At 41.1% G+C, this 72,089-nt stretch overlaps 1 protein-coding gene across 2 annotated transcripts; it reads left to right on the top strand.

Annotated features, from left to right (window-relative positions):
- The first annotated feature begins 34,864 nt into the window (after positions 1 to 34,864).
- Positions 34,865 to 63,605, top strand: LOC149314508 (reticulocalbin-1-like). 2 transcript variants are annotated; one of them, XM_089521282.1, is made up of 7 exons: positions 34,865 to 34,957; positions 35,648 to 35,953; positions 45,377 to 45,570; positions 52,255 to 52,433; positions 53,941 to 54,001; positions 60,096 to 60,295; positions 60,961 to 63,605. In XM_089521282.1, exons 2-7 carry the CDS (start codon positions 35,694 to 35,696, stop codon positions 61,066 to 61,068), a joined length of 1,002 nt encoding a protein of 333 aa, XP_089377408.1. In that variant the 5' UTR covers positions 34,865 to 34,957; positions 35,648 to 35,693; the 3' UTR covers positions 61,069 to 63,605. The 2 variants fall into 2 exon arrangements, with proteins under 2 accessions (XP_089377408.1, XP_089377407.1); XM_089521281.1 differs by having other exon boundaries at positions 34,865 to 35,953.
- Positions 63,606 to 72,089: the final 8,484 nt, after the last annotated feature.

Genomic DNA, 72,089 nt, shown 5'->3' with positions numbered 1-72,089 from the left:
ATATTTCTTCATACTGAATATATCTTTGGGTTTGTAGTACAACAGGGCTTTAATACATATCGTAAAAACATGAGCTTGGAAAATTTCAACTACAAATTCCAGAACCCCAATCCAACATAGCTACTAGCTCTAGGATACAAAGCACTATGGCAGATGTTGAGGGACTATCTGTACGGATCCCCAGTAGCTTATTACTCTGATGCTTTCTGTCACTGCTATGAGTTTCACCTATACCATGACTATTACAAACAGTAATCAGTCAGTATATGCTAGGTTACTATAGGGTATTACATAGATATAAAAATCCACCCAGGTGGAATTAAATGAATTTTATTCAGTGTATCTGGATCTGGGGAGACAAATGGAACTTGCAGAAAAGTGCTGTACTGGGGAAACATTCCTGTTTAAATCAATAAATAATAGATAAAAGTTTTATTTTTACCCCAACTCTCTGTCAAAAAAGACAATCAAAGCAACTTACAGTTTAAAAAGTCCATACAATCCACAATATCCTAATTATTCCCTCCTTCCCCTTAAACGTCAATTAAACACAGTAACCAATAAAATGATCCATTAAAATAATCAGAGATGAGTGATGGGGCTACAGAATACTCAACAAGGTGGTGGACTCAATTGGTGGATGGATCTCCTCCAGCAGGCCATTCCATAATCTGGGAGCAGTTGAAGAGAAGGTCCTCTGGGTAGTTGCAGTCAACCTGGACTTTATAGGCTGCAACAAATTCCTCCCAGAATACCTCAGTGCGCGGGGTGGATTATACGGAAGAAGGAAATCCCGTAAATAGATAGGACCCAGGTCATTTCCAGATTCCAGCCAGCCTTGCCCTTTTCTTGGATACTTTAGTCCATTCTCCCATCCAATATTTTCCTTTCTGTCTTCTCCACCTGTAGATCTATTCACAGCTGGAACTCACACATCCTTCATGCTGACTGTGGATGATGGACAAATAACCAAATGCATTTTGAAGGGGTCGTGTTAGGAAAAGTTACATCATCTTAGATGAATCATCATGCTGGATTTAATATTTAATATTTGATCTCCTTGCATTGGGACAGTGTTCACCAAGAAGAACCACCATCTGCAATTCTTGTGAAATCTTGTTTTTATTTCTTTATTTAATATGTGTATCATTTCACTTTCAAGCTGGTGAGATTCTCAAAATTTACAGATTATAGAAAGTTTCCTTTTAAAGCACCAAATAATACAATAAAAATACACACTTGGACAACAATTCAGATGCTGAGCAAGTAAAATTCCATTGTGAAAGAGGTCAATCCCAAATAATCTAAAAGGCTGGATGAACTGAATTTCATGTATATGAATTTCATAGGATTTTCTTAGGCAAATAATACCCAGAGGTGAATTTGCCAGTTCCTTTCTCTGAAGTATAGACTGCAGCACCTGGTATTCATTGGTGGTCTCTCATTCAAGTACTAACCGGTGCTGACCCTGCTTACTTTCAAGATCAGCCAAGATATGGTGTACTAACTGTGCTAAAAGGAAATCAGACTTGACGTCAGGTATGTGAGATCTATTGCCAGGCATCTGGAACAGGAATTCCAAAGGATGGGATACTGTAACATAAGGGTTTTGTTTCCCATTTATCTGTATCTATAATGACTTGAATGTTTTGTATTCCACCATTGCCCAGTCAACAGCCTAAGTAAACTTATATTACATCTGTACAGTGATCCAGATGAAGTATCCTAATCATGTCCTCTCTGTGTAAGTCTGTGATTAGTTATCACCTGAAGTGAGTGATGCTATTCTGGAATGAGAACATACAGAGACCTGTGACTTGATTCTGTGTCAGGAACTCACACAATTTGACATGAGAAGCTTGCCCTTGGTGTGTTACAATAGAAGGGCAAGAGAGAGAGAGAGAGAGAGCAAGATAAGAGAAGCATACTTATATGCTTCTATATAAAATTCATTGGTAATGGATTAAAAATAGCAGGTAGAAATAAATAGACAGCATTTACAATGAAGAATCCATAATGATAAAAAGTAAAGAACAGGATAGGATTGTGAGATGAATATAGAATTAAATCAAGAGTGCTGTTAGAACTAGAGGGATACATTTTTCAGCGGTGTTTTTATTTACAATTATTGGAAATATTTAAAGCTTTATGTTTTGAAAAAATAAGACAGAATTTGTAATGCAAATGTGATGATGAAATGTAATTGCTAAAATGTATTAATTTTTTTTTTGAAATTTGAAATGGAACACCTTAAAGAATATATGATAAAATGGGCTATTGTTGGTATATGATTCCAGAGAAATTGTCTAGAATGTGTAAAGGTGTTTCTAATGTAAGTTGGAAATGTGAGTAACATGAAGGGACATTTTATTATATGCAATGGCCATGTCAAAAGAAGCTTCAAAAAAGCTTGTGTATGTTAAAACTGAAACCTTTTCTGTTAATATTGATTGATGTACAGTTGGAAAAGAGTCATGGATGACTACTTCAGTGTATAACCATGGCAGCTAGATTGTTGTGTGTACAAAAATGGAAAAAATCAACACTACCCACTATGGAAGAATAGTTGTTGAAATTGACAGATTTAGCAGAAATGGACAAATTATCTGATTTGATCAGAGAAAGGTTATTGGCGACAGTTCTTAAAAACAGAAAACTTATGGAAAAAACTTTTTATCCAAAAAAGAAGAGGAGGAGGGGGGGAGGAAAATGCCTAGAAAGCATAACCCATTATCATTAATAGAAATAATAAGCCATTGAAAAATGGGAATATGCTGTAATTTGTTAGAGAAGTATGATATGTATACATAATTGCCAAAAGGAATATCAGAAGTCACTTCTTTCTTCTCTTTAAGTGTCTGTTTCTGATTCTTTTAAAATTATTTTCTTTTTTTAATTTTTGTTTTTAATGTATTTTAAAACTTTTAATATTTTTTTAAAAGGAGTGTGCATCCTGTCCCTTCAGTCTGATGGATTTAAACTTCTTTTATTCCTAACCAAGAGAGCCAAAAGTGAGGGATCATGGGAGCTGCACTCTAACAATATCTGGACAGCCACACATTCCCTGTTCCTGCTACATGGTTTCCCTAGGACTATCCCCTTAATAAATACATGATCATGAGTCAGAGGTGAATAATGAAACAACCAAAACCAGTGATTATGTCAAATTGCTCAAACTAATAAAAACCATAGTAAATTCAAGGACTGAAGGATTCAAAAAGAATATCTTCACACTTGGTGCATGGCAACATCATGGTAAATGAAATTCAATGTAATTTAACATGTAATGTGGTATACAATTGGCCAAACAAGCCTCATTTCATCTGAAACTGACTGACTACGCAGCACAGAGCCCAATAAAAATGTAATGTTAGTGTGTAGCAGCATAGTTTCCTATTATGCTGAAAAAGCATATTATCAGATTAGGCATAAAGGATCTAAAGCTGGCATGAAGGGAAAACATACAAATTAGGAAGATTTTGGGGTGATTTTCCTGAAGAGAGAGGGGAGAAAATACTCTTGGTGTTCTGTTTCACACACACATATAGTCATGTGTACTTACTTAGACCTATAGGACACATAGAATATCTCTATGACAGTTACAACAATCTGATACCATGTCTGAGACCATATAACTGCCATGTCACAATCCTACAAAATCCTGGGTTTGTAGTCTGATGAGACATTTGCAGTTCACTTTCCCTATAGCACTAATGCTTTCCAGGGGACAATTCTAAATACCTCACACCCAGGATTGTGTAGCATGAAGCCATGACAGTTGAAGTGGTATCAAAGCATTATGACTGTGTAGTGTAGTGTTACATTTGTGTATGTACATGTCTCCTCTTCAGTTGAAAAAAATTGTTTTAATGGGTTGTTTAGATTAATAATGCCATTTTTAAAGTGAATTGTTATAAATGCAAGCATTACCCTAAATCCCAAGGAGAGTGGCCCCATTAAATCATTAGGATTTTGGCTTATGTGTTCACTTAGCAATTGATTTACTTGCATCAATCTGTTGGCAGTCATTTAGTATGTGTGTGTATATCAGACATACTTCCATCTCCAAGAAATTCAATAATATAATAGATTAAAATTAAGTTGCTGGGTTTATGATGAAAGGAAAGGGTGGAAAAGGGGGATAGGGTTTGCGTGTTGTGTTTGACATTGAGCTCGTGCATCTGGGCTTAAATGGAATTGTGTTGTACAACAGATGAGTAACTCAGTAAAATGTGTTACTTTCAATTTTACCAATCTGCTCTGAAAAGTCCAAAACGGTTCTTTTAAGTATTGCCCAGCAGGTGGCGCTACAGCAGTTGTCAGCAATTGATAATAACTGGACTTTACAATTAATAGGTACATAGAGATTTCTTTAGCATGGAGAGTGAAGTTAACGGGGAGAGGAATAGCCCCAATTGCTCAAAATTTGGTGACACCTGCACTAAAATTCCCAGTATAATATAGGCTGAAATCCTATTTACACTCATCTGAAAGAAATCGTCAGTGAAATCAAAGAGATTTATTTCTATGTAGAAGCACAGTAGATTGCTTTGCACCTGTGTTCTTAGATGAAGTCTGATATTTAGGTGTTTAGTATCTCTTTAGTTAGTTGCACACAAATCTAAGATACTGTCAGAGAAAAAGACTTTAAAGGACTGGCAAGCTATTGAAGACTGGCCAAAATGGGAATAAGAGACATAGCAATACGACACTTCCCTTCATTGTGGTATGCTTCACAAATCATGGAAATAACAAAAACACAAGATTTGAAATGGTAAAAGCACCTCTAATTAGTGTTTGACATGCAATATGAAGACCTATATCTTAAAGGTAGACAGTGACTTTCTGCCTAGGATAACATGCAAGTGTATTCATTTCAGTGAGACACAGCCCCTCCAGTTGTCTCCTTATTCTCTCATATTGTCTTTCAATACAACCTCAGTTGTTGCTGTGATTGCTCCTGACTTTGAAAATTGGCTGCTGGAAGTTCAGAGACCAGTATTGGAGCTGGGCTGTACCCAGATGGTGGTTTTGGGGACAAAAGCCGTGGGATAAAACCAGGGGGCAGCCCAAATTTGGCTTGAATTTGGGAGTGGTACTTTGCTGTGCGATAAACTCCCTAGTCTCTAATAAGTGTTTTTTTTTCTTCCTTTAATCAGTATTCTTAGGCTCTGTCTGGTCTTCACACAGTTCTGGCATGAGTTGCCTCTTTGAACTCTGAGAACATTGTATAAGAAAACCGTAGCTACTCTTCCATCTAAACAGACCACAATTCCTAAGATTTGGCATGACAATATGCAAAATAAAATCTTCTGATTAATGTAGAATGCTATCACAACAAATAGTCAACTTCACCAATCCAAAGTCTGTGTGACTTTGATAGCTTTGAAGAAACCAACAACCTATTCCTGACAAGTAGCAACCTATTCTTAGCAAGCAGAAGGCAGCATCGTCACTGGGAAAACATTATTTTATTGGACTACAATGCCAAGAATCTTTCAGCCAGCATTCCTTGAAGTTGTAGTCCCAGAAGAAAAGTTACCAAACTCTGGTTGGTGCCCCCCCCCAAAAAAAAAGGAAAAGGAAAGGGGGAGGGGGAGGGGAAAATATCTTGAGAAAACTTGAGGAAAAAAGAAAAAAGAAAGTACACAGTAGCGGGGGGGGGGGGCTTCATACAATATTTATATGGCTCCAGAACATGCAGCCAACTATTTCAGAAAACAGAATGCTGAATTAGATGGATCTTTACTCTGATGTTGGTTTGCAAGGTGCAGTTCCAATAGAGGTTTGCAATTTTTTTTTTCTCTGCATGGAATTCTCTTCTGCCTTAACTTGGAAATGTTGCCATGCAATTTATCCCTCAAGCATGATCCTTTCCCTGGCTTTTCTTTATCTTTTTTTTGAAATGCCATCTTGGCCCATTGGTGGAGTTTTCAGTAGCTCTCTTCTGATGCCTGTCAGGGCTCTCCAGTGTCAAGTATGATTTTGTCTCACTGCTTTCGATGATAAATCTCTTATGATCTAATATTCTTTCATGCATTCCCTCATTTCTTGGACATTGAAACAGTAAATGTCTCTCTCTTTCAATCTCTTCTCTGTCATGTTGGCTACACATATTCTCCTTTCTGAAATTTCTTGCTTTGACTTCTTCCATGGATTTACTGGCATTACTTTTGGTAGGACCCCGATTTAGTTTTACACATCTCACAAAGCTAAGCCCTACAGATTCTGCACAACTGGAAACAGATATACATCTTGTAGGGGAAATGTGGATGAAAATGTGAATGACTTTGCATTGTTTTCATTCTTTGACATCAAGTTGGTTTTGATTTATGGTGACTCTAAGACTGAGAGACTTCTAAGATTCCTATCATCAACAGTCCTGCTGAGGTCTTGTAGATTCAGGATTGTGGCTTCCTTGATTATGTCTATCCACCTGTAACATGGCCTTTCTCTTTTACTACTGCTTCTGATTTTACCAAGCAGTATTGTCTTTGTGAAGTCAAAGGCTTTCACAGATGGTCCTTCCAAGACTTTGCTATCTTCTGCTAGTAGGATGGTGTCATCTGCATATCTTAAACTATTAATGCTCCTTTCTCTTATTTTCATGCCTTCTTCTTCTGACTCTAATCCAGATTTCCATATGAGATGTCCTGCATATAAATTAAACAGATAGGATGATAAAATGCAGCCTTCCTTGACCCCCTTTCTCATTGGCGTGTTACAGATAGCTCAAAACGGGCGGTCTGCCGCCATCGCTGGTTGCTGCGTCCGGGAACCGCAGCGGCCAAACTGCGCAGTTCCCAGGCACAGCCAGAAAGAAGAGCCGAAATAGCGCTTCTTTCTGGGCCCCGGAAGTGGCGCCGCGAGGTGCTAGTTGCGCACTCGCGGCGTCACTTCCGCCGTGTGACATCCGGACGCTATGTTACATTACTAACTACACTGAGGAACTAAGAAAAAAACACGTAAGGATGACCGATTGTTTAAAGGAAGGACCATTTGAAGATGAACCCACAGTCTGAGAAAGTAACATGGAAAAGACTTTCAAAGCACTAGAAACAGACTACCAGCAACAGATGGTGCATCAATAGAGCTGTTTCGAGCTTTAGAGACAGAATCCAATTCTAATAAAAAATTTAGCAATAAATATGGAAAACAAAATAGACTGAAAATACATTCCAACCATCTCCCAATTTTTATTAGCTTGGATATCCATAATTTTTCATTCTATATACATTAAAGATCCTTGTAAAATTTGAACACTGCTTTGCTTGCATGAGTGATTAATGCAAGGGTTTGATAGGTATTGCATTCCTTGCAATCTATAGCAAACAGGCTATTTTCTTCTGAAATTCTTTGGTGCTTTGAAAGCCTTTTCCATGTTACTTTCTCAGACTGTGGGTTCATCTTCAAATGGTCCTTCCTTTAAACAATCGGTCATCCTTACATGTTTTCTTCTTAGTTCCTCAGTGTAGTTAGTAATGTAACAGTCCTGTTCTTCACTTGAATTTCTCAGAACTTGTGAAAGTGGAGTTTTGTTTTACTTTTCCTATTTTTCTATTCCTTTGCATTATTATAATAGTTTGCTTTGTACCTATGCACAGGTTGCTGATTAGTTTGGTTGAGGATGCTGACTGTTTTATGACACTTTTTAGTTTTCCTTCTTTTCTGTCCCTAAGGGCTTGAAGAATTTCATCTGTCACCCAAGGAGTTCTCCCCCTTTTTTTCAGGTTATACCTGGAGTCTAATTTTTTTATATTACTATCTGTTTTTCCAGTATTTACTACTTTACTACTATCAGTCTTTCATAAACTAGAAATAATGATTTGGTCCACAGAATTTCAAGAAAGAAAATAATCTGTCTCTCCTTTAAATCTTGCCTTTTCAGGTTATATTGTGAATTCTACTTCTTACTGGCCCTTATCACATGTGGGGGGGGTTTGCAGCTCAGATCCGCAGTCACTCCTGTTCCAGCAATGCAAAACGTCATGTTTTTTCACACCAGATCACTCCTGTCTAGCAATGTGAATTCATGTTAAAATGTGATGTTTTACCACACCTAGTTGCCTTTCTGTTGCCCTTCCAAATTGAGGGGGAAGCGGAGTCAGTTCGCTTCCAAGCAAGTCACGTGATGCAGATTCAAGTAAAGGGGAGTAAGTGCACACTGCATTATCACACCAGAACATAATTGGAGGGTTCAACGATTCGAATCGGCACCCTTGCACATGCTCAGTGGGGCTCTGGACACTGTCCTCCTTCCCTGCCCCCTCCTTAGCTGTTATCTTTCATCGAGGTGAAGGAGGACGCAGGGGATGATCGGATCGGCGGCAGGGTGAAGGAGGGGAGCAGATCGGGGTCTAGGAGGACGCAGGGGATGATGGGATCGGCGGCAGGTTGGCAGAGAGGAGGAGATGGCATGAAGGAGGACGGGGATGATGGAGCAAGACGCAGGGGGCCAAGGGGGGGTGACATCGGAGTGGTTTTCCACACCAGATCAATTCGAAGTGCAATCGAAGTGAGCTTGGATGCAAATTCTGTGAAGTCACTTTTTGTCGGTTTTACCAAAATGAAGGGTCACTGCGGAAGCACCTCGCAAGGAGCTCCCATAGAAAGGTATGGCGTCTGATAACACATTTACTTTACAGCATGAATGCGCATCGTTGGACCCGCAGCCACCTCGGAACTGAGCCGGAAAATCTCCAAAAACCTCCATGTGATATACTCCACTGTTTATGCAATGTTTTAAATTTAATAAGTGCTTTCCAATACCTATTTTACTTGTAACTGTAACAGTCCTGTCACTGATTAGTGCAGTTTTACAGATGTTGGACTGAGGTTGAAGAGCAGCATAATAAAAGTCACACTATGCCATCATGGCAGTTTTGGAACCCAGATGTTGCTTATGTAAATCCAACTCATTCAAAGCTGCCTTACACAAAGTTAGGCCATTGCTCCTTCTAGCTCAACAGTGATCAGCAGTAGTTCTCCAGACGTTCACTGTCCCAGTCATACCTGAATATGCCAGGAACTGAATCAGATGCTTTTCACAGGCCAGGCATGTCCTCTACCATTGTATGTTTACTTTGTTGTCTCTCTGCATTGTACTATTGTAGTCTTTAGTGCTGAGACTATGCAACAGATATTTAGATGGTGAAGTAACTAAACATTCCCACTTGAGTAGGATTAGGTTTTCAGGAAGAACTTGAGGGAATGAACATTTATAATTTTATCATATACCAAAGAAAGCTTGGCGATATTACAAGCGAGAAGAGCTTACATTGGAAGAAAAGGACAAGTAATACATTTGTCTTCAGCTGCCCAGAATCTTAAATTGCTCTTTCCTTCTATTTATATTGAGTTGGTCAGATAGAGTTCTTAAGTCTTTTACACCCACATATGCTCACAATTACATTTCTGGAGACATCAGTATTGATTTGTGAAGCAATGAATTTTGTTACTCATCCTCAGTAATGGGCAGAAAGCAGCAGGACTATGTTTCTAATGTCATATTTAAAAATCCAAATCTGTCTGAGGTTAAAAAAAATACAGTCACAGTCACAGTCACAAATCTCATACTTCACACATGGAACAGTCCTAAATATTGCTTAGGAAGGATATTATTGTGTTTTTCATATTTATTTATATTTATTATTCACACACACACACACACACACACATGCTATATCCAAAGATCTCAGGGCAGGAGTGGTCACACAGCAGGTGTGAACAACTCTGATAATTCAAATATTGTTAGAATGCAGTTACCTTAATTCCTCAGCATTGGATATCCTGGCAAGGGCAGCTGGAAGTTTCAGTAAACATCTGACAGGCCAGATGTGCCCCATTCCTATGAATGACCACAGTGGGTAAAGTGCTTGTCTCTCTGCCTCCTATATTATATTATATTATATTATATTATATTATATTATATTATATTATATTATATTATATTATATTATATTATATTATATTTTATTATTTTATTTTATTTTATTTTATTTTTATTTATTTATTTATTTATTTATTTAATCAATCAATCAATCAATCAATCATACTCTATTAGATGCACATCCAGATAGTGAGCATGAGGTTTTGAGTGATCTCTTGAGACCATTCCTACTGAGAATCCGGCTGCCAGATTCAGGTTCCTCCACTATTCCAGAGGAAACAACAGTGAAGTAAACCTAGAATAGATTTCTCACAGACATAAGTGTATCTGACTAAGTAGAGTTGGTGTACAAGCTGTCAAATTGAACAGAAACAGTAAACTTTTTCTCTAGTATTCTCAGGGCTCCTCACCCCAATATACAATATGTTTTTTTTCCCCAGAAGAACATTTGTCCGGTTTGAAATTCAAATAACATATACCTTCCAACTGTTCAGTCACTCCTAGTAACACATTGCATGAGTTGCCTCTCTGATGTAGAGACACTTGTTTTCAAATGGTAGCCTGGGACATGGAGGTGGGAAATATGCAGACCTGTTCTTGCTGTTTTTATGAGGGACTTGATGCCCTACCCTCCAATTCTACCAATTTGACATGGGAAGTTCCAATTAAACCCCTGTCACTGCACTATTTCCACTGCTTCTAAAATGTCCTAGTTTCCTCTCCTTCCACTTGAACCCTTGTCTTTAGCTTCCTTAAATTATGTCAGTTGAGTTCAAAGTTTGAAAGTAGTTTGCACTCAATTAACTCACCAGAGGGCAGAGAGAGGAGAGGAGAAGACAAGAATCTTGCCCTGCTGAGTAGGCTCATGCAAATCCAAATTTCTGCAGACTTTCGTAGCTTGTGTATTCTTCCTTATTAATTTTTGCCATCTTGACCACACTCTGACATTGCATGGTCACATAATTCCCAGTTTTCATCTGTGAAATGTTGGAAGGTATGTAATGTCAAAAGTTCCTCTGTGTTAACTCACATAAAAAGCAACTGATAAGATGGGATTCATATTCCAAACCCCTTCAACATTGAACTCTGATCAAGCACAGCCATTTCTTCTGCTCCATCCAAAGATGGATGGCCATCTGTCAAGGATGCTTTGATTATGAGTTCCTGCATGTCAGGGGGTTGGACTGGATGGCCCTTGTAGTCTCTTCCAACTCTATGAGTCTATGATTCTACTCTTTGCAGACTCTACTGCTGTTCTCTACAGAAAGGGAGGGCAAATGTGGCTGTCCCCAGAATCCACTATAGGCTTCATGGACTACTAGATCTCATCTGAACTTGGAAACTAAGCAGGGTCAGCTCTGGTTAGTACTTGGATGAAGTACCTGGATAAAGGAACATCAGTGAATACCAGGTGCTGCAGGCTGTATTCCAGATGAAGAAATTGGCTAAACCACCTCTGAGTATTCCTTGCCTAAGAAAACCCAATAAAATTCATAGGGTGCCAGAAGTGGACAGGAAATCTGAAGGTACACCCATACATGTCTGCATTCTGCATCAGTGTCATGTCCTACTGAGGCCTTCTCAGATGAGGATGTGGTGAACCCAGACAACAGGCTCAGTCAGAGCCAGAGGAGGCCACCAGTCCTGCCTTGGAACCAGAGGAAGCTGGCAGTTCCGCTGACCTTGATGAGAGGGAGTTGCAGTTTGAGCTGCTTTATCCTTTGGAGTGTTGCAGATTAAAACAACTACAATAAAAGTTCAGACAAGGGCATAGCTTACATTAAAAGAAAAAAATATGGTAAGTTTCAGATGTTAGGTGCCCTCTTTTCTCCTGCAATAGATAGAAGAAAAGGCTACCTATCTCTCTGGTCCAATGTTTTATGCATTCTTGCGCTGTCTGCTAAAAACATGGAACCAACATTACAAGTAAAGCAACACAACACTGAACAGCATAGGACCAATCTCCTTGGCTTTTAAAAATTGCCATTTTTCAACACAGACCTAAAACCCTCTAAATTTTAACCTAGCAAAGGCAGTGGAAATGAATCTGTTTAGGACTTCCTCTGCACTATTTCCTCCAGTTTCAGTTGCTCCCTGCCTCCCAATTGCTATAAGTTTCAGTATCTTTATTTGCCCTACCTCTGTAAGCTTGCACTATCTTTGGGGTGATTTCAATTATCACAATATGAAAGCTTACATATCCTATTTACAGTTGCCACTGTACTTTATCACATGGGGGAAAATCAGGGGGAAAGCAGGGATTTAAACTAACATTATCCCATGAAAATTGTGCGATTGCAGTGAAGATTTTCACACACAGCGTGATTAAAGAGGACTTATCCTGGCAATAGCCAGGTAATAACCAGCAACAAATCATTCTTTAATCACGTCATGTGAAAATCTTCACTGTAATCACATGATTTTCACAGGATAATGTCCATTTAAACTACCACTTTTCCTTGATTTTCCTCATGTGATAAAGTCCACTGCTCAGCTCCTTCCAACTGTTGCTGTTTTCTATATATCTAAAAAATGTCGATCTACCTATCTATTGGCCTTAATATTTTTGCTAGTATTTTAAAGAGAATCATAACTGTTCACAAATTTTGCTTGCTTCCACATTCAAGGCAGGAGGGGGAAAGGAACCTCTAAGAAGGTGATGGTTGCACCATATCTAATTTCATCTTTAGGATCCAATTCTAAAAGATTGGTTTCATCTTTAGGACCATCTTTAGGCTTATCATAATGCTAGACATTTTGGAAAGCCCGTGTTTGTTTAGATTTGCTGTGGTAATATTCTTTTTTTAAAAAATCAGGGTTGCACAGGCTTTCCACAGAACAGAAGATGATGAATCAAATCTCTTTATTTGTGTTGAAAGAGTCTTGTCCACATATCAGGAAACAAATGCATCTACAAAGCTGAAATCTTTTGCAACTAGCTTTGTTTAAATTTGCAAGGCTATTTAATGTTCACCACGCTCTTGATCCTTACAGTGTTAGCATTTTTCTTTCAGCAGGCTTCCCCCCACTTCATTTTTAACAAGGAAAACTGCCCCTCCAAATAGAAAGCCTGCTTGTTATTTTGAGGCAGTGAGGCAAAACATGTAGCATGAAGACTATGTTTGGTTTGCCGAGCAGATGTCTACAGATCACTTGATGTTAATTTCAACATAAAAGCTATTATATTCCTGGCCTTGCCCTATTAGTTGTTAAATAATTATTTATGGTTGACGCATGAAGTTTTAGAACCTTAAAGAAGGGCCATCAACCTTACTAACTAACCATGTTTGACATAAACAGTTTTTTTTGTCATGAACGAGCTTCAGTGTAATGTTTATTTCATGTATAATTCCATTTTGCAAACTAAAAAATAATTTGGCACTTTATTTGGGTTCTTTGTTTTTCAGAAAGGCAGTCTTTAACATGATCAGTTAACACTGCCTTACTATCAAGGAATTGGACATTTCAATGACATCCACAACTATGTACTATTGGTAGGAAAATATTCAATTTTATCAGAACAATTTTCACTTCACAACTCTGTTATTAGTACTTTGTAAACACACTTTTGTCTTCCTGGTTTTCTTTACACATGGTTTAATCAAGATCTGGATTTCACCATCTCAGTGATGGATATGCCAGAATAATAGCTGTAAAACTATTTAAAAAAGTGTTTGAAAATAGATTCAAGCATTGAAAAGGTAGGGGGTTATGGAGCTATGCCAATTGAAATATTATGATTCCCTTCCCAATTAGCTTAAGCCAACTAAATGACAATCTACTTAACACAAAACTTACTAAACTTGCAAATGCGTGCTAACAAGAGGTAAATGTGGAAGGCACTGTAGAAACATTATCTGGCCTTTCGTATGCTGTTGTCGGAAGCCATTTTGATGATTTGCTTCAACCTATGAGCATTTTCTCTCTCTTTTTTGTCTAATTAAACTTTTGCATCTCTAACAGTTGAGCTAGGATTTTAGAAAGCTGAAGGACAAAATTCTGATTGTGGCATTAGATACAATTCAGTTGAGATGCCTACATCAATTGCACTTGCCTCTTGAAAGAAGCAGTCTCTCCATTAAAACAGACATCATGGCTGTATTTTTTTTTTGGGGGGGGGGAACTTCTCTCCCTCAGTTTATTATTTGTTTGCAGTGTCCATTTGAATAAAAAGTACTGAACCATAATGTAGGAGTAGATGAATCCAAGTGCAAGATTTACACTTTTGTATATTTTCAGTTTCCTGTCCTAAACTGCCATTCAGGGTTGGTAGGCCTAGAACTGCAGGAATCATTGTAGTGAAACAGACATTTGAGCCTTTGAGTAACAGCAGAAAAACAAAGAAGGACCCCAAAATAACTCTGATGTTTAGACATAAAGAACTAAGACTGACAGACAATAACTTGCGCAATCCATGCTTGGAGCTCCCATCAATGGCACATCAAATTTAAAACAAAACCTGATTTTTTTCACTAATTTTTCCAGCTTTCTAGTTTCACTAGTAGTGTGGCAGATGAGCACAGCCAAGGTTTCTTAGGGTCCCAATGACAATACCGTCATCTTCTCTGAGTCCCCACAAGAAAGCTTCCTTTCTTGTTGGGTGCTGTAAATTTCACCCTCGGTCAGACCATTTGACTAGCATGGAAGGCCTGGAGAGGGTTTAATGTCTGCTTTCATGAGGAAAAGCCTGTGACCAAGGAATGGATTTTGTCATATGATTGGTTTTACAATTATTATTAATGACAGAACCATTTCTCTCTGCAGGTGTCTGCTGTCTGTGATAAATGCAACGTTTCCTTGAACATTATGGCATAAAATAAACTAGCGAAGGAAAGCAACCACCCAGGCAGAAACTGTGAGAAGGAGGGAAAGTAGCAAAACTCATTTACATCCATCTTTATTTATCAAACTTAGCAGCTTTTTGACATGCTTCAACTGGAGGTAATTTGAAAGATCCCTGGTAAAGTATGCCTCTTTTGCTAAATGTTGCATGCAATTAAACTTTCAGAAGGGTAGCGGTAGGTTGGGCAAACCCCTCCCTATTCTTGCAATGAAAATTCTGAGCAACCTATGTTAAGAAGCAGCCTCAGATAGCTGTACGCATGGGGAACAAAGCGTTTATATATTGTTTTTCAGGGTTATGCAGGTTGCTCTAGATGGGTCAAACCACTGTTTACAAATCATCAAAAATACAAATGTATTTTTGCAATAAGAATAAACATCAAAGAACCCCTCTTTTCCAAGGAGCGTAAGATGGTGTATAAGGTCTCCTCCCAACTCAATCCAATTTTATCAAAACAAACAAACAAACAAAAAATTCTGTATAAGGTAGGTTAGGCTGGAAGGGAATCACTACCTCAAAATTACATCATCATGGCAGAATGGGCATTTGAATCTGGGTTTCCTGGTCCTAGTTTATGCATTTATTATACCAAGCAGAAGATGGAATAAGAATTACACCAGCTTTTGAAGTTCACTGGCTTTTTCATCATGCAAAGATGTGGAAAAACCATGTAGGGAAAACAAAAGCAATGCTGTTAAGAGTCAGAAGAATCTGTAGGTATTACATCTAAAACCACAAGATGCAGCTTTGCAGACTTTCCTGACTCCAACAGAGTCACTTTTGTTTCATCTGGATTATTTTTATCCATTTTTGCACAATGAAGATGCCAGTGAGCTTTGAAAGCTAACATAATGTGTTTTGCTCCTTCAGGCTGTCTTACTAAAGCTATCACCATTTTGGATTGTGTTTAATAATCAGCATGATTATTCTTACATTTTCTGGTCCTAGTTTGATTCTGTAACTAAGGATGAACAATTTCCATGGTTTGGAGTTGCACTGGATCTTGAGAACCCACTGGGGGTTGAGTGGTTCCTATATTCCCTGGTTGTTTTCAGTGTTGCTGGTGGAAACTCTATTTACAGAATTTTATCGTAAATTGGGCTCTTGGTTTCCTTTGGGGTTTTGCTCCAAGACCCCCATGGAAAACAAAGTCCATGGATTCTCAAATCTCATTATATACAATGGTGTAATAAAATGGTTCCCTTATTTGGGGGAAAAACCCTGCAAAATTAAGCTTTCCTTTTTGGATTATTTATTTATTTATTGAAATATTTTCAACCAGTGGATGGTGTGTTCTATGGATGCAGAATCTGTATCTATGAAGGGCCAACTCTCTCTCTATATATGTAGGAAGTGTTGGGTGTGGTGCCCAGATATCTGCTTTCTCTGTTATTTCCCCAACCTCTTCCATCCTTTTTCTTACTAAAGAAAACCTGTTTGGTAACAGAACAGAGTAACTTCACAATGTCTTTTGACTCACAGTGCAAGGAGCTGTCTATCTGACGGTATCCTGAGTTGCGTGTAACATGCAGCTGATCTGTTCTTCCTATCCCAAAAGAATCTAAAAGAGTTTTCTTTTTTCAGCATCTGAAGCAGGGATGCAAATTTAAGAAGAGAGGGAAAGTTTAATATCCTGTTCATTGTTGTTCCAGTCCAGATTGGTCCACATGCCCTTTCTTTAGCGAAAGAAAGAAAAAAATTCTCAGCTGTCTGTTATTTATTTAATGTGAAGTATAGTAGTTTAGCTCTCCATTAGTTTACTCTCCATCCTCTAGCATAGGAGTCAGACCAGCTTTGCCTAGTAGAGTACCTGCAAGAATTGCTAGAAAGTCAGAGTTTGGTTTTAAATATTAGGGAGCTGGTTGTTGTTTTGGTATCAGCATTATGGCCCGTGTATTTGCTTCTATACCCACACAATGCCCATTTGATCTGCAACTTTTTGTACGAAAGCAAATTTATAACAGGGCACCTAAATATTCTCATCTTCTTTTCTTCATGGAAAGAACATATAAAGGTTGTTCTAAGCAGAGAAAGTACAAAATAATAACCAGTTTCTGTCCTTTTGCAGAATACAAAATTCCTTGTTCCCACTGAACATATCAGCAAAAAACAAAAGGGAACAATGGAAAGATGAGAATGGGGAATAAATAATGTCAGAATCAAAAGGAGAAAAGTTGAAGCAAGTACTGTCTCTGATCTGCACTGTCTTCCACCCCATAAACCTCTAATAGGCACCATCCCTTCATTAAAAGCTGATATACTGCCTTCTTACCCAAATTGCAGCCCATGTTGCAGCCAAATATTCTGAAATGCTTTATGCAATATTTGTGTGTGCATGAAACTCAGATGATTCATTTAACAGAGCTGTTGATTAGGGGAAAGGATATTTCTGCAGTGAATGTGGGTGAACAGTATTTACAATTCAGCTGTTATGGGTTTCTCACAGCAAACATTGTGTGTAAGTTTATTCATGAAAATACCTGAAGATGCACCAACTACTGAAGTTGCTTCCTCAATCAAGCCCATTTATTCCACTGAAAAATAAAGCTCTTCTTCAATTAAACAGCAGCATAATTTAAAAGGAGGTTGTGTACAAACATTTTATATTAACATTATATAAAACAGTTTTCATTTCGCACTGCCAAGATCCTCGTGCAAAGATTACCTATACCAAATTCACATTTTGATGAGATTCCCAACAATACAAACCTATGGTTTCATCCTTAAAGGGACAGTCTCTTTTATTGCTTCCCAATGAGTATAGTTAGTTAACAGCCTATTAGTTGTGGAGGGCAGGGCTTTTATTAAATAATTTAATCTCACCTCCCTTTCACTGCTATAGCAAAATAACATTGTTTTGAAATGGCCCCTCAGTAGTCTCTGGATGTGATGCATCTGTAGACTTTGGATCTAAGACCCACAACTGCCAAATGAAGCAGAGTTTTGGGGGTATTAAAATCTGTGTCAGCTCATGTTGCCACAGACTGGAAGCATGTGACAGTTGGAGTGAGGGAACATATGGTTTTCCAGACGTTGCTGGATTACAGTCAGCACAGCCAATGGTGAGGAGTGAGGGAAGATGCAATCCAGCAGTATCCAAAGAACCACATGTTCCTCATCAAACTGCATTACTTCTGCTGTACAGATTAGACCATATTTTCCTCATAAAGGTCAACATATTTCAACACAGAGTCCATAATCTTGGGAGTGCCTCAGAGGAGGCATTCTTGAAGGGTGTCATACTATGGAGCAAAAGAGACATTTTAAAACTCACCATTCTTGGCTCGGGACATTTCAAGACACTCTAAGATTCTACAGAGAGCACGACATTGGTCACTGCAGAGCATTCCATGATGCCCTTAGAGTCTGCAGGAATCATCCCCTGGATTAGAGAGGCAGCTTCAGACAATCTCCATTTCTTCATCTCAGTATTTTGGGGCTGGGCAGCAATGTGGGTGGTCCCTCCAGTGTGGGTGGCATTACTGAGAAGAACAGCAAATACACATTTGTTTCATGATCCTCAGAAAAGGGGGGGGGGGTCTAGGCTACTCCAATGCTAGTAGCTCTAGCATCACTTTCTCCTTGGACCTCGACTCTTTCAACAGGAATAAGCTGGGGGAACATATGGGAGGAAATCAGAGGGGGGAAAATAAATGTCTTCCATGCTTGAGTTTTGAAGCTTACTTCGTGCTACTCTTGGTAAAGCACTGCTTATCTGGATCTGAGAAACATTAAATTATACTTAACAGTGTCTTCCTTTGGAAGGAATTATTTTTTTGCAGGAGGAAAGAGAAGGGTGCCATTGGATCTTTCAATTCTCACATCTAAAATTTCACTTACATTGCCACTGTTTTCTCCTCAGCCACTTTGAACAGACTTTTCTGATGTTGTTGTCCTCTGTCTTTCTCAACCACATGGCCAGGATGGCTGCCTGAGGTGGAAAGGCATTGTGGTGGACCAGGATGGCTATGGAGTGGCAAATGGAATGTCCCATCTAGTAATGGCACACAAGGCAGAAAATCCCTCAAAGCATCTCTTCCCACCTCAGTTGAAAAATTAATGTATGGCAGATTATTAACAGTTCAGTTACAGTAGTTCTTCTCAACATTTGGTTGGTTCTCCAGATATTTTGGATTTCAGCTCCCAGAATTCCTGACTATTGGCCATGCCAGTTGGAGCTTCTAGAAATTAAGGGGCTCTTCAGACCAGCACTTTAGGCCAGTCTGCGGGTGGAGTTGGGGCATAGTGTCTCCATGACACATGCCCCAGCTCTGCTCCCAGGGCACCATGACACCATGCGCCACCCCATATGGCGTGCGGCATCATGGCACTCCTCCAGCGCTGCATCTGCATGATGCAGCACCAAATGAGAACCGTGTAGCCATGGTGCTGCGGCTATCTTGCCCTGGAAAGGCTGAATCAGGGTCATGCTGTGTGTTGCCATGGTCCCGATCCAGAAAAAGTGGAAGTGCCTGCAGGCTGCCCCTTGGGGGCAGTCTGAAGAGCCCCCATGCCCCCAAAATTTGGAGAACCAAAGTTTCAGAAGAATCAGAGCAATTAATACAAGTGCCTTATTGTCCAGAGGCCTGTGCTGGAGAAAGAAGGTACGTCTTACCTCCTGCTGTTTTCTAACCACTTCCTTAATCTCCTGATATTTTTATTATTGTCAATAATAATAATAAAATATTTATTTGTATACCGCCTCTCTCTTTGTGGGTAACAACATACCAAATGCAAATACATAGATAATAAAACGTTCCCTAGTCTTCCCCCACCCTCCAACCCTCCCATTGTCACATGTAATGTAATAATAAAATAAATAATAAAATTTATTTCTATCCCACCCCTCTCAGCTCAGGCAACTGGGGTGACTTACAACATTAAAAGTATACATATCATATCTCCCCAACCCTCCCACCCATTAAAATAGAATTAAACAGTATAAAACATATTAAAAAATAACAATTTAAAACAGTAATAAATAGACAAAGAACAATAAGCAAGCAAAACAGCAAACAAGATTAATACATTACTTTTTTCTCTTCGGTGGCCAGGTGTCTATTCAGGAAAGGCCTGCTGGAAGAGCTCCATCTTAAGAGCTTTTTAAAAGCTATTTAAGGTGGTTATGTGATGGATCTCATCCGACAGTCCATTCCATAATCTGCGAGTGACAGCTGAGAAAGTCCTCTGGGCAGCTGTAGACAACCTAGTTTTTATTGGCTGTAGCAAATTTCTCCCAGAGGACCTGAGTGTGTGGGGAGGATTATACAGTCCAGGAGATAGGTTGGACCCAAGCATTTATTTTAAAAATTAAAATAACAACCACAAATCCACATAAACAATTTGTAAAAACAATTAAGCTGGAGTAGAAGCACATTTTATTTATTTATTTATTTATTTATTTATTTATTTATTTATTTACATTTTGTCTTTCTGAGAGGGCTTCACGCCCCCTCTCTATAGCAGCTGAAGAACAAGCTAAAAAATGCCGTCTTTAATGCTATTTGGCTTGAGGTGACTTTGATTAGGCAGAACATACTCGAAGAAAAGGACCATCTTTGTTTCAGGAAAGTAAGATATGTTGCTTTGTTTACTTGAGGGGCTGTAGGAGGAACCATAACAGCATGGTTTATACCAAATGAAGGCTATTTACTGTGTGGCTACATAGGTTCAACTGTTAGCTATGAAAGATTCTGTGGCAATAATTCTGTGACTAGTCACTTTGACAATAGGGTGCCAAATCAATCTCCCATCCAGGAACTGATCAGACCCAGACTTACTTAGCATCAGGAAAGTGTCAATATTATATGACCTCAGGCCACACCCTGATGATACAACTCTGTATTTTATCTCTAGTAAATTATACTTATTTATTTAGTTCAAGGATTGGGAAAGTGTGAACTTCAGACTGCATGTAGCTCCCAACTTCTTTCTTCCAGCTTTTGGAGCCTCCTTAGGATATTCCCAACTCCCTCCCCATTTTAAAAGGCAAGCAATTTTTAATGGCAAAATAATGACATAGTGCTACAGAATGTGAAAGTTTTCCTTTTTTTTCACCCTAAAAAATGGAGGAAAGGCCAGCAACCTCCCCAAAACTGGAACTGACATTGCAATAATTTCAGATTCATTTTTGCACAGTGGTGCTGCCCACAAGCTGGCATCACATACCTAATTGGCATGTGTCCAGCCCATGTCAACTCTGGAGAAAAACATGTGTGCTAATGTAATTTCTATATGCTAATACTGAATAGGGAATAACTGCATGGCTCCTATCCACAGTTGGTGGAAGAAAGTTCTTGAATGTTCTTAAATGCGATTGAAGGGGCTTGACAGACCGCCCTGAAGGGGCAGCAGGACACCACCCCTTTCCTAGCCAGATCGGGACCATGGCCTTTCAAGAACGCAAAAAAGGAGCCACAAAAAGCAGCTCTTTTTTGTGTCCTCAAAAGGGCACCATAGCAGCAGCGGCACAGCTATATGGCATTCCTTCGGCGCATCACGTGGATGCAGCTTCAGAGGAACGTCATGATGCTGCACGACATGTAGAGCAGCGTGCAGCATTATGGCGCCCTGGGGATGGAGTCAGGGCGTACATCATCTGAGGCAAAGAACAAAATGATACCCACTTCCTGTTTCATTTAGAGAAACCATCTGGACTGGAAATTAAGCCACTGTTGACAAGATATTGATGCTGCAGACTAGTTTAGAGGGCTCTGGTCAGGCCATTTTCCATATACACTGTTGTCTGAGATGGTTGCCTCATGCTGCCTAATGGTAGGGCTAGAACATTAGGCAGCATGAGGCAACCACCTCAGGATTGCTAAAGAAGAGGGGGAAAGCAAATTCAGGCATTATAAAACTTTTCATAGGTGCTCTTTCTGGCAGGAAAGGGTGAAGGAGGTTCCTATCAGCTATTTCTTTCCTGGCTAATATATATGGCCAGGTTGGCCTCTCCTTTGCTGTTGCATTGTTCCTGGAAGGCAGCACTTTTTTGTTCTCTAGTGGACAGTTGTGGATATTAAAACAATGTGAACCATTCACATTGTTTTGTGATGACAAATTTTGCAAATGCTTTCATATTCTGCATCAAAGGGCATGTCACCATGGGCTTTTTTTCCCCCAGAGACGGGATGCATTTATTTGGTTCATTTAACGCCTCCTTCCAGTGCCGCATTTCATAACTGAGCTAGTAGAGTACTGTTATCTTGGGGTTTATCCCTCTCTTAAACAGTACATGTCTCATAAGGGAACTGATCTGGACCTTAATGTAATGCCTGTACGTGCATTTTTAGTCTGTTCAGTCCTGCCTGAATCTATTGTACCAGCATTAACAATGCACTTAGAGATAGCCGTGACAAGGCCACAATCAGCCTTTGTGTACTGGTAAAGGAATCTTTTAGTTGGTATCCTGTGCGCACTCAACTTTTCACTTGAATAGTTAGCTTGCTAGTGTTCTTTTGCAATTTAGTGATGGTAATACAGGGATTTATTTTGGCCCAGTTAGAGATTTGTGGGATAAAAATATAAGTAAGTTCTAACAATTATGTCTACTAACTAAGTGTTTGACTTGTTTCTTTAGTACAGAGACACTGGTTTTCAAGTGGTTAGCACCAAAGGGAAACATACAGATATGCTCTGGCTATTTTAGGGAGGGACATCATGGCACACCTACCAACTGTTCCAATTTAGCAGGGACAGTTCCAATTAATCTTCTGTCACTCCACTTTTTCAAATGCTTTTCAGACCCAGTTTCCCTCTCCTCCCACTTTCCCTCTTTGTCCTCAGCTTACTTGAACTCAATTTGCATAAACTGAAAGTTCAAAATTAGTTTACATTCAACTCAGCAGGGCAGAGGAGAAGAAATTTTGTCCTTCCCAGTTGGCTCAGGCAAAAGCAAACTGCTGCAGCATCTCCTAGCTTGTATATTATTCTTCATTAACAACTTCTGCCATCTTGACTACAACTTCATGTTGCTTGACCACATGTCCTGGTCTTCATCAGTGAATTGTTGGAGGGTATGTTATGCCCCCCCTTGCCCACCCACTGTGGTGTCCATTGCAGGTATTGAACTTACTGCTAAGTCTATGAAAAACTTCACTATTCTCTTTAAAAGAAGATATGCATTCTTTGTGTGCCACAACTGGAATCCTGTTTCTAAAGCCTCAAAGAAGAGTAATTCTTCCAGGGAAGAAGATGTAGAAGTGGATTTGCCTTGGTTTAAAGAAAGTAGAGGATGTCACTGCTGTAGGACATTTGTCAGTAGAGGTATGTGCATTCACCAGTATTCACCATGATTGCTCACCCCTGCACTACAGGATAATAGTTTTAACTCATGCATTTTGCAAGAGTGGCAATATTTCCAGCACAGGAAGGGGGAAGGAAGGAAGAACTAGGTCACCAATCTTTTGGACCTGAAAGTGATAAAGACACCCAACAGCAGAGCCTATCAGTGACTGGAATCTAGGGGGCATAGTTTGAATGTGCCCTTGTAAAAACTCTGAAGAACATTCACTCAGGGAAATGGCCAAGCTTGAAGGTTCTTTTTCCTTCATGTCTACTTTTCAGTGAGCTCTCATTGATATGATTGTCCACCTGTAGTTTGAAGTTACAGAGTGCAGGAACCATTTTGTCATGTGTTCTGCTGTTTGTATAAAACTGGTGGGGGCAGCCTGTCTTGCTTTCTGGCTGCAACAGAATGCAAAGTGCCAAAAGTGAAACAGCCAAAGGAACAAGCAGTGTCTCATAACAAACAGTGGGGGGTCAGGAGCTGTAAATCAAAGCAGGATCCACATAGGAGTAGCAAGATACCCATTCAAGAAACAGTCCAGGATCATAAATCACAGGAGTGTATCTGAACTCCTGTCTGGGCAGTCAGTCAAGGCAAGAAATTCAGCAGGGTTGTAAAGACGCCTTACAGAGCTTCCAATTGTCAAGTCAATCTAAGTTTGTAGAGGAAGTCAGACAAATCCAAAGGTGCATTGGTTGCAAGGTCAGTCCATGAAGCACAGGGTCAAGAACAAAGCAGGTTGCAACTTCCAAAGAGGCTGGTTATCAGCAATGACCTTCTGGAGGCAAAGCTGAGATATTTTTGTTGTAGTAGATTCCCGTAGCTGTTGCCTGATTACAACATGTTTTCTATAAATATGTTCTGAATGGTGCAAGCCTTCCCTTTCTTTTCTGCCTTCACTTGTGGTCAGTATTATCTGATTTGTATGTGTCTTGTGGCTGCAGGGGAGGTGGGGGATTATCCCTGTTTGTCTCCTGGATGGGCACATTCCTCTGCTCTGCTCCTGGGTATTGAGAACTAGTCTACTACCCTCTTCATCTGTCTCGCTATCTGTATCGTATTCCAGTCCAGGGGTCTGGGAAGGGGGATGACATCTCATGCTCCAGTGGGCCTTGCCTGAAAAAGAAGGCCCTCCCTCTATCCACCATCATTCAGAGGGAGAGAAAGGCAAGCCAGTTCCATCGGGCCTAGCCACAGTCAGAAGAAGCCCCCCCCCCCCCCATTCCATCTGCCTTGGTCCAGGCATCAGAGGGAGAGAAGATCTGCTGGACTTTCCCCCCTTTCCACTGCCACTCCCTTCCCCTTTTGTGTCTTGTCTTTTTAGATTGTAACGCCGAGGGCAGGGAAACATCTAATTAACAATTTGTAAGCCACTCTGTGAGCCTTTTGGCTGAAGAGCAGGGTATAAATACTCTAAATTAAAAAATAAATAAATAATAATGCAGGCTGAGAAAGAAACTAAGAGCCAGAACAGACCAGCATGAAATGCCAGCTTCCTGGTGGCTTCCAGGGCATAGCGTTTATAAGCTCCCAAACACCTGGAAGCCACCCAGATGTGGGCCAGCTTTCAGGCGCTCTCGTGGCATGGCATTTACATACCACATAGTGCCAGAGCGCTGTAAAGATGGCTTCTGTCTGCAGCAGGGCAGAAAAGGCCAGCTTTTTGCCAGTGAAAAAAGGAGCAGCTCTCTGCGTCTCCTTTTTGCATGGGCAAAAAGGCAGATTTGGGCTGTGAGGTTGCCGTTGCTCTGATCAGTCTTTGACGGGGGCAGTTTGACACTACCCCTTTCGGACAGTCTGCTTTGTCCCCAAGCTTGTTTCTAACAAACCAAATGGGGAAAGGCCCCTGACTTATAAAGCCCACCACCTCAGCCTCACCCAGCTTGCAGACCATGTTTTGAGAGGGCATTCCCTCACTTCACCTGTGGGGGAGGGACTGGGTATGTGCCAAATGTAGAAGAAGCCTTTGCCTTTCCTATGGATATGGAGGTCTCTCTCCTATCTCCTCCTCTGGAGAACTCAAGTGGCTATCAGAATGAGCTAGAGGAAGGCACAGTTGAGGTAAGTCTGTTTTGTCTTCTGAAAGTGAACTCTCAAAGGGAGGTGGGTGGAATGAAACAACCTCAGAGAATCCAGGGTCTGTCCCTGCCCCATTTCTCACTCACACCTAAACCTCTAGAGACTAGCCTTCTGGTTTTTTACAACATCCAGTTTCATGGAAAGGGATAGGTAATATAAAACAAGGTGGCACACAGCTTTTTAAAAAACAAACAAACCAAGAACTGTGCTTCCTGAAGCCTTTCAGGAGCCTTCCAGAGGTGCAATTCATCTTCCTTTTTTCTTTTTTCTTTCTTTTTTTAATGTTAGGACTTCAGGTGGAAAAGACCCTGGCAGGCTACTTGCCACTCAGAATATCCACTCCTGTTGGAGACATCTGTATTCAGCTAATGGGTATCCTCGCTGATTACAAATATTTTGTTTTTAAGGCAGCCATATTTTAAATAAAAAATCTTGTTTTCTTACACAATATTGATTTGTAAGCATTGTAAAAGAATAAGGCTTCAATACAGTGTTATGCTTGCAGGGGAGTATACCTTTTTGAACATAGTGAAAATAATTACTGAGTAAATAGACATGGGAATGAACTGTAAGGTGGTTTCATAAGTGCATGGAACTCTCTTGTAGGCAAACACAAACAAAACTCATATAAATTCAATTGTAATATCATATCATAGAATCATAGAATCATAGAATCGTAGAGTTGGAAGAGACCACTAGGGCCATCCAGTCCAACCCCCTGCCATGCAGGAAATCCAAATCAAAGCATCCCTGACAGATGGCCATCCAGCCTCTGTTTAAAGACCTCCAAGGAAGGAGACTCTATCACCCTCCAAGGGAGTGCATTCCACTGTCGAACAGCCCTTACTGTCAGGAAGTTCCTCCTAATGTTCAGGTGGAATCTCTTTTCCTGTAGCTTGCATCCATTGTTCCGGGTCCTGTTCTCTGGAGCAGCAGAAAACAAGCTTGCTCCCTCCTCAATATGACATCCTTTCAAATATTTAAACAGGGCTATCATATCACCTCTTAACCTTCTCTTCTCCAGGCTAAACATCCCCAGCTCCCTAAGTCGTTCCTCATAGGGCATGGTTTCCAGACCCTTCACCATTTTTGTCGCCCTCCTTTGGACACGCTCCAGTTTCTCAATGTCCTTTCTGAATTGTGGCGCCCAGAACTGGACACAATATTCCAGGTGGGGCCTGAACAAAGCAGAATACAGTGGCACTATTACTTCTCTTGATCTAGACACTATACTTCTATTGATGCAGCCTAAAATATCAATAATTACATAGTGATCATCACGTGACAGCTAACATGTTGGCTGTGTGAATTATATGACCAGCTTATGTTTCCAAATGCATGTACATCAGATCACAGCATGGGAAATTACTTTTTAAAAATGATTTGTTCCGTTACTCATAAAAATGCTTTAAAAGTAACCCATTTCCCTTATTCATTGCAATAGTGAAAATAAGTCACTTGTTCCATTGCTTTTTGTGCTAGTAATTTCTTTTTTATTATGTTCTGTTATATTTTGAGGAACCCACCCCCACCCCTGGATTTATAGGAAAATGTCATCATACCTGGAAAATGCCTATAAAACTACTCTTCTGAGAAACTATTATTGTATGAATAGACTAAATCTAGTCTAACTCATGCTACTTTGAAATATAGCTGCATTGCATCCATGTTACCCAAAAAGTAACTATAGCCAACTCAGTTAATTCTGAATCAATTACTTTCAAGCTCTGCCTCAGATGTACACACAATGAAACAGATGCATCTACACTTAACCAAGGATAATCTACTTCTGGTTTGCAATCTTGGGGCTACTCCAGATGGGCCAATAGTTTAAGGAAATATCAGGTTATCCTGTTTCTGGGTATCAGGACTCATAAAAATTGTTCCAGCTCCTTCATTTAATCATGCCCTAATTATACTGGGGTTTTAAGTCATCCCCCTCCATGAACTCAACACCTCCTCCCATATTCCTCCCTCAGTATCCATAGTGGTAGAATTCAAAGATATAGCAGTGTTAGTCTGTAAAATCAGTATGTAGAAAGATCTTGTAGCACTTTTGAGACTAAGAGAAAGAAAGAAGTTGGCAGCATGAGCTTTCATAGACTACAGTCTACTGCATCTGAGGAAGTAGACTGTAGTCTACGAAAGCTCATGCTGCCATAGTTTTTTGTAGGTTTTTCAGGCTATGTGGCCATGTTCTAGAAGAGTTTCTTCCTGATGTTTCGCCAGAGATCCTCTGAAGATGCCAGCCACAGATGCTGACGAAACGTCAGGAAGAAACTCTTCTAGAACATGGCCACATAGCCTGAAAAACCCACAAAAAACCTATGGATGTTGGCCATGAAAGCCTTCGACTTCTCATGCTGCCAACTTCTTTCTTTCAGTTAGTCTCAAAGGTGCTACAAGATCTCTCTATATACTCAGTATCCATACTTGTCCCTCAGTATCCATAGGCACAATCTGGCATGTTCATTTATAAAACACACACACACACACACACACACATCCAGTCCTAGTGCAAAAATGCCATGTTGAGAAAGTGCTATAGCAATTCACTATCATTGCAGGAAAATACGAAAGTGAAAAGAAAAGATCATACCATGAATGAAATGCAACACAAAGGAAGCGTTCAACTTGACCACCAGAAACGTAATGAAGGAAGGTCAGATGAAACCTCCATGGCAAAGGTCACACATCATGTCATCTGTGGGAACTACAGAACTACAAAAGGAAAATGAGCAATTGGACACAAAAATAGGAATTTACCCCTGCCTATATTGGAAGCTTCCAGGCAAAAATGATGATGATGATGATGATGATGATGATGATGATGATGATGATGATGATGATAAAAAGCCATGGTTTGTCCTGGAAATTCATGAGAAATAGACTGGGACAAAATTTATGTCATATGGATATTTTTAAAATCTTGATAAGGTACAACTACCATGAAATCCCAAGGCTTTTGACAGTTTGGATGAGTCCATTTCAATTCAGTCCTCTTAGGAAAATACAGTATCTCATGAAAAATTATCCTTCCATACCAGTGGAAGCTGCTAACTGCTTCTGCCACTCTGATCCAGAATTTTTCCTGTGTTGCAGAAAATAATACAGGTTACAATGGCTTTTACTGCTGTTGTTTGCTTTTATGAAAGCTCTCCTTTCATTGTTTAATTTTCCCATGAATTTCCCATATATGTACAAGTAAGCAGAGCTTAAACAATGGTAGAATAATCCTGCCCTTAAAACAGCATGCCTTTGATTTACACACTGTTTGTATAAAGCTTTTTGAAGTCTTTAGAGCAATACTTTAAATAACAATTTCATAACTCAGGCTGGAATGCACAGTCATAGTTACAAATGTGTAATTGATTAGTATTCACAGTCCCTACATAGTCAATAGTGTAGGGAACTGGTAGGGTTCATCCAGGTCCTCCTATTGTGCCTTCCCAGGCATCAGGCACTGTGAGTGATGGGGGTTGTTCTCCTGTCAGTCGGGACACAGCAGATGTAACTGTTACTTCCAGCCTGTTCCTGTGAGTGATCTCCTGTGCAAGAAGGATTTGTGACACGTATCCCGCTTCTGATTGTCACAGTGGAGATCACTGAGGAGGGGAGAATAGCAGTCTGCTATTTCCTGATTGAGGGGCACATAGACTTCTATCACTCACAGTGGCTGATTCCCGTAAGGCAGGATTGGGAGGAGGAGTGTTCAGGGCAGAGGATATTACTGGCCTGAACACTTCCTCCCCAGTCCTGCCTGGCCTAATTCCCCCATCAACTACTTAGCTGATCTAGAATTTCAGCCATTATGACCATGGTCAGGGCAGACAGCCTTCCAGTTGCTAATAGACTGTAACTTCCACCAGTCGTAGATAGCATAACCAACGGTGAGGATCCTTGGAGTTGTAGCCCAGCAACATCTGGAGGACCTCAGCTGCACTTGCTCCTGGACAATAGAATGAACGAATTGACAGTTTTCTGTAGATTTCTTAAAAAAAAAAAAAGTCCTCCCCCCCAATTTTAGTAACAATACAAAAAAGACAATGGATCAAGACCTATGCAGATTTTCCATTTATTACAAACTGTTTGGGTCTTTAATAGATGTTGTTTTATTCTTTTGCCTTTTGTCTTTTATATCCTTATAGTCTCTGAAACAGAACTGACACTTTAATATATCTCATTCAGCTCTAAAATAAATATTGTCAATAATGGTCTTCAAATGGGTTTCACTAAAATTTCAGCTAGCTTCCTTGGGAATATCATAAGATTATTCTTCACATGCAAAGACAATAAATTTCTACTATACTGAAATAAAGTTGCTGTATTCATTTCTATTATGCAAGGACCTTTGCAGAAAATAATGAAGACTTGGAAAGACTATTGATGAAAGTTAAGGAAGAAAGTGTAAATGCAAGGTTAGAGTTGAATATTAAGGAAACAAAAATAATGAACATACATGATTTATACAATTTTAACTTTAAAGTGGATAAAAAAAGACACAGAAATAAAGATCCCCCCCCCCCCCAGACATAAGACTTTATCACACTACCAAAAAAGACAGGAGCATAGCGATATGCACCTGTCAGTATTGTGCAATAACATTAAGATTTTCACACATCATGTGACATCATGGTTATCGCATGATTATCCTGTGAATAAAGAGGCATTCTAGCACTGCTTTTTATTCACAGGATAATCATGTGATAACCGCAACGCTTTGTGACGTTGTGTGAAAATCTGTGTTATTGCCCGATATTGCTGGGAGCATATCACTATGCTCCTGTCTTTTTTGGTAGTGTGATAAAGTCTTATGTCTTTGGGGGGGAAATCTTTATTTCTGTGTCTTTTTTATCCACTTTAAAGTTAAATTGTGGTGGGTTACAGACCGCCCATTTGGGGCGGCCTGCACCCGCCCCTTTCCCCGCTGTATTGGGGCCTCAGCTGCCAGACCGGCAGCCTCCAAGGCCCCGATCCACCGCTTTCCAGGCGGCAGGGAAGTGGCAAAAGGCCGCTTCCCTGCGGCCTGGAAAGTGGTGTCCTTGGGGCTTCAAGCCCCAAGGACACCCTACGGCAGTGGGGAGGAGGAGAAAGGGGCCGCTTCTGCGCCACTGGCACAGCCGTCTGAAGGCTACGCCAGTGGCGCAAACTCCAGAAGGAGCTCTGTTTCGGAGCTCCTTCTTACGCGGCGTAAAGGGCGCTCTAAGCGCCCTCGCGCGGCACAAGAACATCACGTCCGTGCCGCCTCATTTGGAGGCGGCGTGGTTGTGTCGTCGTAATGGCGGCGGCCGTGTGGAATGGCCGCCGCCATTTTGTGCGCACTCCGCGCGTGCTAGGGTTGGGAGCATCCAGAAAGGACGCTCCTTTCTAACCCCAGCATGCGCAGAGCGCGCACTTTTAGGCCCGTCTGTAACGGGCCTATATAAATCATCTGAGGTGGCAAGTTCAGTTTTAACAATTGTCATTGGGGACAAAGGCAAGAAAAAGGATGTTGCCTAAGCTAAGAAGAATAAATAACCAAATGAATGAGTATTGGAATATAGTGTGCGAACTAGAGAGGACATGTGATGAATTGGTCAAGGGCACTCTCATGAGAATGGGGTGTTAGATAGTATTGAAATGTGTGTAGTGTGTCAGAAAACCATTGTCTCTATTCAACCCACTGCTGATGGACTAGAGTCTGTGTATGCATTCCAATTTTACTGTTCCTCTTTCTAATCTTCCTTTGTAGTTCTTTTATTCTGAGGTCTGAGAGGGAATGGCTAGGAGGAGTGAAGTGAAGAATTCTATGTATAGTCGCGAAAGATGGACAGTGAAGAAAGCTGACAGGAAGAAAATCAGCTCATTTGAGATGTAGTGTGTGAAGAGAATTCTATGGATACTGTGCTTCACCAAAAAGACAAATGAATGGGTCCTAGAACAAATTAGGCCAAAACTCTCTCTAGAAGCCAAAATGACTTAATTGAGGCTGCTGTACTCTGAACATATCATGAGACAATGTGATTCACTGGAAAAGGTAATAATGCTCACCAAAGTGGAAGGTAATAGGAAAAGAGGAAGACCACACCACAGATAGATTGATTAAGACCACGGTCCTGGGTTTGCAAAATCTGAATAGGACATTTGATGACTGGAGCTCTTAGAGGGCTCTAATTCATACAGTTGCCATACATCGAAGTCAACTTAATGGCCGTAACTTAAATGTCACATTTTCAAGTGAGGTCACACAGTGTATCCTCCTAATCCAGGTTCTTAGGGATATTGACTAGCTCAGGCTGAGGAAATAAGTGTCTAAACAATGCTAATGGGAAAACATTACAAAGAAACAAACCCCCTGAATAACTGCCAGCATTTCCCACTTTTGTGTAGAAAATGGCCACACAGAGAAACTTGTATCATGGGCTTAACACAGGGGACTGTCTTTTGTTAGGACATTCTTTCTTGGCCAGTGTTGTATACTGTGAGCAGTGGTTCTCTGCCAGACCTGTTTCACATTAACTGCTACTTGGAAATGCAAGGGGTTAAAACTGAGGTCTGTATTTCTAGTGGGTGCCATGTGGATCAGAATATTTTAGTTCCCCAAGAATCTGTATAAAGATCCCCAAAATGAAGTACAGTTTCTCTTGGGGGATCTCTGGATTTCTGGAATTTCAACTTCCATCACTTTATACAGTACGGTAAATGAAAAGGGGTTGTGAGACGAAGTCCACAACACCTGGAAAGTCAAAACACCCACGGATTAAGTATAATAAATAATAAATAAATAAAAGCTACCATTCGTAGCTAGAAGCTGCTTTTCATATGAAATAGCCCCAATTACAGTACTTTATCACACCAGAACCAGATGTAATAAAGTCATCAATAGGGTGAAATATGTGAACACAATAATCTTCATTCCTGGTGGGCTTTACTGTTATAGAGGTTGTAGGGAAGCTTTCCCAAGCCTGATGCTGCATTGTTACTCCCATCATCCCTGAGTAGAAGGCTGCTGGATGTGCTGATTAGAGATTACAGGAGATGCAGTCCAACATATCTGGAGCTTGCCCAGTTGGGGAAGAATTTTGTAGGGTAAGATGCAGCCAAAATTTTGAACATTTAAACAGATTAATTTAATGCATCTAAATCAATGGCACTTAAGAAAATCAATGGAATTTATTTTGGATGGGATTGTACTAGAGTAGAGTAGCCATTTAGAGTGTTACGTTTCCTCTTTGATGAGAAAATCCTAGATACCAGTGTAAACAGAGGTCAGAGACTGTGTTTATGTACAAATGTGCAGGCTGAAGAGGTAGCAAGCAAGCAGGTATAACACCTCAGGCTGTCTTAACCTCAGAACGACATTATTTCTGCACCCCAAGATCCTAAGATTCCCTTAAAAGATATTCCCTTAACCTCAAAGCTCTTTCCTTTCTCTTGGGCTTACCTAACATCAGATCCTCATTCAAATGAATCAGTTATACAGCGTTTCCCACAATGCAGAAGCTTTATACCCAACCATATAGACATGTTTATATTTGGTTGTATGTCTGGATTCCTGTCCCTGCAAAATATCATGGGCTGGATGGCATCACAAGGAGTGGCCATGCCTTCAGCATCACTGGATCCACAGCCGAAGTGACACCTTCACTTGAGAAGGGGGCAGAGAAATCTGTACTGTTATCTGATCAGCAATAAAAATGGGGATTCCTCTATCTTATCCCTGTAGACTGCAGAGGACATGGCTTGGAGGCTGGGTAGACAGCTGGATTCTGACCTTGTATTGGCTGTATTAAGTCCATGGATGAATTTCCCCCCTTATATAAAGACCAGTAAGCTGTCAGCAGTCAGGGGCTGTCTGTGGATGAGGACTTTATTACTAAGCCACACTGGCTCAGAAATAGAACTTTAATAGGGATTCAGATGACAACATTTCCCATTTTAATCCTCCTGTGTTTTGCCACCACACTTGCCAACTTTTTTCTTCTCCCGGCATTGCGATGGTTGTGATTTTCAGTATCCCACCCCTTGGGCTGCACTGGTGTGCTTATGGTGCACCAGGTGTAAAATCATGACACTTTTAGTCACCATTTTTGACTAATTTGGGGCTACAAAAGGGATTTTAAGGAGTGGTGAATTGATAGGGGGAGCCAAGCTGCTGCATCTTAGCCGTTTGGGTATATTTCTGGTAGCTTTTGGGCTAAAAGATATCACCCCAAATAAAAACAGGGACTCTGGGGACTTTGAGGGACTCCCATGGGGCTTTCATGTCTGAAAAAAATGGGGTCAGGAGCCACATAATAATAATAATAATAATAATAATAATAATAATATGCATACTATGGGCCACATTTTCCCATCCCTAAGCTAGTTTGGGCTTCCCACTGGACCTGTAAATTTGCCATTGCTTTAGATGGCAAGGGAGTTGGAGTTTTCCCCATCTGGTCCTATTACCTTCCAGTCTTTCCTCTCTACCTGTTGATACAAGGTGAGAATCCAAATATGTTGCCCACTGAAGAGAGAGGTCTGGAAGGAAGGGCTGGGGTTGGTCAGCAGAGTGACATAAGATAAAGTCACCATTTCCTGGAAACTTCTTGAGTCAGCTAGAAATTTTAAGATGCATTGTGTTTGTTCTGTGCCTCAGGTCAACCTTGACTTATGAGTATCCAAAGACAAGATTTCCTTGGTAAGATTTATTCAGAGGAGGTTTGTCACTGCCTTCCTCTTAGGCTGAGAGCATGACTTGTCCAAGGTCACCTAGTGGTTTCCATGGCTCAGCAAGGATAAAAACTCTGGCCTGGAATCCTAGGGTATAGCCATACTGCAGAAATAAAGTTGTTTGATGGCACTTTAACTGTCACGGCTCTATCCTGTGGAATCCTAGGAGGAACGACTCAGGGAGCTGGGGATGTTTAGCCTGGAGAAGAGAAGGTTAAGAGGTGATATGATAGCCTTGTTTAAATATTTGAAAGGATGTCATATTGAGGAGGGAGCAAGCTTGTTTTCTGCTGCTCCAGAGAACAAGACCCAGAACAATGGATGCAAGCTCCAGGAAAAGAGATTCCACATCAACATTAAGAGGAACTTCCTGACAGTGAGGAACAAACTCCCTTGGAGTGTAGTAGAGTCTACTTCCTTGGAGGTCTTTAAGCAGAGGCTGGATGGCCATCTGTCCCAGGGATGCTTTGCTGGAGAGTTCCTGCATGGCAGAAGGGGGGTGGACTGGATGGCCTTTAGGGTCTCTTCCAACTCCAGGGCTGCGTCCACACTGGAGAAATAAACAGGTTTGGTACCACTTTAACTCTTTTTTGGCTCAAGGCTATGGAATTCTGGGAGTTGGAGTTTGTTGTGTCACTCGTTTTCGTTTTCTGGAGTTTGTTGTTCCCAGAATTCCATAGCCTTGAGCCAGAAAAGAGTTAAAGCGGTCCCAAACCTGGTTATTTCTCCAGTGTGGATGCAGCCCAAATGCACTTCATTGGAGAGCAGCAGATGCTGGTGACTCGGCCTCTCTCTCTCTCTCTCTCTCTCTCTCGGGCGCCGGAGCAACCCGATCCGCCTTGCAAACGTGGCGCTCGGGCGGCCTGTCTCGGCCTCCTCCCTGCCTCCCTGCCTCCCTCCCTGCGAGGCCCCTGCTGCTCTCGCCCAATGGCCGGGGCCCTTGCATCGGAGCCCTCCCGGCCAGGCCCTTCCCTTTGCAAGCGCACTCCTGAGTGGCTGGGGCTGGGGAGCCCTTCGCCTGGCCCAAAGGAGGGCCCTCCTCTCCTCTCCTCTGCCTCCGAGGCAAGGAAGAGGCAGGGAAGCCAGGCAGGGGCCCGGGCAGAAGGGAGCCCTGAAGCGCTTTGAGGGGGCTCTGCCCGGAGGAAGGGGCAGCCTGGCCTCCCAGGTAGCAGCCCCAGCAGCAGCAGCGCAGCTGAGCTCAGCCTCTCCGCTTTCCAGTCCCTTGCCTTGCCTTCTGCCCGTAGCTACTCCTTGGGTTGGCTTTTGCAACTCAGGGTCCCTCCTTTGGGTTTTCTTTTCTGCAACTCAGTGTCACCTCTTTTGCTTTCTTTCTGCAACATAGCATCTAGTCCTTTGGCTTGCCTTCTGAAACTCAGGCTCACTCGTTTTCTGCAACTAGGTGTCTGTCACTCCTTTTGCTTTCAGTTTGCAACCCAGTACCTAGTCCTTTGGCTTACCTTCTACAACCCAGTATCACTCACTTTGCTTTCAGTTTGCAACCCAGTGTCACTCCTTTGGCTTTCATTCTGCAACTCAGTGTAATTTCCTTTGCTTTCCTTCTGCAACCCAGTGGCTAGTCTTTGGCTTTCCTTCTGCAGCCCAATAGCTTGTCCTTTGACTTTCCTTCGGCAACTCAGTGTCCCTCCTTAGGCTGTCCTTCTTCAGCAACACTCCTTCGGCTTTCCTTCTGCAACCCAGTGTCACTCATTTTGCTTCATTCTGCAAACCAGTGTCACTCTTTGGGCTTGCCTTCTGCATCTCAGTGTCACATCCTTTGCTTTCCTTCTGCAATTCAGTACCACTCCTTTGGCTCTTCTTCTGCCACCTAATACCTAGTGCTTTGGCTTTCCTTCAGGCACCCTCCACATTGCAGGCCTCTGTGACCCTCTCTGGAGGAGACCATGGACTGGAAAGAGCTTCTCCTCCTCCGCTGCCTCCCAGGGGGGCTGCTGCTGCTGGCGGTGCTGGTGCTTTGCCCCAGTGGTGCCTTGGGGGTCCCCACTTTCAGGAAGGAGAGAGGCGTCCGCCTGGACCCCGAACTCAGCAACCAGCAGCATGAAGATAACCAGAGCTTCCAGTACGATCATGAGGCCTTCCTGGGCAAAGAAGAAGCCACCACTTTTGATCAGCTCACCCCCGAGGAAAGCAAAGAAAGGCTGGGGTAAGATCAAGCCCCCCTCTCTCGATTGCAATGTAGAAATAGAAGGGGACAAGGCTTCTGCCCCATGAGGGATGGGAAGAGGACAGCAACTCTGAACTGCCCTGGTTACCTCATGGTGGTGATGAAGATACATTCAGAGCAATACAGAGGGCCATTATAATATCCATTGGGAACAACAATATGTGGCCCTGCTTGGTCTGGTTCTTCTCAATGGACTGCTATAATGTTAGTCAGATTGGCCGGGATGGCAAGTTGGCTGAGTTAAATCACTCTCCAAAGAGGTTTCACTGCTTTATATAGGTGTCTCTTGTCAGACTGTAACTTCAGCCCAAGCCTAGGGAAAATTGCATTAGGATTTCTGACTGTGTGGCAGAGGAACTCTGTAGGGAGGGCAGGAGGAATCCTTCCCTTGAGCTGTTGATAACAACGTGGCAGAGGGGAGGCTCCAGCTGCTCTTGCTCTGGGAAATGGTGTGAAGGGAAAGTGTCATCTGCATCCAACCTGCATCTCTTCTGTATTCTGCTGGTGTTGTCTATTTTCAATGGAAGATCGTACAGTTTGGGGACAATTACTGTGAGAGAGATGATTATGTGTTAATTTCATTTCCAGGAGGGCGGCTGTCTTACACAGAAAGAACAGTCCTGCCATAAGCCAGTCCATTGTATTGGACTCTGTTTTCCATCATCCCCAACTAGCATGCCCAGTACCTTTGTGAGTGGAACGGCTGAAGAGAGTAGCCCAACACTTCTGAAGATCATCAGGCTAGGGAAGATTCATTTAGGGTGACATAAATATTTATGAGCCAGAGCTAACCATCAAATGTATAAAAGATTACCCAGGGATTTCAGAGGACCAGAGACAGAAGTTCCAGCGATATTGCTTTGCGAAATCAAACTGAAGCATGGCTTGGTAGCAGGAGTAAAAGATCAGATCAGAACGTGTGTGTCCCATTGTGATGGACTGAAAATGAATGGGTAAATCTGACATGAACAAAACTTGATCATTTTATTCTCTTGGGATGTACAGTAACAGGTATGAATCCCCCCCCCCAAAAAAAAAAAAACCCTCTCAAAGAGAAGCTCTGCTGGATTGGAATGTGTAATGCTGACATTATCAGATTTGGGCTGAGCAGAAATAGAGAATGGGTCAGCTTTCTGTGGGAAATTACTGCTTCTCTTTTCAGTACAATACTTACTTGTATGTTCTACTTTGCAAAGGGATACACATATATTGACTAGATCTTTTACCTGTATTCTATTTATTCATTATATTTATAGCCTACATTTCCCCAGAGGGCTCATGGTTTATCCTCCCATTTTAGCCTCACAGCTGAGAAAATGTGGCAGGCTCAGCATCACTCTGTGCACTTCATGGCTAAGTGGGAACTTGAACCTGGATCTCCCCAGTCCTTGCACTCTGACCATTTATACCACCTTAACACTCTTGATGTTTGTGCCCAATGCAGTGTTTGTCCTCTTTTTAGGACAAGGATATCCCTTGCCAGAGCTGGCACCATTGTGAGGCCTGGTGAGGCAAGAATTTTAGACCAGTACCACTCCTCCTCTTCCTTCACCTCCTTTGGTTTAAGTGGGGTTGGTTGCCTAGAGGGCTTGCCACACTGTTCTGTCTGGACAGTGGTGCTTTTGCTTCCCTCCTTGAAAGAGGCATGACAGAACTGGGAAAAGTGAACTTCTAAGATGACAACTCCCAGAATCCCCCAGGCAGAGCAACCACTGGGAGTTTTAGTGCAGAAAATCAATTTTTCAAGCTCTGAGGCAGCGTAAATCATCATGATTCCCAGTTCCATCTTCAACTTAAGACTAGAGTTGCCAGGTGTCATAAGCCACCCTCTGGAATCTGACGAATCAGATACAGAGGAGTCAGATTGCTAGGGGTTCATGGCTCAAGAGCCCTCTCTGAGTCTGAAAACCTGGGGACTGAGACATTTGGGGCACCCATTCTCCAGCAGGATGTGGCAGACTCGAAGAGAGAAGAAGCAGCGTTGTAGGTCTCAGAAGAAACATTGACTGATTCAGTACAAAAAGTGCTGTCCTGGGTCTGATTTAAGAGCTCAGGAGAGTGGAGTGTCCCCACACTCCTGAGCCCTACTGCACTCTCCCGGTGCCATGCTTTCAGATGGTGTGTGTGCCAACGACATGCATTGTATGCCACATCCCAATGGTGCAGCACACAACGGATGTCACCAGGGTGCTAATGGCACCTTGGCAGCAGCAGAAAAAGGAGCAGCATTTTACAACCCCTTTTTCTGAGCGCATCATTGCCACTACATGTGTTGCCATGGCAGTGATGCAGGGGATAAAGGGGTGGCCTCTGTCCACCCCTTTCCCCCCCATCTGTCCAGCCTCTATGTTATTTGCAACATTTATGTCTTGGTGACTGGCAGTACTCTTGCTTTCAAGTGTTCTTCGCTTTGGATTGTCTACAACCAACAACTCTGTCTTGCTTCTTGTTGACATGGATTACTGGCTTCATCTGATGATGTCTGGGCCAACTGGCAACCTTCCTCTTTTTCTTCCCTTCATCTTGCTGGATAACCAGTGACTGACTTGGACTGGATTGACTACCCTACAGCTGTTTGCCTTACAGGCATCTGACTGTCACTTCATTGCTGACTGTAGCACAGAACACCAAAGGGAAAGTTGGCCATAGAATCATGCTGGAGGACCTAGAAATACCTCAAGCTAAAAAAATTAGCACCACTTATTTGTGGTTCTTCTAGTTTCATAGGGATCCTGCTCTCCTAACCCCTAAAATTAAAACACAACACTGCCATCGTTAAAAGTGCTGAAGTCTTCCCTTAAATAGTTAAAAATTATTGAACTACTTGTCATATCAGCACTCATAAAACTAAAGAAACCCCAAGAAATAGACTCTATAAAACTCTGGGCAAAGAATCATAGAGTTGGAATGGATCATAAGGGCCATGTAGTCCAACCCCTGCCATGCAGGAAAACACAGTTAAACCACTCCCAAGAGACAGTCATCCAGCCTCAGCCTCCAAGGAAGGAAAGTTTGGCGTGGGACAGACCATCCAAAAAGGACAGTCTCCCGGCACATTGATTTGCTCCGCAGGGAATCCGCAGCCTCCAGACCACGGGACTTTCCCACATAGCAAAAAGAACCCGCAAAAGCGGGTTCTTCTTGCGGCATGATTATGACACCGCAGTGAGCCAACGGCGCACTCGTGACATCATAATGGCACCGCAATGTGCGGGTGCTAGGCATCTGGCATGTAATGATGGTGGCGACCATCAGTACAGGGTGCCGCCATTTTGACGCCATCGTCACGTGCGAGAGGCGAGGGGCATCTAGAAGCGCAACCCCTCGCACGTGACGAGGGCATCCTATTGCGCCCGTCTGGACTGGGCCTTTGTCATCCATTGAGCAGTTTTTTCTACTCTTGAACACCTCTTACTATCGGGAAGTTCTTCCTAATGTTTAGGTGAAATCTCTTTTCTTGTAATTTGGATCCCTTGGTTAAATTTCCTGTTCAGTAGAATTCTGTGAATTCAGGAGTAGGCAGGCTGCAAGTGGCAGTGGCTCTGCCTGAATCTTCATTGCTTTAGTGAAAAGTGTGCAGCCATGTCCCTGATCACCTAGAGAGGTCTGGATGCTTTCAAATGCATTTGTTGTCTAGAGCTTGGGAAAGTTCTTTCTTTCTTTTTCTTTGATTACAGCTCCCAGAATCCCCCATCACAGAATGGGCATTCTCAGAGTTGAATTCCAAACAGTAATTGTCCCAGGTTATGTTTCCACCAAGGGAAGGAGTGTGACCTTCAAAGATCATAGAATCATAGAGTTAGAAGAGGGCCAACCCCCCCTTACCATGCAGGAACTCACAAAGTATCCCTGGCAGATGCCAAACAGCCTCTGTTAAAAAAAACCCAAAGAAGGAGAATCCACCACACTCCAAGGCTAAGCTGTCAAACAGAGATCAGAAAAGCCCTGTCTTTCAATAAGAAAAGATAGAAATATGTCTGCTTGTCTTCATTCTCCAAAAAACTTGCTTCTGATTATGCCTCTGAGCATCCAGTAAGCCTCTGCCCCTCTCCATCTCTGTGGTGTGTGCTTGCTGTTTCCTGCATTCCCCATTCCCACTGGCTTATGAAGCGGTTCAAGATGCGGATTCTGGGGCATCGTTCCCATTTGAGCATGCATTCCATCCCCATTGTACCGATTTTGTTCCCATTGGAATTTGGATCTGATCCCCATGTATTCAGTGTTTCCTTGGAAAACTCGAATCATTGGTGGATAAATCAGTTAAAAAAGGGTGCACATTTTTAGAGGTTTTTCCTGCGCCTCCTGAGTCCAATTCGGGGCAAATGAATGGGAATGACAAGGGTTAAGGGTTAAGCTTTTGATCGCTTAGGCGCGCTGTCGGGTGTACAAACATAGCAAATTGCTATGTTGACCTCCAAATACGGTAAACACATTACGCCCCCCTGCAACCTCCCCCCGCTCCACATGCATAGATCGACGTGTGAGGAGACCCATTGAACACCATTTTTAACTATTATTTTTTCTTTTTTTAAACATGCCTGCTTGATCGTCCCCCCAAACAGCCCAGGGAGCAATGAAGGAGGCAAGGGGACTTGGGGGGATGGAGGCTCCCTTTCCCAGAGACACTCTAGGAAGACACAGGAGAGTCCGGGAGGCAAAGTGACACAGGGGGAATCGAGGCTCCCTTTCCCAGAAGGAGTCTGGGAAGACATAGGAGAGCCCAGGAGGCAAAGGGACATGGGGGGGGGGGGGAATAGAGGCTCCTTCTCCCTTTCCCAAAGGAGAAAAGCGCCTAATAAGTTTATCGCATGGGGGTTAAACCGCTCCCCAGCGCGTTCTAACGGGGGCGAGCGGGGGCACGCACGGAACGCGATGGGCACCGTATGGGGCCCAAAACGCGACTTTATCGCATGGGGGGCCGCTGCCGCCACGCATTCCCATCGCGTCCCAATTCGGTTCCAGAGGGCGCCATTTCTGGGGACGCTTTGAAACAGTTCCCAGAAATGGCGCCCTCTGGAACCGAATTGGGACGCGATGGGAATGCGCGGCGGCCCCCCGTGCGATAAAGTCGCGTTTTGGGCCCCATCCGGTGCCCATCGCGTTCCGTGCGTGCCCCCGCTCGCCCCCGTTAGAACGCGCTGGGAAGCGGTTTAACCCCCATGCGATAAACTTCTATGTGACTGATTGGCTGTGACGTCAAGCGCTTAGGCGCTTGATTGACAGCTGCTTTTAAAAAAAGAGGTTTCGGAAGGGCAGTGGGAATGGGGAGCAAAAAAGTCCGCTTCAAATTACAACTGAGATAATTTCAATGGGAATGAGAACATGGGTCAAAAAAATCCAAGTCCGTTTGCCTCCTTTCATAATGGGAACGAGGGAGCAGATTTGAATACGACTCAGAAAGAAATCTGAGTCATAATCGCAGCAATATAAGCCACTTTTTTTGCCCAGTGGGAATGGGGCCTAGAACTAGAATGAGCAGCAAATGTTTCCCTGACCACTGGAAATACTTGCCTATCTGGAACATTCATAGGCCACAAAGCAAGGTTTCTCAACCAGGGTTGCACAGAATCCTAGGGTTCCATGAGAGGTTGCTAGGGGTTTTGCAAAAGATTTTGATGGGGGATACTAAACATTTTTGAGCTGTTAAAATTACTTTTTAAAACTGTAGATTAAATAATTTTTATGCAGAGGTTTCTAAAAATTATTTCAAGAATTCCAGGGTAAAGAGGTTGAAAAGACTGGTAGAGCATTGACAGCCCAAGTGCACTGATGCTCAGTGCATTCAAAGGGCATTAAGATTGAACCTGTATGTATCTACTTCTCTTCAACAACTAAAGGACTGTTATCTAATTTATATAAAGATATCATTGAATAAACAGATGGAAAAGGAAATGATTCAAGAATATTGTGGAAGCTAGACTTTCGTATTTTTGTTTCAGAAGCACAGAGTGACAAAATGTGGACCATACCACCTTATAAGTTGATATTAGATTCATTTGGAGAATGTATATTGAAGACTATTCTTAGATAATGTTTAACATAAAAAAATAGTAATGCTTCATAGTATTGATGACCCATAAATAGCTTATTGCTGTGATCAGCATAGTTAGAAATAATAAGACCATGGAAAACACTGGTTGGACTATGTGTGGGGAGTTACTATGAAGGAAAAAGAGACTTGTAGAATCTGAGTGGCTAGAGGAGAATTAAAAACACACATTTGCCACAGTTTGGCCTCCTTTTATTTCATCAATAACTGAGCAAGAATTGTTATGTGGTTCACCATCACATCAATGAACATTTTGAGTTTCATCTTTCAAATATAATTATGCAGTTAAAGGGATCTAATGTTATCATTTGTGGTCTGGGCCAAATTTAAAATCAGTGTTTGTGATGTTTAGTTTACTGTGTTGCTCTGTCTATGCATGTGTGTGAAGTCTTTGTCATTTCCTTTGTTTTCTCTTTCTTTGCTTTTCTGGCTGTACTGATGTGCTTCTATTGTTTATTGTCATAAATAAATAAAAGCAAAAAGGGCAAAGAACAGGGGCACAAATTTTGTGGCCTCCAGAGGTTGTTGGATTGCAGTTCCCAGCAGCCATAATTTTCAGAGTCAGTGGTGAGGAATTCTGGGAGTTGCAGCCCAAAAATATAAAGCAAGGAAGAGTTAGATATGTGTGTGCATGTGGGAGTACAAACCAGCCCTTCCCACAACATCTCTTTTGTGTGCTGGTTCCACAGAAACCTTGCATTTTCAGGTTTGACAGTGTAGAGAGGATTCTAAGTTCATTCAGTTGATCCTGCTTAGATCAGACTTCACACCTTCCCAATGTATGCCATCATGCGTTTTGTGAACAAAAGCCCCAAGAGAAGCTTATGCTACAGTCAATTTGACAATTCTTTAATAGCCATGGGACTTGGTTGTTTTTATGAATGATATATGTTCTGTACAGATATCTGTGGCTGTGAATTATGGTGTTTGCAGTCCATCAAATCTGGGGAGGGTGCAACAAATTGGACAAGGCTGTGCTTGTAATTTTCCTCTTAAATTGTGTAACATACACGGAGAAAGATCTGCTAATTCTCTAGTTAGTGACCACACATTCTAGTTCTCCCATGGGACTTGCAGGCTGCAATCCTCAACAAACGTACTTAACTGTGAATAAGCCCCACTGAATTCAGTGAATGTACTTCTGAGCAGACATAATAGATTTGCAATGGGACTTTGGAAAATACTCTATTTCATTCCCTTGGACTTTCCTCTGACTAAATACTGTTCTGTGAAGGTGTGTCCAAATGTCAACTCCTGAGTGGGTGCATGAGAAATTATCTTTTTTACCTAAGTTTGTTTACCTGGGGAAATCCTATGCACGCCTGTAAATACCACGCCCCCAATGTACTTTCATTTGTGGCCATTTTTGAACAAATACACACTGTTGATGTGCACCAGTTTGTACCTGGAAGCAATGTAACAACCATTTTGTAAACACAGGAATTATTCTGGCAAAGCTGCAGTTGTGTGAACCACAGAAATTTGTGAAAAGGATCCACCTTGATTTCACAAATAATTGCCCTATGTACTAATTTGTGCAAATGTTCTCCCTATGTATATGTTTTCTCTCAGTTTGGCATAATTCCTAATGCACTTTTCCTAATTCCTAATGCACTTTTCAGCGGCTTGTGTTATGCAGTAAATATAATGTGTAGACTGGTTATTAGAATATATTTGGTTTGTCTTGTATTTTGGCCTCATGATCCACATGACAAATCTCAGTTTAGACCAGGGGTAGGCAACCTGCGGCCCGCGGGCCGAATGCGGCCTGGCAAGGCCTTGGGACCGGCCCCAGCCCTGTCCTGCCGCCGATTGCCGCCGGAGCCTTTGGCCTCTCGCGTGAGGGCGTGGGGCCTTTGGCCTATCAGGAGGAGGCGGGCAAGGGGGGCAAGCAGCGGGCAGGGGGGGCAATTGTCTATAGAAGCCTCTGAAACATGCATTTATATTAACATTTTTTAAAAAAATCAGCAATTTTTTTTGTGTGTCCTCCATTTTTTAAAAAAAGTGTCCTCCATCTGAAAATTTTGTCCTACATTTGTCCCAGTTTATTTATCTAATTAATTTTTTAAAAAAATATTTAATTATTTATTTTTTGGCTTCGGCCCCCCAGTTGTCTGAAGGACAGCAACCCGGCCCCCGGCTCAAAAAGGTTGCCTACCCCTGGTTTAGACTCCTTTAGCATGGAGTCTAAATTCAAATAAGCAGACTTTTTTTTCCATCAGAGAGTGGGGCAGAAAATAGACAAACACTTGAGTAGCAGGAAGCAAGAAAAATCAGGATGAGTTTGGAAAAACTGAGATTTACAAACTTTCATACTATCATTTTATTACAAGAAACAGAACGAGAGTTTGCATGCATATTTAGTTTCTGTACAGAAAATTCTTACCTCATGATATATGGGGTTTATGGGAGTTTTTCTCTTGCTGCCTGTGGATTTCCAATTTATGGGGAAGGACAGTTCCACATCTGGATTTAACTGACATGAAAATATAATACCATCAGTGGTATTCAGGAGAGAGTGGCAAGAGCAATCTTTTGCTCAAAAGTTAAATAAAATGTTGGCAATGTGAGCTTCCATGCCTGCCCAGAGATAGCAGATATATAAGAATGATTTCTGCAGCTGGGCAACATCATTGGTTCCTGTCTTTCTGTTCTCCAGTTTGATTTTCTAATTTAACCTACAGTATGTAGCTTCTCTCATCTTCAAAACTGAGTAAAAGAGTTGGAATAATTCATTAAAATTACTTTGTGATCACAGGTTTGTTAAAACTGTTGTTGAAAATATAAACATATAAATGCTAGCAATATTGTTTTAGTAAAAAATAATGATTCTTCTAACTTTCATTTTTAATCATTTTAAATTAATGTTTAATTTAATAACGTCACAAGTTGATTAACAGTTTTTTAAAATTTATTTTATAAAATTGCTTTTTCTTCTTATTTATTATTATTATTATTATTTTATTTTCTTGTATCTCTCCTTTCTCCCAATATAGGGACACATTATTTTGGTGTTAACTAATTTTTAAAAACAATATAACATTAATGTGTTACCACTTGCCCTAACATGTCCAAGCTTTGGTCATAGTAGGCACCACTCAGGAAGTCTGACCTTTGACATAATGATAAAAGATGTTACAGATCTTTCACCATTGTACCTCAGTAGTCATGTAAAAGATTTACATTCAGAAGGTCCTGGGTTCAAGTTCAACATCTTCAGGTTGGGCTGGAAAAAGTTCTCGCCTCAAAACTGTTCCTTTGTTCTTCTGACCTATAACAATGATTGGGAATCAAGAAAAGTCTTAAGAATTCTTACAAAGGTTCTAATAATCAGCTTACTTTTTCTTTTACAGGAAAATTGTTGATCGAATTGATGATAACAAAGATGGCTTTGTTACAACAGAGGAATTGAAAAACTGGATTAAACGAGTGCAAAAGCGCTACATCTTTGAAAATGTGGCAAAGGTCTGGAAGGATTATGACCTCAACAAAGACAATAAAATTTCCTGGGAAGAATACAAACAAGCCACATATGGCTATTACCTAGGTGAGAAAAGTTAAGACACAAGTTTTGAATAGGGATGGAAGTAATACTTGATTTTTTTTAAAAAGCCCAAACACTTCAGAAATATGTTTTTGAATGTCAAGAATGAGAGTAATGAGTAATAAGAAGAATCCTTGACTGATGGGAATCTTCATGATTCAGGACTTATCCTGCATAAAATTCATGCATGATTGTTTTGCGGAGGGAAAGAATTTTCTGTGCTGGAAACAGCATTTTCTGCATAGATATATCTTTTTGCAGAGAAAAAAAAAGCTGTTTCCTGCACAGAAAATACTGTTGTCAAGGATTTAATCCTGTGGAAAAATTATCATATGATTGTTTTGGAGTGAAAACAGACTTCTCTGTGCTGGAAACAGCTTTTTCTGTTCTCTATGAAGAAATATTCTACGTATTTAGAAATATTATTTTCTATTAAGAAAATCCTGTTTCCTGCACAGGAAATGCTGTTTTCTGTGCAAAACAGCCACTTGGGAATTTTGCACAAAATAAATCATCAATTGTGACTAGGCTGCAGAAACTGTGGCTTATGAAGACTTTCTTGAAACAGGAAGAAAATTACTAAAATTTTCTTTTGAATGAATTCAGCAATCAGCACTTGTAAATATTGCCTCCCTTTCTCTCTGAGCAAAACTCTCAGTACTTTACTGTAGTGTCCTTCCAGGTAGCAGAGACTATCAGTAGTGACCTCCATGCTAGCAGTTCAGTTTCCTTGTTAGTTGCCATCTTGGGGCTCTTGGAGGCTTGTGTCATTTAGGAGCAACTTAGCAGTGCTCCCTGTGTTACTTAGCTGTTTGTAGTGCAATGACGCATTGGTAGCTCATTTCATTCTGTGGATTCCCTAGGTTTGAAGGGAAATATTAAACTAAAATATTAAGACCCAGTACTACCTGCACAAAATCAGGGGAAAATAAAACAGAATGGCTGAATGTTCATGTCAGTTCTACTGAGGCTGGGGAAACATGGCACAACTTCTTTAGTTGAATGTGGCACTTTCTAGCAATAATTGCTTCTGCCCAGAATGGTTGCTGAAGCCCATTCTTTTATTCAGCCACTCTGTCCCACTCCCTACTTTGTGGCAATTAATTATTATTTGGGGACAACATATCCAGGTTTTCAGCAGGGGAGACAAAAGCACTTTGCTGGGGAATCTCATATGCCTTAGACTTCCAGCAAGGTCACATAAGGAAAACACAACCATCAACAATTCCATAATTCATTCAATGTTGTTCTTCCTGGGAGAGCGAATTTTAAAAAGTGCACCAAAACACTGAGGCACCTGATAAATTGCTGGGCAGCCTGGAATATCCTGACTCTGGAAGCTGCCTCAACCTTCCCCAGCATAAAGCCCCCAATTCTGATGGTGGGTCACTGGCCATATATGCGGCCTGCATAGCCTCTGGCATGTCCTTCACCACCATGGATTGTTTCAGAATGAGGTCCCAACAACAGTTACATGACCTGGGGCCTTGTTCTGATCTTAAAATGAACCTCAGATGGCAGTGGCTGACACACCAGATCAGTGGGACATGTTGTAAACAGCCACCTGGCATCAGAACAGAGGGCTCCAGATCTTCCTTTTAAAATCCAGGGAAAGAGAGGTAAAAACCAATTCCAGTGCTGAGTGGGTTGGCTGTCTTCTGGTCTGCAGGCCGAGTGTTGCTGGCCTCCCTACCAAGGGGACAGGGGAGGCCATTGTATTTGACCTGTTGCAAACAATATCTTTGTGACTGGAGAGCCCTGGTAAAGTAATTACGTTAGCTGGAGAGCATAGTCAAAAACATATACCTTCCCCTCTTTACTGGGATTTTCTTTTCATGGGAAAAATGGTGAGGGAGAAGGAAGAGCTTGCATCTTTAATTGATTGACTAAAAGACTGTACAGACCGGCATCAAAGGCTGGCATGGGGGCGGGGTGGGTGGCGTGGCATCTGCATAAGGCATGCCGTGACAATACCTCCATGCTGGCATGAAGTCACACGCCCCACCAAATGCGGGGTGGCGTCATAGCACTCCTCTGGTGCTGTATCCAGATGATGCAGCACCAAAGGAACACCAAAACGCCATAGTGCCAGTGGCTATGTTGCCTTTTCTGCGGCGCAAAAAAGGAGCCGCTTTTTGTGGCTCCTTTTTGTGCCATGGAAAGGCCAGATCAGGGCCACAGCATGTAGTTGCTACAGCCCCAATTCGTCACTAAAAGGGACGTCCTGTCGTGCCCCTAGAACTCTGAAAATAGGTCCAAGACTTCATGAACAGTCTGTTCACTTTAGCCCCTTGGTACTTGCTTTAATTTGAATAGAGTCCAAATCTCTGAAGGAGCCTGGCTCTGGTTAGAATTCATTTGAAGTAGATACATTATCCTGCTTCCATATGTTGCATTATCTTTACCCCGAGATAAGCTCTGTGAAAAAGGATCTTACATTGGCATGCATAAAATGTAGCAGAACTGCTTGTCTCGCTAGGAGAACTTGATTGAGTGACCACACTGAACAGCAAAGGCACTTAATGGGTGATTATTTCCACATAGGAAAAATACAACATATGAAGGGGTGCTGGTTAGAGCTACAGTTTCAGATGTGAGTGAATACAATGTAAGATTCACAGCAATCTTGTATCTAAGGTGTCTTATTAGCATCAATTAGCTGGTCAAAAAAGAGCAACGAGGTTGATTCAGTCTGGACTGTTGATTTCATACACCTATATTATATGTATTCATAATTAAATTGTACTAAAAGTATCTCACAAAACACTTTTTTATAAAATCATACAAATACAAAATAACTACAGAGAAAAATAGTGTGATGTATGTGTCAATTAAATTTAAATGTAAATGAAGTACTAAATGTGACTTTGGACACAATTTTATGTATATAAAGGCATGAATGAGCCTTTGGTGTTCTATCCCTCCACCTTCTGTTTCAGACCACATATAATTTAATCAGGAGTATCTTCTTTGCCAGCTACCTGGTTCTGTGCACTTCTTATTATACACAATAAATAGAACTATGTGTTAGGTATACAGTACATGCCACAGATTCAAATTCCTTTTGTCCAGTTTTGAATCATAGAATCTTAAAGTTGGAAGAGACTGCAAGGGTCATCCAGTCCAATCTCCTGCCATGCAGGAACTCTCAATCAAAGCATCCCCGCCAGATGGCCATCCAGCCTCTGCTTAAAGACCTCCAAGGAAGGAGAGTCCACTACACTCCTAGGAAGTGTGTTCCACTGTCGAATAGCCCTTACTGTCAGGAAGTTCTTCCTAATGTTGAGGTGGAATCTCTTTTCCTAGAGCTTGCATCCATTGCTCCGGGTCCTAGTCTCTGGAGCAGCAGAAAACAAGCTTGCTCCCTCCTCAGTATGACATCCCTTCAAGTATTTAAACAGGGCTATCATATCACCTCTTAACCTTCTCTTCTCCAGGCTAAACATCCCCAGCTCCCTAAAGCATTCCTCATAGGACATGGTTTCTAGACCTTTCACCATTTTAGTCACCCTCCTTTGGACACGCTCCAGTTTTTCAACATCCTTTTTAAATTGTGGTGCCCAGAACTGGATGCAATATTCCAGGTGGGGCCTGAACAAATCAGAATAGAGTGGCACTATTACTTCCCTTGATCTAGATACTATACTTTTACTGATGCAGCCTAAAATCGCATTGGCCTTTTTAGCTGCCGCATCACACTGTTGACTCTTGTTCAACTTGTGGTCTACTTGGACTGCTAGATCCCTTTCACACGTAGTCTCGTTCAGCCAGGTGTCCCCAATCCAATATCTGTGCATTTCATTTTTTCCACCCTAAGAGCAGTACCTTACGTTTCTCCCTGTCGAAGTTCATTTTGTTAGCTGTGGCCCAACTTTCTAGTTTATTCACGTCATTTTGAATTTTGATCTTGTCCTCTGGGGTATTAGATACTCCTCCTAATTTGGTGTCATCTGCAAATTTGATAAGTATGCTCCCAATTCTGTCATCCAAGTCATTGATAAAGATGTTGAATAACACTGGGCCCAGGACAGAGCCCTGTGGGACTCCATTGGTCACTTCTCTCCAGGATGAAAACGAACCATTGTTGAGCACCCTTTGGGTTCGGCCAGTCAACCAACTACAAATCCATGTAACAGTTTCGTTGTCTAGCCCACATTTCACTAGCTTGTTTGCAAGAATGTCATGGGGAACCCTGTCAAAAGCCTTACTGAAATCAAGATACTATATCCACAGCATTCCCTTCACCTACCAAGCTGGTAATTTTATATAAAAAAAAGAGAGAGATTAGATTTGTCTGGCATGATTTCTTTCTCTGAAACCCATGTTGACTTTTTGGTGGCATTGCTTTCTAGATGTTCACAGACTTTCTGTTTAATGATCTGCTCTAGAATTTTTCCTGGTATTGATGTCAGACTAACTGGACAATAATTGTTGGGATCCTCTTTTTTCCCCCTTTTGAAGATGGGGACATTTGCCCTCCTCCAGTCTGCTGGCACTTCTCCTGTCCTCCAGGAGTTCTCAAAGATTATTGCCAATGGCTCTGATATTACATTTGCCAGCTCTTTTAATACCCTTGGATGGAGTTCATCTGGTCCTGGAGACTTAAATTCATTTAGATTAACAAGGTATTCCTGTACTATCTCTTTACTTATTTTGTGCTGAAATTCCCCTGTTCTGTCCTCTGCTCCATTATCCTCATTTTGAGCACACTTTTCCTTTTCTGAGAAGACTGAGGCAAAGAAGGTGTTGAGTAATTCTGCCTTTTCTCTGTCCCCTGTTAGCATTTTGCCATCTTCTGCACGCAGTGACCCTACCATTTCCTTCTTCTTCCCTTTGCTGCAGACATATCCAAAAAAGCCCTTTTTGTTGTTCTTAACCTTTCTAGCAAGCCTGGGTTCATTCTGCATTTTAGCTTTTCTAATGTGCTTGCTATTTGTTTGAATTCCTCTTTGGTGATTTCTCAATTTTCTCATTTCTTATACATGTTCCGTTTAAAACTTAGCTCAGTTGAAAGTTCCTTAGTCATCAATCCTGGTTTTTTGAGACATCTCCCATTTTTCTTCCTCATTGCTACTGTTTCAAATTGTGCCTTCTGTATCTCTCCTTTGAGAAACTCCCATCCATCTTGATCTCCCTTCTCTTTTAGTATTCCTGACCATGGGATCACCCCCAGTATTTCTCTAAGTTTACTAAAATCAGCTTTCCTAAAGTCTAGAATGCGTGTCTGATTATGCCTGGCTTTTCTTTTCCATTGTATAACAAACTCCAGGAATACATGATCACTCCCACCTTAGGATCCCACCACTTGCACCCCATTAACTAGGTCATTCTTGTTGGTTAGGATCATATCCAAAATAGCTGATCCCCTTGATGCCTCTTCCACCTTTTGGACAATGAAAATTGTCTCCAAGGCAAGTGACAAATTTGCTAGACCTGGAGGATTTGGCTGAGTTTGACTTCCAGCAAACATTAGGATAGTTGAAGTCACCCATCACTACTGCATCTCTCTTTTCTGAATGTGTGGTCATCTGTTCTAGAAAGACATCATCCAATTCCTCAGTCTGACTTGGGGGTCTGTAGTAGACTCCCACAATAACGTCCTTGTTGTTTCCTTCCCCTTTAATTTTTATCCAGATGCTCTCCACCTGGTTTCCATGATTGATGTCCTGGATCTCTTCACTAGTGTAAATGTCCCTGACATGTAAGGCTATTCCTCCTCCTTTCCTGTTTGGCCTATTTCTCTTGAAAAGGTTATACCCTTATATTCCTACATTCCAATCATGAGACTCATACCACCAGGTTTCAGTGATGCCTGTTATATCATATTTGCTTGGTTGTACTAGCATATTAGTGAAGTTATTAAAGTAAAGCAGTCAAGCACTCTGAAAAAAACTGTGCTTTGTTCTCCTTCTGTTTGTTTCAGTGCATGAAAATGGCAAGAAGAATAGCCCTGTGGTTGTGTGGAAGAGAGTGGGAAGGGTAGATAAAGGCCAGAATCTTTTTGGGACATTCCAGGGGCATTAATGAGACTTAAAACATTGCAACTCTTTTATTATTATTATTTTGCTCATTGCAGAGGTTAAATTTTTGTTTCAATTATACAGCAACAAAATCCCCTGACCCACCTCCTAAAGCAGCATAGGTCTCCCCACCCCAAACACGGCCATTTCTGTGTTGTTGGAGGGCAGGGGGACCAGTGAAGATGTGTCTAGCTGTTTTCCTGTAGCTGAGCATGCAGCAGTGATATCATCTGGTGCCTTAGATGTCCTGGTGGATGCCTGACATAGCATGTCTTTGGGAGACTTTGGGATGAAGAGGACTCTAATCCCTGCTCAGGCATAGAAACCCACTGGGTGACCTTGGGAAAATCACTATATCTCAGCCTTAGAGGAAGGCAATGGGAAACCTTCTCTGAAAAAAAAATCTTGCCAAGAAAACCTTACACCATAACCCAGAGTCATCTTGAAGGCACAAAACTACAATAAAAACAAAATTTCTGCTTTGATCATGATAATGCACATGGTAGACAGGGTGAAGCTCTTATGGAGCCTCTTAAATTTGGCATAGCTTAAAGCCTCAGTATATTTCACTTGGTCCCTGCATGTTATCTGTGGATGACACTTGGCCCTTTGCATCACCTGTTTACTTCTGTTTATCTCCCTCATTGTGATTATTCTGGTTGTCTAGAAAATCAAGCAGAGTTCCAAGATGCAACAGAGCAGCACAGTTTTAAGAAAATGCTACCTAGAGATGAAAGAAGATTCAAAAGAGCTGACCTGGATGGAGACCTGGAAACCACTCGGGAGGAGTTCACAGCGTTCCTTCACCCGGAGGAGTTTGAGCATATGAAAGACATTGTTGTTCTAGTAAGCGAGAGCGAAACCAATCTCAATCTTTTGGTTTTCTGTACACTAATCAGACCTGCAAGATAACATCCTTATCTTTTCCAGAACAGGTTCCTAGATCATGATGATGAAGAAAGGAAAAAAACAATTTAGGGAATCTGGCTTCAGTTATTTACATATGTGGGCTGTTTGATGACCTCCTTGTTATCATATACTATTGAACAATACCCTTTGAATTGCTGGAGAGTTTAGAGTCTGGGTGACAGGAACATTCACAGATGTTTCATGTGCCAGTGCACACTGCTATTGCAATATACTGGTTGTAGTTGGGACTGGAACAGTGTGATAATTAGACTTATCACTGCATTTCTGTTGCACTTAGGTTTGGTGAAGTCTTTCATCCTCCTTTCTAGATTATGTTACAGACACAGGCTCATTCTAGTGGTCCATATAATTGGGCATACGAGGCCATCTATGGGCCCTGTTTTCCCTTTGCCAGTCTTTCTCTGTCCCCTAAATGTTCCCTAGTAGGACACAATTGTGTTACATTGTGGTTTCATAATAGAGCTTGAAAAATGTTTGCCAAGACTACAACTCCCAGGACTCTCCTGCCACCACTCACCAGCTGGTGTCATGGTGACTAGGAGACTCTAGGAGCAGTGGTCTAAGGAAGTAACATTTCCAGGATGCTTTGTGAGAATCCAGAGGGCTAGCTTATACAGAATCAGGGTCTTTCTCTCTTACTGTAGACTGATTGGCAGCAGGGGTTCAAGCAGGAGTCTTTTCCAGCTCTTTCTGAAGATGTTGAAGACTGAATCTGGGACCCATGAGCTAAAGCCCTCCCTTAACCATGGGGATTGTGCACACCCTGATTAAGAAAACTGTGCTTAAAATTGTTTAATTCTGGACTTTTAAAAAAATAGATTTTAAAATAGTTAATATAGTTAAAATAGATTTAAAAATGGAGAATAGTTAGAATGATAGAGTTGGAATCATAGAATCATAGAGTTGGAAGAGACCACAAGGGCCGTCCAGACCAATCCCCTGCCATACAGGAACTCACAATCAAATCGCCTCCAACAGATGGCCATCCAGTCTCTGCTTAAAGACCAGAAAGACTCCACCACACTTCAAGGTAGTATGTTCCACTGTCAAAGAGCTCTTTTTGTCAGGAAGTCCCTCATAATGTTGAGGTGGAATCTCTTTTCCTGTAGTTTGCATCCATTGCTCCAGCCTCAATATGACATCCCTTCAAATATTTAAACTTGGCTGTCATGTCACCTCTTAACCTTTTCTTTCTCGGGCTAAACATACCCATATGAGATAATAAGGTATTGTGCAGTATTTATGTATTTTTCTGTACATATGTCTTTATATCTAAATCCATATATTAGTGATGATGATGGTGGTGGTGATGATAGGGGGTGTGGGTGTAGTCAAATGACAGCTTGGAATGGAATGGCTGTTTAATAAAAGTTGGGGAAATTATAGATCTTACTTATGTCAGCTTTCTTCCTAATTGTAACAGGAAACTCTAGAAGATATAGACAAAAATGAAGATGGATTTGTAGATCAAGATGAATATATTGGTAAGTCATGTCATGGGGATTTCTAACATTTATCATATTAAAAAAAATCTTGCAGCATAACTTGAACAATCTCTTTCCCAGGCAGAGAATTCACACCTGGTTCTGTCTCACATCAAAGTCTGCCTGATAATCTATACCAAACTATGTAATCAATAGCCCATATACAATGTAATCAGTTGTGCATCTCAGGTCTGTGCAGTCAGTCTTCTGTATGCACAGATTCTTCATCCACAGATTCAAGCATCCACATCTTGAAAATATTTTTTAAAAGTATAAATTCCAAAAAGCAAATCTTGATTGTGCCATTTTATATAAGGAACACCATTTTACTATGGCATTGTATTTAATGGGACTTGAGCATCCACAGATTTTAGTATCCATGGGGGCTCCTGGAACCAAACCCAATGGCCCATTGTACTAACTTAAGCCTACCCAGTGAGCCCAGAGGAAAGATAGGCATGCTTGGGCAGAGTATGGTCTTGTTCTTTTCCCTAAACCACTGTGTTATAGTGCTTATAGTGATTCCTTGGAAATTTTGGGGTCTAGGTTCAAATATCCAATGAGCCATGAAATTTATTGGGTGACATTCAGCCAGCTACTCTCTTCTTAGCCTGACCCACATCATAGGGATATTTTTTGGATGAACTTTAGAAGAGAGACATTTACACTGCCTTGAACCCATTAGAGGAAAAGCAATATACAAATACTGCTAATAAACTGATAACACAAAAAAAGCTCTTACATCCTTATAATTTAGCTTCACTAATCTGAAAAATCTGAGATACCTTTTTAAAATTTCCCTATCTTTGAAAATAATAATAATAATAATAATAATAATATTTATTTGTATCTTCCCGCCTCTCCCAATTGGATCGAGGTGGGATCACAGCAGAGTTTAAAAATACAATTACAGCGTTAGAATATTATTACCACACAAGTTAAAAACCAGGATTAAAAACATAAAATCAACAATTGTGGGGTCAGATGCTCTCGTACCATACAGAACAGTCTAATTCATAGAAGGTCAGGTGGGTATGCATGTCGAAAGAGCTCTGTCTTAGCCGCCTTCCTGAAAGTTTCCAGGGATGTAGCAAGACAGATCTCCTCTGGAAATCCATTCCATAGTCTAGGGGCAGCTATACTAAATGCTTTTTGGGAAGTGGAAACATATTTAGATGCTGGTACCTCTAACAGTTTCTTCCCATTTGTTCTAAGAGTGCAGGGCGGATTGTATAGGGAGATGGTTTCCCATAAGTAACTCTGGCCCAAGCTATGTAGGGCTTTAAAGGTAATAAACAACAAAAAGAGAAGATGCAGTTGATATTTCCTTATCTTTCATTCTTCTACTATTTTAAAAACCACAGAGTGAGCAGTGGATAGAATGTCAGACTGCTGTTGAGTGCCTTCAAGTCATTTCTGAGTTATAACAACTGTAAGGCGACCGTATCACAGGATTTTTTGGAAGAAATTGTTCAGAAGGGGTTTGCTCTTGTCTTCCTATGAGGCTAAGGATGTGTGACTTGCCTAAGATTTTGGAGGTTTCCATGGCTGAGTGGGGATTTGAACCCTGGTTTTCTATTGTCCTAGTCTAACACTCAAACCACTACACCATGCTGACTCTCATGAAATTAGGAGTAGGAAATATTAGAGAGAATGTCAGCCTCAGAACAGTAAAACCCATGTCAAATACCAATTCACCCACAAAGATCTCTGGATGACTTAGACCTATTTCTTTCCCTAAGCCTAATTTGCTCCCTGGTTTTGTTTTGTTTGGGGCTTTTGCTGTTGTTTTGCTTTGCTTGTGAAGCAAAATGCTTATGCATCTCCTCCCGCCTCCCACCATTCTGTTGTCTAAATCTAGGGGCTTTTCACGCAGCACAATTATTGCATTGTATTTTCAGTTTAACATCCTCTGGAATCCTGGAGTTCGGTGAAGCACTTGGGCTGTTTGGCTAAGACTTGTAAATGCCCACCCTAAAGTGTAAACCCCAGAATTCCATAGGATGTTGCCATGGTAGTCAAAAAGTATAATCTTAGTACTATAATTGTGGTATAAAAGGCTCCCTGCAGTTTCCTGGGATTTTTTTTTTAAGAAAGGGGGGAGGGGTGTTTTAAGAATGAAATGTTTGACTGATTTTGTCCCATTTACTTTTAGAAGACATGTCTCAAGATGGTCAAAAGATGGCAGTTTTATTTGTAAAAAGTGCTGTTTGCTAAAAATGCCAATTTTTACTAATGGGCTTTTAAAACTAACCAAACAGCCATCTTCTGAGCGGTATCTCCCATTTCTTCTGTATGTTTCATTGGCTGTTCCCCAATTACTCCTTATTTTACATTTACATTTGGACTACTGCTAACAATTTTCATTTGGCCCCATTGTTCCTCCATTTTTCATCATGGAAGTGCATGCCTTCAGAGAGACAGTTCTGTCAAGCCTCTGTATTGCAAAAAGTGGAATGTTCTGAATGCATAACAATGAAATGTGCCCCTGCTGATCTTCTAGTGTTCTTGCATATCCAAAGCACCACTGGCATTTCCTGCAGAGTGCTTGATGTTCAGTACTAAGCAGTTAAAAGGAGAGTTAATTAAGAAGCACTTCTCCTGCATGGAGACCTCTTTTTAAAAAAAGCCTTTCTAAAAGCCATCCAGTCTCATATAGCTGATTTTTGTTTCCTTAAGTTTCCCTGTGCCTTTTTATTCCCTCTCCCACTCTTGCTTGCTTGATTCTGATGTTATCCACACAGACATTTGCTGGCAGAGACAAGATGCAGTATTGCTCTGGGTCCTTTTTTCTCCCAAACTTCTGAACCTAGCATAAAAGATTTTGATTGCATCTTAAGAGAAGATCTTGAAAGAGCTCTGAGTCTCCTGTCTTCTCCAGTCTTAGAAGAAACCCATCGGGTGAGAGGCATTTAGGGCCAAAGTTCTCCTTGAAATATTTCTCTTTCAGACAAAATAAATGGTAAAAGGTGATAAAACAACACGCTTGATCAAAATATTGCATGGATATCACAGCAAATACAGCTTCAGTAGCAGAGACACAAATAGAGATATAAAAAAAATGTGCAACATATGAAAGAGGCAAAGAGAATAGTGGGAGACCCTTTATGCACTGAGAAGCATAATTATTCTTTCATAAAGGTTACAGAAAGAATATTGTTTTGTTTGCAGTTTTACTTATTAAATTAGTAGATTATGATCTAGTGCAAGGGTTGTATTAATTTGCAGTGGGAGAGCCAGCCAGGTATCCCTAAGATAGATCTCCAAATGTACCAGATACCACTGATGTTTGCTAGTCCATCAGTGGCATAGTGGTTTGACCCTTGATTGCCATAAAAAATTACTTATCAGAAGTCAGAAATAACTTGAAGGCACACAACAGCAACCACAACAGTCCCTTAGTCTTATTAAATTGAAGAAATAAGCCAACAACAAACCCTCAAAGCCCATGTAATTTATTTACTAACACACCTGCCCATATAAAATATTTACATCAAGTCATTTGTGGGAAAGCGTACAAACAGTAATGAATAAGCTTTGCTACAGAAACTAAGGTGCTGTACAGACTGACATTTTACACCGGCCTAAGGGCAGAGTGGGGGCATGGTGTCCGCACAACGCATGTCTCGATGCTGCCCTGATACTGCCATCTCATCGTGCGCCTGACCGCATGGCAGCCAGTGTCACGGCGCTCCTTTGGTGCTGTGTCCAGATGACACAGCGGCAAAAGAAGCACCAGAAGGTGCCACCATGGGGGCAAAGGCACCTTTTTCCCAGCGCGAAAAGGAGTGGCATTTTGCCATTCTTTTTAGTGTCGAGGAAAGGCCGGATCAGGGCCGTGGCAGCTACATGCTGCGGCCTTGACCCTGTGCTGAAAGGGGTGGCAGCAGGTCACTCCAAAGAGACGGTCTGCTTAGCCCCAAACTTACTGTGTTTGCTCGTCTGATGGTAATTCTCCTTTAATATATGGGAGTAGTGGTTTTCAAGCTCAACTTAATTGCTGAGGTTCTAGATTGGGAAGGCTGGCAATGTAGCTTTACTTCCTTAGAGTCCTCTGGCTTGGCCATTCTTTCCAATTGTTCTTTAATTTTCATTATGTCTGCATTAGACATTTCAGTGCTACACAAGATGCCAGGCTTACTTTCCTCTTGTTCCTTAATTTCATTTGTAGAAGCAGCACTGGAAGCTGCCGTATCACAGACACTTGGGCAGCATTGTTTAGAAGAGTTCATTCCAGGTTCCATCTTAAAAAATGAAACTAAATCTTGTTCTGGTTGATCTTGATAAGGCAGTGGAACAAATCTTAGTTGCTAGGCCATGATGGTGATAGAAGAGGAGCAAAGCTACTAAAATGCAGTTATGATTCATAGGTAATTCCCAGCATATTTCAGCTGTCTTCCTCAGGAGAATTTATTCAGCAGTTAGATAGAAAATAACATCTCCTAATATGCCACACACAAAGAATTGTATCTCCAGATCTGATACATTAAAAATTACCCAGTAGATTATAATTGTACCTTATTAGTATTGCCTCTTGCAACTTCCCTGCTATTGGTGCAGCCTACTTTTCTTGTCGTGGAGATGATATCATTGATTCAAGCATCAAATGTAGCTGATAGGGAAGAATGTGACTTATAGCATCAGTGTATAATATTTATTCTTGCCTTCGTGTGTGGAGGGAGGTTGTCCTACTTAAAGCAGTAAAAGCAGTGAGATTAGCAAAATGTGTCATGAAGATGTAGCTTCTGCCCAAAAAACAGTGAGAGAGAAAATGAGAATGCAGTTCAGTATTATGAGACCATTTGGTATGAAGTCCTACCCTTCTATCAGCCTCTTTTCTCAGAAACTTCAGTAGTGTTGACTATAATTGTAATTGGTATGTCCCTTCAAGTCATTGCCAACTCATGGCAACCCAACTTATCACAGCATTTGGCATAATGCAAAGTTGACTTCTAAGCAAGAATTTGTAACAGATTCAGGAACGAAAACTGGTTTGCATAACCATGAATAATGCTGATGTAGATACAGAATTCAACCATGTGAAAAGGGGTGGGAAGAAGTGCAGTAGGAAGAATGGAGTCCCATGATCCATTTTCAATCCCTTATTCACAGTGAAGGGATGGCTTGTGTTCTTTTCATGGGTCCTAAATGTGGACATTTCTCTTCACTTTGTTTTCAAACCTAGTTATGTACATAGAGTCTTCTCTTTATAAGTTCCTATAAAGACATACATAGAAGACATAGAGAGAAACATAAAGAGAAGATTTACAGTCTTCTTTTTGTAACTACTTGATCTTCCTCAACCACTATAAAATTAGAAAGTTCTCTTTCCCCAAGCTAGTTTAACTAGTGGCTGATATTGTTCTCCTCTGTAGGATATGTTATGCTCCTGGCGATAATAACTGTTCCAGAAGTTTTGGATTCTGGAGCTTTTGGACTGTGAAGAGGAAAAGTATTAAAGGATCACATAGCAACCTGAGGACCTAACAGCTGACTGATCCTTTTGTAATTCTTTTAAATTAATTTTGTGTGACTCGGGCCCATTCCGGACGGGCGTATAGTATGTCCCCAGGACGTATTAGGGTTAGGAAGGGGCATCACTTCCTGACGCCCCTAACCCTAGTACGTACTGGGTATGTACAAAATGGCAGCGCCCATTCCACACGGGTGCTGCCATCTTGATGTAGCGGATGCATAGCGTCCGCACATCGTGTCCCGGATGTGACGCTGCGAGTGCGCAACTAGTGCCTCGCGGCGTCACATCCGGGGCGCAAAAAGAAGCACCATTTGGGGCTTCTTTTTGCTCTGCAAGGGAGCCGTGTGGTTTGGCTGCTGTGGCTCCCTCGCGGAGCAACTGGAGGCGCCGGCAGACCGCCGCTTTTAGGCAGTCTGTAATGCGCCTTGGTCACCTTTTTTATTCCTTAACTTGTGATGGTGGGATTTTTTAAAAGTACAAATTCCAGTATTCCCTCAGTCAGCATAGCCAGTGGGCAACTGTAGCCAAAGAAGTAACTTCTCCAAGCTCTGATTTTTCCTCTGCTGTAATGGAAATTAAATAATAATTTTGAAATATGATGCCACTTCTTGCCCTCAGCTGATATGTTTGCCCATGAAGATGGTGGTCCAGAGCCTGACTGGGTAATAACAGAACGAGAGCAGTTTGCAGATTTTCGAGATCTGAACAAGGATGGGAAGATGGATAAAGAGGAAATTCGGCACTGGATTCTCCCACAGGACTATGATCATGCACAGGCTGAAGCAAGGCACTTAGTCTATGAATCAGATGTGGACAAGGTACTTAGTTCTGTCACAGATTTTGTATGTGCTAGATAGTTGGTTTGACTGGTTTTGTTGTTACATAATGGCAGCCTACCAAGAATCAAGCCTTAATGACTCTAAAAACGGTATTAACATGGGAGCATTAATGCCAAGCAGCTAATCATTCAGAAACTACATGAAAAATAAGCTATAGTTGAAGTCAAAGACATTCTGGTGTTAGATCCAAATAAGTTTTACAATACTAATCAAAAGGCACATTTTGATATAACATAAAGGGCTTGATACAGGTTAGGACACTTGCCATTAGGCTGGCAGAAGGGGTTTCGCTACCTGTCCTTTCTTGTGGCAGCATCTCCAGGGGGTTGGCAGATCCTACTGTATGGTGTTAATAGTGGGAAGAGGGGGAAGCCCCCAAAAATCAGATGCATGCACTATCAGTCAGTATAAGGTGGATCCTGGATCCAACCCAAAGAGTGTTTAGATTACCCTGTTGTAGTGTAAGTCTAGCTTATGCTTTCTGAGTACAGCACCTCCTCCCTTTTGGGACCTCAGTTAGTGATTCTATGTAGGGTCATGTAACCCTCTTTTTGTTTTTGTTATTAGACACAGTATTGAATCCCTTTTAATAGAGACTAGGTATTTTGCAATTCTTTTCACGAGTTTACTTTTTCACCCCCCAGGATCAGAGGTTAACCAAAGAAGAGATTCTAGACAACTGGAATATGTTTGTTGGAAGCCAAGCTACAAATTACGGGGAAGACCTCACAAAAAACCATGATGAGCTATGATATTCTTTGAAGGCAAATGCATCAGAGACTTGAGTCTGGTTTTCCTGTATATGACCAAAATAACAGTGTTATTTTGGCAGGCTGGTTTTGCACCATTGTCTTTTGTTTTGTTTTGTTTTTAAAGAAACCAGTTCTGTTGAATGTAGTAGTTACCACTTCCCCCCCAAAACACTGCACATTTTTATGACAGCTTTCATTATCAATGATAGCTTGATATTCTCTCACCTCAATCCTAAATGTGCACCTCTTGCTGAAATCAGTGGAACCTGACTAAACAGTAAAATGGGCTTAGTCTCTCATGATATATTTCTTTTTTGACCTGTGCCATGTCATGCTATAGGGCAGGATGGGTCTGAAATTTTGGAACTGCCTCCAAGTGCATTCACAACCAATACCTTAAGAAGATAGGTTTGCGAGACGTTATCTAGACATGCTAATTTTCTTTGTGGAGGGATGTTTTCCTCCCATGTGTAGTCCCACATTTTGATTTCCCCACCTATAGACCAATGACAGAAACATCAAAGGAACTATGGAGAGCAATCTTCCCCAGGCCAATGCCCTTCAGATGGTTTGGACTAAAGCTCCCATCATCATTACTAGTAAGGTTGCCCAGGGGGTGATAGAACTTGTAGTCTTTCCCAGCCGGAGGTTACTAGGTTGGGGGAGGCTGGTATACAACAATTCTTAATTCTAGTTGTAACCCAGGATATCAGTGTTAGATTTCTATGTGGGGAAACAGGAGCATAGCAAAGGACTGTCAAACCCCTGTTGGACTCGCATTGCCCCCCTGAGCTGACAAATGATCAATGCTAACATCTCAAACAGCTGTTGTAAAGTGAGCTTACTTGCTGTTCACCGCTATGATCTTTGGAATAGCGGTATATAAATAAAACAAATTATTATTATTATTATTATTTCCCTTCAAACTGATAGTGGAGCTTTCAGAGAGGTGCCAGAGAACTCTTTTCAGATTTGCGTCTTTCCTGAAACATTTTTGTTATGTGCCTTTAAGTCAACTCCCACTTTTAGCTATCCTCTGCTAAGATTGGCAAGATTTATTCAGAGAGGGGTTGCCATTCCCTTCCTCTATAGCTGAGAGAGTGTGATTTGCCCAGTGTGTTTCCATATCTGAGTGGGGATTTGAACACCGAGCTTTTTGAGTCCTAGTCCAACACTCAAACCACTGCACCACACTGTCTCCCAATGGGCTTGAAACATAGCCAAGATTAATCCAGCATTTTTTCAAAAGTTGTGTACAAACACATGCACACACATTTAGACAAACATTCCTACAGGGATACTTCCACATGCTCCTGCAATTTCACTTGCTCTCCTCCAGACACTAATGGTAGTGGGTAGAGGGCTTCAGAAGCTTTATGGTACATCCATATGGTACATGCATGCACCTTCAGTCAGCATAGCATAATTCCATATGCAGAACTACTACACTACACTTAGCCATGCAGGATTGCAGCCAAAATCTGCTGGCTCTAAGCAATAGTTCTCCAAAGCATTTCTTCATGGTTGTGCCTTTTCCTTCTTATTGCCAACGCTTAGGCCAGCACAGTTAAAACAGCATAATGCACCAGCAAAATATCAGCTAGACCAGAGTCCATGTACCAAGGGACTCTGCAACATCCATGTCTAATTAGGCACATGGAGGTTTCCCTTCCAGCCTATGAAGAGTCTGGGGATGTCCTGATTCTACCATACTCCATTCACAGGGTGAACATCATACTTAATATCTTGGATGACCCTTATTTCCAACATCTGATCGGAGCTAACAGTGGGATTTAAGAGCACATTTCTGCTCTCCCCTTGTCCTTCCCAAATGAGTGCATATGACTGAATATTCTCACCCCCTTCCAAGAAACAGCACCTTTACACTTATGTTTCCATGTGAATGTTGTAACTGTTGTGGATGGGGCAATTGTATCAATCTGGCATAAAGATGTAATCCTACATTCAAACCATTACTTCTTGTGAGCATTTTAAAAAGAGTATCACCACATGTGAGTGTAAAATTCAGAGACATATCCATGTTAATCTGGAATATTGTGTCTGAGGATGTAGACCATAAGTCTACAAAAGCTTATTTCACACAGTCTGAAAGGTGCTACAAGATCCCTTTGCATACCACATGATGAGCTTTGCTTGCTCAAAGGAATGTCTAGTACGGAGCTGCTATTTTCCATATATTCACTATGTTAGGTAGAATGATTTATTTTAAGTTTTTTACAGTGTGATTTTGCTAAATTGCTTCTGTGTGAATAGTGGTAATTTCAGAGGAAAGCAAACCATGACACTTTTCCAACCAGCTTTGGTTGGGAATTATAAGAGTTCATACATGATTTTGAGTTGGTTGTCATGTACGTATGTATATACTCAAAAAGATGCATTGCCACTTTAAGGAGCTGTTCTACTTTTAGCTATTATAAGCTTTTTAATCTTGCTGTTTTTTATAAAGCTCTTCCATGTACAATTGTATTTTGTGTGTGCCTGTATTGACTTGAAGGTATAAATAATAAATGTGTAACTTTTGGAGGATAATTTAGAGATCATATATTGTGGATTAAGGTACTGATGAGTTAAAGTGTGGGAACTGTGCATCTTTTCTTTGCTGGTGAAACAAACATGTTAGCAAGCACATCGCTGCCTGCAAAAACAGCAATTTCATGTAAAATTGCCCTAAACCTCCCTTCTAATATCTTGCTTCATTTTCTGACATAGCTGTACAGAATATTTTTCCCTCCTAGAACAGCCCTGTACTGTGGAGTGCAGAAACACCTAACATAATGATGTCAAGTTGGGTGACATATCAGTTTCCCAAAAAGGGGATTTGTAGATGTGTTGGACTGTAACTCTGATCCAATATTACTCATGGAATTACAGGAACTGTGATTGAACACATATGGAAGGTACCAAATCAAGCACAAAAAACTCACCCCTTGTATTGAGATGGACTTAGCTACCATTTACTCTATGTATGTGAGGCTGCAGGGAGATGATCATGTACTCTGTTCCTTCATCTTACCACCTGAACATTCTGATTTCATATGATTTTGGGACCTAAGCAAGATTGAGCCTGGTTAATATCTGAATGGAAGGCCACTAGGGAATGGCAGAAAATTCCACATAGAGCTTTTGGAAGGGAATTTTTGAAATCCTGAAGTAGCTGTTACTAGAGATAACAATACTGGCTAACTGGTCCACTGGGTTGACTTGATAAAAGGCAACTTCCTGTGTACCTAAGCAATAATTATTTGGTAAATCATTTATATAAGTTTCTTTGATTCAATAGCTCTACTGTAGTTGAGATTAATAAACAAATCCCTTTATGGGAGGAAGGCAGGATATAAATCCAATAAAGAAGAGCCAGCATGGCATATCATTTTACTGTTGGGTTATGACTCTAGAGACCAGAATTTGATTCCCAGCTTGACCATGAAACCTACTGGTGACCTTGGGCAATTCACATGCTCTCTGCCTCAGGGGAAGGCAGTGGCAAACCTCTGAACAAATCTTGTCAAGAAACCCCTCCCCCACTAAGGTTTACCATAAATCAGAAATAACTTGAAATCACACCACTACCACCACCACAACAATAAATCCAATAAATAACAATTGGATTTATATCCAAGTGTGCATCTTTCAAAGTGGCAGAAAGCCATAATGGTAAGATAAGAGCATCATAGGCATGGATGGAATTGCTGCAGAGCATTGCTCTTTTGCAAGAAAACTACAGCACCACTACCTGATGGCTATGGGCACAAAAGAACAGGTTGAACATACTTTTGTGGGACATAAACTGGGGAAAAACTGTTGCCTTATTAGCTATTAAAGAAAGTGACTGGTTACTGCACTCAGTGGAGCTCTGTTAGAAAACCATAGCTGCCGGTGGCATTTTAGTACATGTCTGCCAAATATTTGGAGATAAGGGTCTTCCATTCATTCTTTTATGTGTATTTTATTCAGCAAATCACAGCTACTGTGCAAGGGAAGATGACAATGCTTTAAAAGCAGTTTGTATAGGGTTCTTCCATTTTGTGCTTAATGGGGCCAACACTGATTTGAACAGTAAACAGGCTCATATGATGTTTCTTGGCTGATCAAGACCTTTCATGCTGATTATTGATGAGGATGTGTTTGGTGTGGTGCAATGGTTGCATCTAGACAGATTTGGAAGATTCAAGTTGCAGTATCCACTCACTGAGCGACCTTGGACTATTGTAGTCACTCTCTCTGATCCTAATCTGCTACACAAGGTTGTTGTGAACATGAAGAGGGGAGCAGGAGAGCTATATATAATACTCTGTGTTCATTGGAAAGGTATAACTGTGATCAATCATACTTTGTGACAACCCCCATCCTACTACATTATGCTCCCTGCCCCCATGTGTATGGGTGAGAGAAAAAGGGCCACCAGAAAAGAATACATGTATAGGCCTGTTTAGAAGCAATTTTCTATGAGAACTATGGACTGCACTCAGTTGGGTAAGTCATAGTAACAGCAAAAACTGATTGTAATACATTGATAGAAGGAGTAAATGAACCTTTCTAATGATACCAGTCTTCAAAACTTTGGGTAATCAATACTTTAGAGCAATCTGCTCCAACTGAAAAAATATTTACAAGGGATTCCCAGTGGCATGGACGTTTGTACATGCCTTTTCTGTTAGTCTTCCTGTGTGCCTTTTGTAACTTCAGGAGTGCTGAGTGAGTATGTGCACTAAATTCTCCTTTCAAGCTCAATGCACCGAGGAAGAGTAACTCTAAAAGAGACTAGGGCTCCTGGGTTTAAATTTAACACTATTTAAGGAAAGCAAACCTTTGCTAGGGGACATAACTGTTAACATTGTGATTTTTCAAGCCTCGGGTTTCTAATGGAGTTTGACTGTTCCAGAGATAACATATTTTTTCCTAGGTAACATATATCAAGTCCGATTACAAGCAAATGCTACAAAATTTTACTGTAATGTGAAATACTGTAATGTCAAACAGCATTATTTATCTGCTTAATATGACAAAAAGCATTAATTGCTGGGAGCCAAGATTCAGTCCAGCAATATGGAAATCCATTTTGTGCCTATCTCATCAGTTCTTGCAGTTTTTTTTCCTAATAAATTGTGATAGGAGATTCTGCTGGGAAATGTTTTTCTTTTCACCTGCAGGTTCTCTGTGCTCACCATTGTGACATAGATCCTCCATTAAGTAAATGTATTTGTTATGGTGATGCCGTTACACTTCAAGGGAGCAGCTCTTTCCTCTTCGATATCTGAAGTAACCTTAATCTTTACTGCACATGCAATTTTAATTTATTGGTATTTAGCAAATGGACTAAGTGACTAATGTGCATTGTCTTTAAGGTCCCATTTAACTATTCAATTGGATTAAATGTGTCATCCATTTCCAATCAAGGTAGTATTGTACATACCCCACAGGAAAGGGAAAATGCAGCATACTCTGGTCTAATGACTTTTACATAAAGATTGCCTTAGTGCTTTACATTTTGCAACACAGAAGACTGACGAAATCAGGGATAAGCATCTTCTAGTTTTATGAAAAAGTGTGCCACAGACAGTGACCTAAATCCAGTCTTGCATTGGCAGTGCAACCTGTGGCATTACTAGGGTTGGTGTCACCCGCCCCAGACTGCCTGGCTAGCATGCACCCTAGCCACCTCCCTCCATCAGCCAAGCTTCCTCTGCTGTGGTGGGAGTGTGGTGCTTCTGCCAGTTGGCAGCACGTTCTAGGTCTGGCATGGCTGTTGACCCAGCAGCCATGCCAGACCCAGAAGGCAGCCCCTTTCCACCAGTGGCCACTGGTTGTGCCCCTTTCCTGGTCTAGCATAGCTGTTGGGTCAGCAAGAAAGGCCCTTTTCCACTCACCTAGTTGCTGTATCAGTCCTGCAAGGGGCTGTTGGGTGGCCCCCACCCACCTGTGGCCACAGCTGATGGGTGGCAGAGGCACCATGGATGGTGGAGGGGAGCAGCTGCAGAGGGTCTTGGGATGGGTGAGCACAACCACCCCATTGGATGTTCACCACCACCCTGAGGTGTCACTTAATGTGGTCCACATGTCTCACATCCCCTAATGAATACAACAGAGAACTTTCTTCCTTTCCCTCTCTCAGTAAGGAGTCTTCAATGACACTGTAAAATACCTCAGGATGTTTTCCCTCAAGCAGGATTTGGGGCTGCATTGGGAAGGGAGATTCTCACCCTATTTCACTGACAGAAGCAGACTGATCAGAGGATGTTCCCCATTAAAATTAGATTATAACTTCTTTCAATCCATAAAGTGATGATGATCGTAAGTCAGGAGAGAGGAACCTTTGGCCCTATACAAGCTTTGGCCTACAACTCTCATCAATCAAATCCAACCTGGCTAGTGGTAGAAAAAACAAACCTCATGGAGTTGTCATTCAAAACATCTGAAGGAGCAAAATGCTCCCCTTCTGTTATGCCCCCCCCCCTTGAGAGTTCTTCATCATCAAAAGAAGAACTGGACATACTGATGGAAAAGTCACAGCAGATGCCTGACAGACAGCTAAGTCCTCCTTCTGTTCAGTGGTTCAGAGCAGGAAGAGGTCCAGCCCACTCTGATGGATTTATGATCCCTGAACTAGCAAATGACTTGACCAAGCTACAGATACTCTCTGGAATCCAGGCTCCAATTTACTGCTTTCTTGACCCTAGACTATTTGATGCTGAATATCTCTTGCACCTGACAGTTACTGACTCTTAACTTCTGAATGAGCACAGCTGATAGACTCTGAACATCTGAACCTCTTTTGCAGTTGAGAATGCTCTAGTTGGAGATTCTGCATTGAGCAGGGGGTTGAACCTGATGGCTCATAGGGCCCCTTTCATATTTCCATAATTCTAGAGCAGGGCACCATCCATGCTTTGGTAAATATAAAGTCTATGTGGATCTTTGAGAAGTTTTAGCTCTACCCACTGAATTCCAGCAACAGATTCTTATATACAGTAGAAATAGGTTTCTGGACAGGGCCAATGCAGATGCAAGGGTGCTCTGGGTGCTCATGTGCTTCACAATGCTTGTCCATTAACTAACTGTATGTTTTGATGTGTACACACTCTTCTCATCTAGAGTTACTGTTCTCTAGGTGACATTAATTGAGGGTATGATGTATGGGTTTACTTTATTTGTTAGTAACGTGGAAAATAAATCCAGGTTCACACAAGCTTGAATAAAAGAACAACAAAATTTTATTTAAATGTTGGTTGTCAGTGTTTCATTTGTTGCAAGATTATGTTCACTTGTCCTTGTTACACTTCATTTCAGCTTAATAATAATAATAATAATAATAATAATATATTTGTATTTCCCCGCCTCTCCCGGGTGGATCAAGGTGGGATTACAACTCAATACAATATACAATATACAAAAACAAATCACAACAATAAAAACAGCAATATAGTACAATAGGATATAAAAATAGATAACAATTAAAAATGATACTATAAAAGCGAAAGAGGAGAGAGATGTTTCAATCTAGGACAGATGTTATAATTCTATTTAAAAATAAGTGTTCTCTTTTAGGACCCTCAGACCATCCTTATGGACTGTGGCTTTTCCAACCTTATTTCTATATTAGTCCTCAGGCTATCTATCCCCGAAACTCCCTCAGTCTGAGCTCGGTCTTAGAGGTAAGTCCTTTCCTTCCGAACTCTAGCCCTCACAGTCCCTAACTTCTGGACCCTCACAAAACCAAACCTTCACTGTCTGAAACCAAAACCCTATCTGACTCAGAGGAGTTTATCACATTACTTACCTCCTACTCTCCTCCCGTCGCCCCAGCATCATCAATTTGTGACGAGAGCCTCCTGGTGGGATTGCGGATGGTGCTATTAAGGAGAACGCTTCTGTTTTCGTTATGGAAGTGTTCTTGTAATTGTTTTTAAAAATGGCCCTTTTTAAATAATGGATCAAATCGTTATTAAAAGGGGCTCTTTTTAAAACAATTACGAGAAAGCTTCCATGATGAAAACAGAAGCGTTCCCCTTTAATAGCACCATCTGCAATCCTACCAGGAGGCTCCCCTCACAGATCGATGACCCTGGGGTAACGGGAGCAGAATGGGAGATAAGTAATGTGATAAACTCCTAACTGTCAGTAATGGAATTATTTTTCCATTGGAAGGAAGTTCTTCCAAATGTTGAGGTGGAATCTCTTTTCCTGGAGCTTGTATCCATTGTTCTGATAGCATTCCAGAAATAATCATGGCTTCTTATTGTAAATAAGAATTATTTAAGCAACATAACAGCAGTAGTATCACATTTACTAATCTGACTAATCATCAGGAGTCAAGTAAATCATAAACCCATTATTTTGAATTCTATTCTGTTATGGCTTATCACAGAGGTAATATAATACTATTTGTTTGCTCATACTTTTCCTAAAATTATCCCTGTGGGTCTGTAGGTCTTGAAGAACCATATCCCCCCACCACAAGTATGTCAAGGATGGAACAGAAGTATCTCTCAATCACATACACAGAGATTATGGTGATATTGAGGATGATGGTGTCCATTTAATAACAACAACAACAACAACAATATTTATTTATATTCCGCTTAATCACTTGGAATCCAAGTGGATTACAACAATAAAAGAGGATACAGTTAAAATTCTAAAACCCCTATCCCTCCCCTATCCCCCCCAGTGTAAAAACATAATCAATGGAAGAAAAGAAATGTATAGCAGGGATCAGATAGGATGGAAAGGGATGGAGAAAAGGGGAGAGAAGTTGGGGGGGAGGCAGGAAAATATTGGTGGACCTAGTCTGGAAAGGTCTGCTGGAAGAGATCCGTCTTAATAACCTTCTTAAAGGTAATAATTAGTGGTTTTCTGTAGTGCCCTTCACAAAGTGTAAGAATGAGTAATGTGCATAACTACAGATCAACATATTCAGAAAGCTTTGTATATTGGAATATTCAAAGTAGAGTGTTTGCTCTTCCTAAATGACATGCTCCAATTACAGAGGATCGTGGAGGAGCTTTGGATCCAGAGCAGACCAAAGTCATTACCATCATGGCATGTCCCACTTTGGGACCTATCACTGGCAAGAACACCAGAAGCAGTAGATCTACTACACATGAGGAGCTTTACACAGATTGTGCTGTGGCTAGCGGAGCAGATATATCCACTTTGGAGTGGAACTCTTCTTCACTTGTAGACTTCCACCCAACTTAATCACCTTGGACAGGTTAATACTGCACTTCAGGAAAAGTAGCTTGTATTCCTTTTCCAAGTAGTCAAGTTGAATCTGTTGGAGCTTATATACTGACTCAGAAGTGCAGAGGAGGGCAAATTAGTATCCCATCAGAAAGATTAAATTTGGAGGCAGGTAAATATAACTAAACTGGAATTACCATATATTTTTTTCCTGTTGTAAGAGTCAAAGGGATAAAAAAATCTGGTGTGGCAGCCCTGGATGAACCAGAGACACTAATTCTGAATGGCTGTATGTATATTAAATGGATATTTTTAAAAATAGTATTTTTACATATTGCAAGATAAGTCACATATCAATTTGGCCACATAAACACAAATGCATCAGACATGTTAGGCAAGCATATGCAAACAGCATTTGACATAGTGCTATTTTGGGTGTCTGCTTCTCAGAAAAGAATTGGCAGTATACCTCTTGGTTTCATGGTATTTTACATGCTCTTTATGAAAGCTATATTGCTCAAATCAGAATGCTACATTAACCATACATGTTTAAAACAAAATCTTCAAAATATTTATCATGGACCTTATTTTAAAAAGTGGGTAGAAAGGTCAGATTTCAACAATCCTACATATTAACTCATAGCTTACAGGTCAATGTTGATTCTATGCAACACTGGGGAATCCATAGTGTGAACTACATATTGGTGATGGTGGTGTTATTTTCATTAAGTCAACTTTGAATTATGACAAGCCAATGAATGAGGGACCTCCAAAAGCCCCAGTGATCAACAGGTCTGTTCAGGTTTTCTAAAGGTACAGCCGTGGCTTCCTTGATTAAATCAATCCATCTGTACATTAGTCTTCTTTTCCTACTGCCTTCTAATTTATTGAACATTACCATTTTTTTCCATTGGGTCATGTCATCATCTGACATATCCAAAGAACAATAGTCTCAGTTTGGTCATTAGGGGTTCAAGTGAGAGTTCAGGTCTTGGACCCATTTTATTTCTATTTTTTAATCCTTTTGTTGTTGCTACTGCTGTCCATGGTATCCATAGAACTACATTAGAAAATTGAAATGTAACACAACTCATCATCGTCATCTACATTTATAGCTTCTGAAAATAAGAAAACCTAATTTTTACTGTGTCTGGAGTTCTTCTTTGGTCAAAAAAAAGGGGGGGTTGAGAGATCCTTTAATTTGTTACATTCTCTGTTACTGTAGTTTATTTTTCACTCTATTACTGGCTCGGAATTATTATTTTTGGGACTGACAATTCCCAGAATTTCCAAGGTAGCATGGCCACTGCCCATGTTTCTCTCTGCCCATCCTGGTTAAAGGATTTGGTTAAAGGATTTAATTTAACAATTAAATCCATGACCAGTGTTTACAGCAATTATAGTTATAGTTTGGGTATCTTATGTGTGTGTGACATTTTTGTTACTATCTGAAAATGCAACAATGTATATGCATTATAGGTTATGATAGGCTGATCAAAAATGCTTAATAGGTTTTCTATGTTTATATGGTGTGTGAGGGGGGATACTAATACAATTCATCAGGGACTTTCCAGTAGGATTTATTCTTTATATGGTTCCATTACTCTTAATGCAGAAGTCCTATTGAATAAAAATGTTTAACAAAGATTTTCAGATTGCATGGGAAAATATAGGCTTGGAAAACTAAGTGGGACTCTGCTGGCACTGTTCCAGATTCGTGCAGTGATGGAAAGCAAACCTGCCAGCACCAATCAGCCTATTTCCTAGAAGTAAAGGAGCTAGAAACTGTTGTACATTCACTGGTAACTTCACGACTTGAT

The sequence above is a fragment of the Sceloporus occidentalis genome, unplaced genomic scaffold (genome assembly GCF_023333645.1).
Source record: "Sceloporus occidentalis isolate IW3139 unplaced genomic scaffold, rSceOcc1.0.p SCAF_4, whole genome shotgun sequence".
NCBI lineage: Eukaryota > Metazoa > Chordata > Lepidosauria > Squamata > Phrynosomatidae > Sceloporus > Sceloporus occidentalis.
The sequence above is the reverse complement of the archived record's forward strand: the minus strand, read 5'-3'. Positions and strand labels throughout refer to the sequence as shown.

What these genes read in the sequence shown, in the direction of transcription:
- LOC149314508 (XM_089521282.1), top strand. Translation starts at nt 35,694, where the DNA reads ATGGACTGGAAAGAGCTTCTCCTCCTCCGCTGCCTCCCAGGGGGGCTG. An exon ending in CACATATGGCTATTACCTAG is followed by an intron (nt 45,571 to 52,254) that starts GTGAGAAAAGTT and finishes CTGGTTGTCTAG; the next exon opens with AAAATCAAGCAGAGTTCCAA. An exon ending in AGATCAAGATGAATATATTG is followed by an intron (nt 54,002 to 60,095) that starts GTAAGTCATGTC and finishes TCTTGCCCTCAG; the next exon opens with CTGATATGTTTGCCCATGAA.